Source organism: Camelus dromedarius, chromosome 29 (genome assembly GCF_036321535.1).
Source record: "Camelus dromedarius isolate mCamDro1 chromosome 29, mCamDro1.pat, whole genome shotgun sequence".
NCBI lineage: Eukaryota > Metazoa > Chordata > Mammalia > Artiodactyla > Camelidae > Camelus > Camelus dromedarius.
Window position 1 is genome coordinate 11860395 of NC_087464.1, and position 71027 is coordinate 11931421.

The 71027-nt window shown below is 49.0% G+C and overlaps 1 long non-coding RNA gene across 3 annotated transcripts; it reads left to right on the plus strand.

The window, feature by feature from the left end:
* The first annotated feature begins 18418 nt into the window (after positions 1-18418).
* On the plus strand, positions 18419-49493 carry FAM174B (family with sequence similarity 174 member B). 3 transcript variants are annotated; one of them, XR_004132924.2, is made up of 4 exons: positions 18419-18904; positions 37052-37183; positions 42903-43008; positions 48171-48381. It is a non-coding gene; the product is annotated as a family with sequence similarity 174 member B (long non-coding RNA). The 3 variants fall into 3 exon arrangements; XR_010378256.1 differs by having other exon boundaries at positions 18431-18904; positions 42903-42976; positions 48171-49493; XR_010378257.1 differs by lacking the exon at positions 42903-43008 and having other exon boundaries at positions 18439-18904; positions 48171-48309.
* Positions 49494-71027: the final 21534 nt, after the last annotated feature.

A 71027-nucleotide genomic window follows, 5' to 3' on the forward strand; every position in this document is an offset into this window, starting at 1 on the left:
CCTCCTGCCATCTCAAGAGACTGGGGGCTGGGCTGACAATTCCAAGCTTCTAATCATGGCTTGGTCTTTCCTCCAGGAGTCATCCGGGAGCCCACCCAGAGTCACTCCTTTAGAACAAGAGACACTCCCATCACACAGGATATTATAAGGGTTTTAGGAGCTCTGGGCCAGGAACTGGGGGCAGAGGCCAATATACATGTGTTTTATTATCTCGCAAGAGAATTAACTATACAATAATGCTAAATCCCCTTTCACTGAGGTAGGCTTATAGTAGGTACTTAATACAGGCTTTTAAACACCTAGCAATTCTTTGTGTGCCTCATCTGGTATGTGCTTGTGGAGATGATGTAGGTGGTAAGGATACAGACAGTTGAGGTAGATAGAAAGTAATTTCTGAAACGATAATTCTGCAGTTCCACTATGAACACGCCGTGGTGTAGCTCATATATGAAACAATCTTCCAGCTTAGGATCACGGGGGAGAAGTGCTGAGATCAGAGAATCAGAACAGTCAGTGCAGGGGAACCCGGCGTCATTTCCACAGCTGTAACCCTCCATCAGGCACGGTGAGGAATGCGCACCCTGGGAAGGAATCAGATTTATCGTCGTCCTGTTCAGTGTGGTATCTCTAAGGGGGATTGCAAAATCACCCAGTTCCAAGCAGAAGAGAAAAATCCGTCCAAGTTGTGCAAATATTATTTGAAATCCTAGCCATCAGCCATGAGTAGAATCCCTGCAGTCATATCAAAGAACAGAATAGTTTTCAAAGATGGTTTTTATTACTGAAGTTGTTACTGCAAACATGCTTCCACTCAAACAGAGCCAAAAAACATGCAATTTTCTGAAAATCAGAGCTGTGAAATCAGTTCCCCAGAATTTATAATTACTGGTGGTGATCCACGTATCAGGATTTCGACCTGCACCGTGAGGAGGGAGGACCAGCTCGCCACCAAGAGCACGTACCAACAATTAGAGGAGCTACTATCTTGTCTTAATTTAATTAAAATCTAATTTGAGAAAGAAAACAGCCTGATGGTTTATACCTTTAAAAAGAAGGATTGAACAAAACTTAGAATTTATTAATGCATTTACATCACTGGTAATACTTTAAGCCTTGGTCTAATACATACAAATGAAAATGTTGCAAATAATATATAACAAGTAACTGTGTTTTTCTCCCCCCAATATTAGGTTAAATAAAAAATGGACATTTACACTGTTTTTTTTTTCTTTTTCAATCATTGCCCATCAATTTAGAACAAATGAAATTCAATTTATTTCACATTCTGTACCGCCATCACCTTGATCACTGAGAGCTTATTTTAAAAGTGTGTCCATGATGAGTTTGCTGCTACACACATTATGAAGTTAGAGTGAAAAGTTGGGGTGATCTGTGTACCTGCTATTGCTCATCTACTCTGGTTATTCTTGGCTGTTACTTTCCGTGAACAATGCTTTAGAGTTGGTAGGGGGCCGAAATCATTTCTACCAGTCTTGTAAATCATTCGTTTTGGATTCAAATACTAATTACCATCGCCCTGCTTTCAATATCCTGCATATTTTAAATGGTACATCTCCCTGCAATAGCTGGAATGGGACACCAAGGAAATGTCCTTACTAGGAGAATCTGTGAAATTACACTGTATGCTTTGAGCCCCCACTGTGTGCTAGGAACTTTGGGTTTATTATCAAGACCATCACAACCCTACGAGTAAAGTTTATCAGCTGGGGAAACAGAGTCAAGGTGAAGAAACTTGCCCAAGTTCCCACCCCTAAGAGGGGCCAGAGACATTACTAAGATCTCCCTGTGCTGGTGTGTTTAACACAGAAAGGAGCTACTGGTCGAGGTGATAAGGAAATAAATAAGAGGAGAAAGTGTTGGAGAGGAAGAAATAAAACTGTTTACACAAGATATGAATATCTACATAGGTAATCCAACAAGATTAACCATTAGAACTAATAAGAGGACTTGGCGAGATTTTGCTGCCTACGAGGTCACTAAAATAACATTTCCTACATCAGTCATATTCCATTAGAAATTTCAGTACAAATAAGATACCATTTACAGTATCAACCAATATCTAGATATTGGCATGTCTAAAAATATACATGATCTTTCCAGAAAAAAAGTAAGCTTTGAGCATCAGAGGATCATCTGTGGAGATGCAGTCCATGCTCTTGATGGGATAATTTCATATTGGCAAATTTCTGTTAATTAATTTCTAACCTCAATGCAACACCAATAAAAATTCCAGTTGGATTTGTTTATGAACTCAATAATCTATAAATATAAATGATTTAAACTGATATAAACTATCAAAATACAAGGGAGAACAAGGGACCACAAAAAAGTCAGCAAACTAAAAAAGAGCAAAGAATTGAGGTGGGGGTATGCCCATTAGATATTAGGACAATTTCAAAGCCTTACTAATAAAGGTAACATGGAATGGACTTATGGAAAAATGAATAGACCAATAGAGAAGAGAGGAAAGCTGGGTGAGGGAACCTTGGTATGTGTGGGAACTTAATCCAAAAAAATCAATGGGAAAAGGATGGGCTGTTTAATAGCAGGTGTTGGGAAAACTGGCTCATTACACAGAGAAAAATAAAACTGGATCTCACATAACACTGCATACAAAGGTAGATTCCAGATGAATTAAATATGTAAAATTTAAAGGTGAACAACAAAGTCAGTAGGAGTTGATGGTGGAAAGTGTCTGTGATTTAGAGAGAAAGACTTTTTAGACAAAACTTCCCAGTGCAAGACATAGTGGATCATATTAAAATAAAGGACATCACTATAAAGTTAATAGAAAACAGGACAGAGGGAGATACTTGGCAATGCGTAACATGTGACAGGGACTAATATCTAAAAAACTTGAGAAATTCCTACACAAGAAAAAGAAAATACAGGAATTTCCATAGAAAAATGGGCCAAGGATTTAAAGAAGCAATTTATAGAAGTGGAAACCCAAAGTTTACTATGAAAAGATGCTGCAAATCATTAGTAATAAGAGAAATACAACCCAGAACAAGAATGAGTTGACAGTTTATACTTATTAGAGGCAATATGAGACAGGTGGATTTTGCTGCCTGTCAGCAGGGATGTGGGGGACAGGGACTCACGCACTGCTGGTGGGATGCTGACCTACGCAGACTCTCTGGAGAGCAATCTGACATCTTAATCAAATTAAGGATGTGCATACCAAATTTATACATCCAAAAAAAAAAAAAAAAGATCACACAGGTCCACTGGGAGGCACAGACAGAGGTGTCTATTGTGGCATTGTTCATGACAGTTGGGAGTTGGAGGGGACTGCGGTGTCCTCATGGGGCCACAGATAATACAAAGTGGTACACAAACATGGTGTTCAGTGTAGCAGCTAGAATAAACTGACAAGGTGTGAAAACAGCAACATGGATGGGTCAACTTAGATCTGAATGAAATAAAAAACGAATTGAAATCTGTAGCATAATATTTATGTAAGTAAGAGTTTTCACTTTACACAGGGTTTCCAGATTAAGCAAAACACACAACAGAAACAAAAAACCCAAACAGAGTGTCCAGTTAAAGTTGGTTTTCAGATAAAGGATGAATAATTATACTAAAAATGATTACTTGTACTGTAAGTTTTTTTTTTAACATTTTTTATTTATTTATAATCATTTTACAATATTGTGTCAAATTGCAGTGTAGAGCACAATTGTACTGAAAGTTTTTTATTGTTTATTTGAAACTCAAACTTAACTGGATGTTCTGTATTTTATCTGGCAGTACTAAGTTTACAGGAAAAATACAGAAATCACATAAAAATTCGCATAAAAGGCATTAGAATGGTTGTTTAAGCATGGCAGGTATATGTGTGCAAGTGTTTGTCGGTAGGGAAAGGGATAAAAAGGGGAAAAACAAAACAAGAAGTGGTGTTGCACTAACCCAGGATGATATTACGTCTTAATTGAGGTGTGTGATTAATTCAACCCCTGTATCTGAGGTCCAGCTTAAAAAAAAGTAGTGCAAGAATCCAGTCACCATTTCTCCAGTGACAGGCGCCTATCTTTGAGGCCAGATGGAGGTGGGAGGGGCCTTGACCCAGAGGAGTAGGGAGCCAGCGACTCTGGAAGGGAAAAGCTTATCAATTTAATTTCTGATGCAAGGAAGTTTCTATAAAAGCAACCAATCAATCAATTGAAGAGCATTTAGAATTTAAAAGAGCCAGGGGGACTGGCCTTAGGAAGTGAAACTAAACATCCCGCAGCCCAGGGACGTGTCCTCTGCTCCAGACTCCTGCCTCTAACCGTCGTTTGCCCGGAGCAGGACCTGGGGGCCTGAATTTCTGACAGCGCCCCAGCTGATTCTCATCGCAGCCGGGACACGAGTTCCAGACCAGGAGGGAGAACATGATAGACGGCTGATGTCAATACCCAGAATTATTTTATCATCTCTTAATGACGGATAGGTATAAGCTCTTTATTCTTACCACTCTTGGGCACCTATAAAACCAAAACCAAACTTACAAATTAGAAGCAAAAGAAAGTACATGAGCACAACACCTACACAAGTAACATTATTTTGATGGAATTTGTGATGAGGCTGTATTAAAACTAAGTCACTATTGCGGGCTTAGTCATGGAAAGATGTGTCTCTGGATCTAGTTTTACAATCTGTTTTTGTATTTTCACTTTAAAACCACTAACACAAAGACTGTTCTCGTAAGAATGAGGTACAAATAATAATAGCAAGACTGTATTGGGCATGATGTGGCCAAAATCTGGCCAGTGAGCAATTCCCAATGGCTGATTTTAATGAGATGTTACCTGGCCAATCTGTAGATAACTCACACCGACTAAAAGTTGCAATTAGCTTTATTAAAATCTGCTTTAAATTGGGCTTCTGTTCCTATTGTTTTTGGAATGGGAAATTAAAATACTCTAAATGTAGATTCACTACTCGTTGCAAACTGTTACGTGTAGGCAGGACACACAAACAGCACCCGTTTCTGCAGCTAATTGACACTAACAGCTACTTGCTTGTCACTTCAAACCTGTTTCTACTGCCCTGTGCCTCGGGAGGACCGGGTTTCCTGCCTTGGAACCTCTATTTGTTCAAAATCTGCATATGTGCACTGCGTTTTGTCTACAAAACACAAACATGAGCACTCAGATTTGGCAGGTCGCTTACAAAGGGGCGACCAGATAATGTACAATAGCCATATACTAGCAAATTGAAGATGCAAACGAAAAATTGTCATGCAGAACTGGCAGATCCCTGAGATGTCTGTGGACCCCAGTTGGAGAAACACTGGCTAGAAAATGAAACCATCTGTACCCTTCGGGAAGACACAGATAAAGTGACCTCTTTTTCATTTCCCCAGACTCCTGTGAGGATATCAAGTTGGTTAGACTCTGAAAGGCAGGGAGCAGCAGGTGCCTGGGTGAGGGCTTTGGGAGGGAGGGTTCCAGCCTGGACCAGTTAAGAGGAGAGGCAAATACCACTCCCCTCAGGAGGGCAGAGAATTCTCCAGTTCTTGCCCTGAAGACAAAGGGAGGGGGACAAAGGGACTCAAGCACTGGGTGTTGACAACAGCTAGATTACGGACAACTGTGTGGAAGGACCCAGTACAGCAATTAAGAGTTAAAGAGCAGTAATCCAGTGCCCTAAGGCAGAAGTTCTCAACCTGGTGGCCTATTAGAATCACCAGGGGAGCCCTTTAGAGGAGCTGGTGCGTGGATCCATCACTAGAGACTTGAATTAATTGGTCAGGGTTGGGCATCAGTCTTTGTAAAAGCTCCCTGGGGGATTCTAATGTGTAGCCAGGGTGGCCGAACCACTGTTTTAAGGAAAACCTTCTTTGTGGTATAATTACATTTAAGGCCACCTGTATTAATTTATTTAATGGGGGGTGGGGAAGGGAACCAACCCTTATTGGATGCACTGTGCTCACCGTTTAAATAATAATAAATAATAATAGCAGGCAATAACTTATGGAAAGCTTGTCCTATGCCAGGTGTTATATTAACCACTTTACATCCATTTAATTTTCACAACATCCCTATGAAATCGATGTCATCTTCATTTTACAAATGAGGAAACAGGCTCAGCAAGACCAAGAAATTTGCCTTAAATCATTCAAGGACAAACAAACAAAAAAATAAAATGAAAGTAATAACGTGCCCAAGGTCATGCAGGAAGGAGGACAGGGTTTGAACCATGGCCTTTAGCTCTTCCACTGCCCAATTAATTGCTACTTCAATGAATATATATATATTTATTGAAGTTCAGTTACAATGTGTCAGTTTCTGGTGTACAGCATAATGTCCCAGTCATGCATAGACATACATATATCTGCTTCCATGTTCTTTTTCATTAAAGGTTATTAAAAGATTCAATGAAAGTATTTAACAAATGTTTATTAACTGTAGACCAAGACAGATGTTGGGGGTGCAAGTGTGAATGAAAAATGTTGCCTGCCATATTAGTAATCAAAGGATGTTGCAGCCATCAAGCCATCACATTGCAGTCACCCCCAACGGTGTCTCCTGAGGGAACTCAGGTTGGGAAGCACAAGATTCTGGCTCTAGGGAGCTAAGGTGCATATCAAAGAAATGATTTCAATAAGCCCAGATTTTACATCTTCCCGTACATGGAAAAGTGCTAAATTCCTTAACTTGAGATATCTGGTTCTCTTTAATTAACTGTAATCTTTTGATGTTATGACTACCTGGTCTTTGTTGCAAAGACTCCTGTATATCCTGGCTTCTCCTCTACCTCGTCGGAGCAGTCCCACAGAGCGATCTGAGAGGATGTCATCCTGGGCTTAAGTCCTCAGAAATGTCCGCCGAATAAAACTAACTCTCAACTTTTAGGTTGTGCAATGTTTTATTTGACAAGGATACAGCAGTGAACAAAACTGACAAAATTCCTGACTTGATGGCTATTACGTGTGTGTGTGTTCGTGTGTGTGTGTGTGTGTGTGTGTGTGTGTGTTGGGAACATGAATAAGCAAATGAACCAGTCAACGTCACTTACTTGTGGATAGCTTTGGACTCCGTTTCAAGGAAGAAGAGAAAGGATTTGGGGATGTGGCAGTGAGGAGTCAGGGAGGAGTTGGCGGGAGGATCCACCAGTTGTCTGGCTCTGCCAACTGCTATGCAGTGTCAGCAGAGACGTGGAGCCCGGGAGGTGGAACAGACCTGGGAGGAAGAGAAGAGCCCAGTTTTGGGCATGTTGCGTTGAAGTTTCCTGGGGTCAGAAGCTCTTAATTCTTCATGTGGCAAGTTGAGAGTCATTGAAAGCTGGGGCCATGGTTGGGGACTCAGGGAGGGGGGGCATCATGAGAAGCGGGTCTCAGGTGGAAACCCTGCGGACTGAGCTAAGGGCAGAGGAGAGGAAGACAGGTCAGAGGCAAGAGGGAAACCTGGAGAGAAGGAGGTCCCGGCCCTCCGGGGAGCAGAGTTCTGAGGCAGGAAGACTCAGCATCACCAGATGCCACTTAGAGGTCCAGGGAAGGAGCAGCTAGAGATGCTGGGGGCGAGGACAAGACGCACAAAGTTGAGGGGATTTTTTTGAAAGTGATAAGAAACCAGAATGGGATGCTTCTGGTGGAGGACTGGAGGCACAGGATCACGTGGAGGCAATCCGTGGAGCAACGCCTTAGAGGAGATGGACGAGACAGGATCCAGAATGAAGGTGGAGGGGAAGGTCTTGAATGAAGGGCATATCCCTGGACTGGAGAAGAGCAGGGAAAGATGGGGAGAGATGCAGAGCTGTGCTTCTTGGGGAGCAGGTGACAAGTCATTCGTGAGATAGAAGGGTTTAGAGTGGGGCTGAGAGGCATCCAGAGAGACGTAAAAGTTTGGAATTCAACCAGTGGGGGTGGGGAGAGGAGCCGTTCAGGACCACCTCAGAACTTATTTTTCTTGTGTCCCACTCCCTCAAAGAGCTCTGCTGGGACTTCAAACATGAATTTGTGCAGATGTGAAACCTAATTCCAGCCTTCACTGAGAGGCTGATGATGCCAGTTGTGGGATCACAGTAGGACAGGCACAGAGGGGATGTCTCTGGACCTGGGGGTGACCCCCGCTTGGAACTGTAGACCCTGAAACACACAGAGATGCTGTTGCTGGTGTGTTTTCACCAAGAAGGCTGGAGTCTGCCTCACATTTGCTGTTTATTTTACAAACAGCCATCGGGAGGGTGTACTGCCCCTCTCCCTGCTCTCCCGCCTCCCCCTCTGCTTTTCTGGAAAAAGAAGTCTGCAGTCTGTTTAGTTCTGCCCAGCTGGTCTTCTCCTCTCAAAATCTACATTTTGAGAAGCAAACGAGTGCACGTGACTTTGATGCGTACAAGACGGATCACTGAACTGCAGGAGGGGCTGTAGACAGATGGTCCGCCGTCAGGTCAGAGACTGGGACTCTCTCCACACATGCACCTCGGGACTTTGTGTCCTATCAAAATCCCATAAAAAGTGTCTCTGTGGGTGGCACTTTTTGCTGCAGCAGGATTGGCTGGGAGGGCTCCATCAGCCAACATTATGTCATCACTCGTTGTTAGCGGGCTCTCCTAGGGGACACTTGAGAAACTTTGATAGAAAAATTTCTCTTTGGCAACCGTCCGCCGTTTCCATGGTTCGACAACACTAACCAGATGTAAAGGAGGCCAGCAAAGACGAGGCGTGCCTCAGGGGAGAGAGGGTCCTCACACACTCATGTCCAGCCCTGGGCAGGTTAGATCACCTGCTGAAGCCCCCTTTTCCTAGTCTTGGAAATGGAGCAATAGAACAAACCCCAATTACCTCTTGTTGTGAGAATAGTGTGAAAGAACTTGGCAAAGTTTTGAGTACTTTTGTAAAGAGTAAATGACCTTGAGAGCTTTTGGGGAGGTTCTGGCAGGGCAGCACAGCTACCTGTACACCTTTGACTGAGAAGAACGGTCCTCCTCTATCGGGGAAGAGCGTCGTCTTCCACTGAGCACCCAGCTTTGGGAGGGACGCACCTGGAGTGGTGAGGGAGGAAGGGGACACCTGCCTAGCCAGCGAGATCAGCCCAACCAACCCTGGAGATCAATGGGGTGACAGATGTCGCAGCCAGATCGCCCTCACATCCTGTAAAGAGTAACTGTAAAGTCCTTTGAGGGTATATTTGAGAAACAAATAATAAACAAAGCAGAACGTAAATGTAATGCTGTCAATTGCACGTGGGTCTAATAAACTATTTGCTATTCTTAGAAATCCACTAATTTTTTTTTATTTAAGTACAGTTGATTTACAATGTTGTGTTAGTTTCTGGTGTACAGAGTAGTGGTTCAGTTACACATATATATTCTTTTTTCATTATAGGTTATTACAAGATATTGAATAAAGTTCCCTGTGTTCTACAGCAGGGCCTTATTGTTTATCTAGAGGTCTACTAATTTAAGTAAAAAATCCTCTTACCTGATGTTGACAGAATATTTTTAAGCTGATTTTTTGAATAGATCAGAAACTCACAGGGTTTAATAGTCCAAACGTGTGAAAGGGTGTAGAGTCACTGTTTTCTCCCCGACCCCGTCTCAGTGACCCAGACTCCCTCTGCATAGATAGGGTGACCAACTGGTCCTGGTTTGCTTAGGACTTTCTAGGTTAAACACTGAAAGTCCTTAGCAAACTGGTTGGTCATCCAATGTCATAAACAACCGATATTATGAGTCTGTTGTGTGTCCTTCTGGTGGTAATTTGATAAGAACAATCTTAGTATTAAAAACATCACAGGTGATGAAACAAAGATGTTGAGAAAGACTAGTGCAAAATATTGGGGAACGGGGAACCTGTAATAACACAGAGGTGCAAATCTTATTGGGTAACAATTATTTTTAAGAATTTCCAGCTCTGGCATCGCTGTGGCTCTGCAAAAGAAATCTCCCTGTCAGTTTTGGTGAAAAGACTCGTGTACACGGTAACAATCCATCGCCCCGTTTCCCAGAGCCGTGGTTGACCAGAGGCTCCATTATCCTCTTGTATATAACTTATTTTTGTGCAATTAAAAAAAGCATTTGTGTACTGGGGGTTTGGATTTCATAAATATGCCTATTTGCCAAGTTATCTTTTAGAGTTCCCTGTGTGAATGCAACTGATTTGGGAAAGCCTGGTTTCAGAGAAAGCATAACACTGTCCTATCATGTATGAAATGAGAAAGACATGGGGAGGCCTTTTCCAGGCTAAAAATAGACCTAGAACTCAGTATATTTTAGCTTCGGGACTTTTACAAACTGTCTGGCAAACCAGCACATTATTATTTTATGAATAAGGCACCAGCGTTCCTTTTAAATGTTCTAGCTTCAGGCTACTTTACTTTTGTGCAATAAAAAAAAGAGATGAATTATTTATAAAAATAGGCATGAATATCATATGATAATACTCTCATTTCTAGCAGGGAATAAAATGAGCTGCAGCTGGTGGGCTGTCAGCTCCCCCGGGAGAGCTGAGCTGGAGGGAGTTGAGGATGGGTCTGATTTCTGAGATGCAGCCCGTTCTGCTGGGAGGACGGTCAAGTCTTCCCCTCCCTCACTCATGCTCTCTCTTATCCTCCTTCCCTGCCTCCCTCTTTCTTCCTTCCTCCTTTCCCTCCTCCCCTTCTCTCTCCTTCCTTCCTTCCTCCCTCCCTCCCTCCCTCCTTCCCGCCCTCCATCCCTCCATCTCTCTCTGGCAAACTCTGGAAAGCAGAGAACAGAGACCCTTCCTAAACTCAAATGTGGGTGGAAGCTGGTTTGATGGAACTATTTTGTATACAAGTTATTTAACTTCTTGAAGCCTCAGTGTCTTCATCAGTGGCAGGAGGTGATAAAAGTGCTTCCCCCCCAGGCCTGTGTTGAGGAGTCAATGAGGTAAATACGTAAAGTGCCTGACGCTGAGGAAACAGGTCATGTGGGCTGTTAGCAGAGCCCGCCCTCCTGGGAGCACACAGGGTGGGGCGTGCATGCGGCAGGGCAGGGCTCACAGCGCTTGAGCACGGGGAGTCTGGGTAAGGTGACCAACTCGTCCTGGTTTGTCCAGGACTGAGCCTGGTTTATTATTTTTAATTTGAATTTGCTTTGAGAATGACTTTTAATTGAGGTAACATTGGTGTATAACGTTATGTAAGTTTCATGTGCACAGCATGATAGCTCTGTATGTGGTGTGCCCACCCCCTCAAACTTAGTTTCCATCCATCGCTATACAGGTGCCTGGTTTTATAAGGGAAAGTCCTGCACCCAGGGAACCCTCAGACCAGACACATTCCTGAGTTAGGCTGAGTTGAACGTGCCCTCTTTGAGTCCTCCCCTCTTCTTGGCCGGAGACAGCGTTACACGGCCAGAGCTCCGGCACCCGCTTACCTGTCCTCTGACACCAACTCACCTGACACACAGAAAGGGGAGGAGAGAGCCCTCTTACCTGCCCGGAACCAGCTCTGCATAACTCCCTCTGCCCCGCCTGGCCACTTGGTCATTGAGCATTGCGACAGGTTGACGGTGAAGCTGGGGCATCCTTCTCCCTGCCATCCCCTCCACCCCCAAGTGGGGTTACTCCAAGCCTGCCAGCTGACCTAGGAGAAATGGGAGGAAGTTGTGCAAGCACTTAAACATGAAAGAAATACAATTCCTGTTATTATGTGGATAGCAAAAAATATGTGCAAATGAGCCCATTTTAGAATTTGATTCAAACACGGCATTTCATTGGTCTTCCAGCAGTATGTTTTATACCAGTGCCGAGGCCTGTGCAAAAGAGGTTTTGAACAGGGTTCCAGAAGTTTCTCCCTCTAAGCCAGCCCTGCTCTCCTAAACACACTCTGAGATTCACTGCCTGGTGGAGGCTTCAGTAGCAGAGAATAGGGCACTTCTGATGGAGCAGTGGACGGTGTGGAGAGGGTCTCCGCTTTACTAGGAGTCAGACGGACTGAGGGTGGAGACCTGGCTCCTGGCCCTCGGTGCTGGTGTGACCTCAGACAGTCATTGGACCCCTCAGGCCCTTACCCACCATCCTCCTGGGGTGAGGAGGCGGGGCAGACCACAGAAGGTTGCTGTCAGGGCTAAAGAAATGACATGTGTGAGGTTGAGCCTGGTACACAGTGGGCACTCAATAAATATTAGTTCCCAGTCTGAACTTCTCTAGCAATGATTGTGTCGTACACTCAGAACCTATTACCGACTCTCCCTGACCTTTTCCTCAGGGGCCTGGAAACTTTATTCCTAGTGATTAGATTACCAGCCAATAGGTCTTGCCTGCAAATTAGAATGGCTTTCGTTAAGGCCAGAGGCCACATGTCATATAGTTCCTCATGCCCTATGCTGCCCAGCCCTTAAAATATCTGGAGCTGCGGTAAGAAGCCTTCCAGAGGATGTGAGCTCTGCTGATGTAACAGAGTTAAATGAAAAATTGACGCAGACACTGTGGGTTGCCTCCCTCTCCAGGTTTCTGGCTGAGTTGCCTCCACTTCTTTGCCACAAGTGCCCCTCAGGAAGATGGGCGGTCACCTGCTTCTCCAAATTGGACTAGAAATAACTTCCCAAGGCCTATAGAGACCCCCCGCCCCCCAGGACAGACCTCTCTCCCACTGCTGAAGCACATGGTCCCTCTCAAGTCTGTAAACTGAGAAATGGTGGTGAGCCTCAGTTTCCTCATCTGTAAAATAGGGTTGGAAGGTTAAGAGCGATGACGCGTGTAAAATGCAAAGAATAGTGGCCGTTATTATCTGGAACTTCTTTACCCCCATTAAGTCTGTCCTTAAAAATTATTTCTACTGAAGAGTGTTTTGGGGTGTGAGGTGGAACAGGAGGGGAGGTGGCCTGCTCTGAGGTTTTCAAGTCTGCCTTTCACATTTTCCTTATATGCACTCTGAAGTCTGATCTCTGGTCCTCTTTGTAAACCTTTCCCCCAAAAGTTATATTCAAAAGAAGGTGATTTGTGAGGGGAGGGTGTAGCTCAGTGGCAGAGAGTGTGCTTAGCATGCACGAGGCCCTGGGTTCAATCCCCAGTACTTCCATCCAAAAAAGAAAACTGAAAAATAAAAGAGAAGGTGATTCATGTCATTATCCGTTTTAGGCAACAACATCGTTCAGATTAACATATATACTACATGTTAAAAAGATGCCCAAATTAATACGTGCTCATTGTAGAGGCTAGAAAATTCTGGTAGGGAAAAGAAGGAAATACAAATGCCCCATGACAGCGCACTTAGGGACAGCGGCTGTTACCATGTTGGTATATTTCCTTCTAATCTTTTTTTTTTCTTGGGTGTCTTTCCATTTTAAGCCAGCAGTTAGTCCCAGAGAATGGAGAATGTTTATCTTCTGAATGGTTAGGTTACTTGCCTGAGACCAATTTCCTTGGGGCTGACGTTTGTAAAACCAGCCAACAGGTGAGAGCTGTCCAGTGGTTGTTCCTGCTCCGGATTCAAAGCGATCTAGACACAATTCACTCAGGCAACCTGTTTTGTTTCTCAGCTACTGTCCCTGGAGGCGTCCCAAGCGGGATGTTGGAAACTCTCTCCCTTGGTTATTGGTGAGCTTTAAAGGTTGGAAAAACAGTTTACAGTTAAATATTTTCTCCTATTTCAGTGTTCCTTCATTGCTTGATACCTTAATAATTAACAGTTGCTGAGCAAGTAACATCTCTTAGATGCTGTGTTAAGCATGTTACAAGTATTAACTCATTTAGTCCTGGACATACTCTCATGAAGTAGGTTCTTCCTCTTTTTTTTTTCCCCAGCTTTTTTACTTTTATTTTATAGTTGATTAACAATGTTATGTTAGTTTCTGGTGTACAGCATAGTGATTCAGTTATACATATATATATATATATATATATATATATATTTTCCATATTCTCTACATTATGGTTTATTATAGGATATTGAAGATAATTCTCTGTGCTGTACAGTTAGGACCTTGTTGTTTATCTATTCTGTGTATAATAGTTTGTATCTGCTGATCTCAAACTCCTTGTTTATCCCTCCCCAACTTCCCCTTTGGTAACCATAAGTTTGTTTTCTATGTCTGTGAGTCTGTGATAAGTTCATTTGTATCACGTTTTATATTCCATATATAAGTGATAGCACATGATATTTGTCTTTCTCTGGCTGACTTACTTCGTTTAGTATGATAATCTCTAGGTCTATCTATGTTGCTGCAAATGACATTATTACAATATTTCACTCTTTTTTATGGCTGAGTAATACATATATATATCACATCTTCTTTATCCATTCATCAGTTGATGGACACTTAGGTTGCTTCCATGTTTTGCCTATTGTAAATAGATGAGATAGAGTCTCTTAATATCTTTATTTTATTGATGAGGAAACAGGCATAAGAGATTTAAGCAAGGTGACACAGCTAATAAATGGTGTGCTGGGATTAAATTACTTCTCTTGTGTTGGCATATGAGGATTATATCAAGGATGCAAGAATAGATTATCATTCAAAAACTACTGTGTTTCATAACATTAATAGACTAAGAATATTATTTATTTCAATAGAGGCAAGGAAAGCATTGACAAGGTAAAGTATACATTTTTGATGAAATATCTCAGCAAATTATGAATAGAAGGATGTTTTCTCAACCTGATAAACGCATCAATGAGGAGGCCATAGCTAATATTTTATGCCTTAGAAATTTAAAATGGAAAAACCTTTAAAATATCTATTAATTCAATTAGAAACAAAGTCACAAATATAATAACATGTTAACCTTGACACATTGTTATGAAAACAACTGTATTTTCTCAAAAAATTAGAAGAGTGGCATTGTTTTAACACTTTTGGGTAAACCTCTTAATGTCTAAAAATAGCTGGATTCTCATATCTGCTTTAAAAAATATTTATTTATTTATTTTTTTGTGGGAGGAGGTAATTAGGTTTATTTATTTATTTATTTTAATGGAGGTACTGGGGATTGAACCCAGGACCTCATGCATGCTAGCTAGGCATGCACTCTACCACTGAGCTATACCCTACCCTCCATATCTGCTTTTGCATTCAATCTGTTGCAATTGGTAGTTTTGGTTGAAAAACATGAAGAAAATCCAGCCTCACCCAGATATGCAGCTGGAAAAGGGAGAAGCATTTTAGTAGCCTTTTGATGGTATGGATATATTTCTTTAAATAGCAAAACTTGCAAATAGTAATTTGTTAAAGATTAGTTGCAGTGTGAAATCTGGAACTGTATCAATGAACCACTGTACTCTGTCTCATCAAAATCCATTAGTCTGTCTTGCACTTTGAATGAATATTCTTACCCAAGCGCAATTATGTAACATTGTGCTTTGGCCATGTGGAAAAATTGTTTTGCTGATTTACACAGATCTTCCAAATTTTGACTTATTTCATCATATAATATCAAAACCCCCCATACTTTTTAGTATCACCACCGAGCTCATCAGAAAAGTCTTGAAGTCCTGAGAAGCAGTCCAGCTCACAGCAGAAAGCATCCTAATTGACAAGTTTTCTTCAAATTCAGATTTTAGCTTGAAGGTTCAAATTTTATCATTGACTACAATACTGTCAGTTGCTATCCTTGAAGTGACAGGCTCATTCTTGTTCCTTTTTGAGAAAGTGCCTGCCAAAGACGAGGTCTGAAGTTTGTCAGGCACTCTTTTGATTAGAAATAGTATCCCATGAAAAAAGTGGCTAGTTCAGTGTGAGACTCTGAGAACTGTACATGTGCTTTTTCTCAAGACAGTTCAAAGTGCCATAGAAATGACTTATGCCTACTTCTCGTTCATCACCTCTAATAGTAGTAAAATGTTCTGTTCTCAAGGGTCAAGATTTAATAATTTCATGGCTCTACTAAAAACACTATAAAGTGAAACTGGATCTTTTTTATTTTCCTGTTATGCATAGTTGTGAAGACTACAGTTACTACGAGTAGGGTTTGTCTTGATTTGTGCTAAGGCACCATCAGTTTTCATCATCATTGCTTTTGTACCATCAGTGAAAAAGTCAAATGACATCTTACTATTATGATAGAATTAGTTTTGACTTTATAGTTTCCCTGAAAGGGTCTTAGAGACCCCAGACCACACTTTTAGGACTTCTACTCGAACTTACAGTTGATTCTAGAAGCAGACCAACCTGCTTCCAATAAACTCCCTTTTTCTGAAATCAGCCCAAGTTGGTTTCTGTTGTCTGTCACCAGTGTTCCATGTTAAAAATGTCTTTGTTTATGGTTTGGGTTAATTTAAAATGTTTAAGCAACTATAATTTAGGGCAGTTTGTAAGTTAATTCTTTGTTGTGATGATTTGCACAGCAAATAAACAGGAAAAGTGAAAGATTCTGAAGTTTCACTTTACTAAAAGAAACTAACACTTATGCTTCCTACTTTCTTGGTGTTAAGTCAATATTAAACAGTTGAGCAAGTCTACCACAGTCCATGAATTGTGGCAAAAGAAGACAAGGATACTAATGTTTTCTCCCTTCTTCTGCATGCTTCCAGTGACTTTACTGAGCTAAGTATGATTGTCCTCATTTTAGACGTTAAAAAGACTTGGATTCTGTGGTTTGTCTGTGGTCAAGGCCACTCAGTGGTCAAACCTCTCATCCTGGCTGAGAGGCTCTAAAGCCCAGGACCTATTTACCATGGCATGAATTTCTAATGAGGACTAAAATATGATCCCGTGATGTCTGAGGTTTATGCCTTAGAGGGCAGTGCTGCAAATGCATGGACGCCAGCAGTGGTTCTTTAAGAAATTTCTTTTCTGAATTCTATCATGATAATATGATAATACTGGCTTTTTACCAGTGTAACATTTTTGACATAATGTCAAGTGGTATTTTCGAGTTGGAAGAGACCTAAATCATGTGACCTCTCCAGATTTCTTACCACTAAGGCAAGCTGGACTATTCAACGTGCATTTCAAATAGTACCTCCTGGGTGATGACTTCTGATAAGCTGATTATTGTTCATCCCACTAAATCAAAATGTATCACACTGTATGTGGCAGGCACCTTCTTAGATGCTCCAGTAAATCCTGCTTCCTGATTTTCACACCCTTGTACCCTCCCCTTTCCCTGAGTGCAGATGAGATCTCTGACTTGCTTCTAACCAACAGAATATAGACAGCGTAGGTGTTGGCATGTCACTTCTGTGATCAGGTTTCCTAAGATAGTGACTTCTGTCTTACTCAGAGAGTCTCCCTGTTGGCGTCTAGACTTGCACATACTGATGAGGACAGCTGCCATGCTGGAAAGGTCCACGTGGCAAGACATCCTTGAGCCAACAGCCAGTGGGGAACTGAGGCTCTCAGTCCAACAGCCCATGAAGAGCTGAATCTGGTCAGTGACCACTGATTGAGCTTGGAAGCAGATCTGTCCTCAGGTGAGCATTCAGATGAGACCCCCAGCCCCAGATGATACCTTGACTGCACCTTTGTGAGAGACCCTGAAACAGAGGATGCTGCTATATGCTCAGATTCCTAAACTACAGAAATTGATATAATTTATGTGTGTTGTAAGCCACAAAGATTTGGGATAATTTGTTAGGCAGCAATAGCTAACTAATACACTGTACTATCTTTATTTATCTGCCACTTTCTCTAGTAGGACCAGGAGTGAGTTGTTAAGGTCACTGAGTGCTTGTCATGTGTGTTTACCTGTTTACCCGCCACTGAAGAGCTTCCTGCCAGGATCCATCCTCATGTTGAAAAGTGGAACTTGAGGACCTCAGTGTAGTTCCTAGTGCTCCAGGAAAGCCCTCTATGCCCTCCATCAGTTCCCACCTTTGGGCCTCACACTAGAACCTCTATAATTGTCTTTGTCCACTGAAGCATAATTTAGCTTACGAACCAGAGGCAGCAAGGCAGTTGCACCCTGGGGTCTGAAACTTCAATCCGGGAGGGAGACTGTTAATTCTGTGAATGCAGAAAACACACATCCTAATCCAGTTCATAAGCAGAGGCGCAAAATGTCTGAAAAATTGAAGCCATGAAATAAACTCTTTTTGAGAAAAAGAAGGAAATTGAAGGTATATTGAACTATATGCACTGCACAGGGAATTGGGCAACCCACTTCATTCACTCTCGAGGCATTAGTTTCTGAAAACTGTAAAATGGAGGTTTACGCCAGGTTGCATAGTCTTTGATTCTTAGTCTGACAGAATCTGGGTTGCTGTGAGCCAGCTCTCTGGGTCCTAAATCAACCATTAAAGGAGGATAACAGAAATACCTGTCTCCTAAGGGAGTCGTAGATAAATAGAAATAGATAAAAAACGCAATGTGCAGCACGGCACCTGGCCATCATTACTTCTCCAAGGGGTCCCAAGTCCTGGGGGAACTGGGGCCGCCGGGAGCGCAGCGCGGCCCGCACCCGGCCTGGTGGCCGGCCCCGCCCACGTGGGGCCCCGGCCCCGTCGAATGACTCGGTGCAACGTGTTGGTGGCGGCGGCGGCGGCGACGGGCGGCGCGGACTCTTCCGGGCGCCGCAGCTTCCTGCCGAGCACCGCGCAGCCGCCTCGCTTCGCCGCGGGAGCCCCCGGTGCAGGCCTCGGCGCGGGTGCGGGATCCCGGGCTCCGCCGCCCGCGCCAAGCCCGGCTCCGCGCCTCCCGACCGCACCATGCGCGCCGCGCCGCCGCCTCCCGCGCGGCCCCTGCGGCTGCTGCTGCTGCTGCTCGCGCTTCTGGCCGCGCCCGCCGCCCGCGCCAGCAGAGCCGAGTCCGCCGCCGCGCCGCAGCCCGGACCCGAGCTCCCGCCGCAGCCGCCGCCCGGCCCGGGGCCCGGGAACGCCACCTGGGCGGGATCCGGAGCGGCGGCGGGCGGCGGCGGCCCCAGCAGCAGCGGCAACGCCCTGGTGACCCGCATCTCCAGCCTGCTCCGCGACCTGCCCACCCTGAAGGCGGCCGTGATCGTGGCGTGCGCCTTCATCGCCCTCCTCATCGCCTGCCTGGTGCTGCGTGTCTTCAGGTGGGTCCGCCGCCCCTTTCCAACCCCCGCGGGCCAACCTGCGCCGCCAACCTGCTGTCACCGCCCGCCCGCCGCACCTGCGCGCAGGGATGCTCTGGCCTGGCGCCTGGGTGCGCTCAGACTAGCCAGAGTCTCCTGGCCTTGCCCCGCAGGGCGGCGCTCGGCCGGCTTCCCTGCTATACACACTCGAGGAATTTTCTCGCCTTTTAACGATATAATATAAATTCCTTTATACATAATTCCTTTTAACTCTTCGGTAATGCTTTATACTAACACTAGCGCTCCGAATTCTGACATCTTACACGGAATTTACGGTTATACTCATTTCATAGATGAGGAAAAATTTTCCAGAGATTTATCCAAGTGAACTCAGTGGTGGAAGTAGGATTTGAACCCAGGTCCCTCTGACTTTAACCTTACCCACCTTGCTACTTCTCCCTCTGAGGGCACCTGCTCCACCTGCCTATTTTTTTTTTTTTCCTTTCATTGGTTCTGCTACCAAAAGAAGCAATGTCTAGCGTGTGGGGACGCCCCCGGGGAAACCTGTTGGAGGCAGCTTTGCGCCAAGGTTTGGAGCTGGGCTCCAGAATGTTTGGTGACCTTTGGTGGCCTCAGGGAATTTCTGCCTACACCCCTGTCTGAATGAACTGCTAGAATGAAGATTTACAGGGTCATAAGGCATCTTGGAGAGGCTTTTGTAGGTTGCTCAAGTTCAGGGAGAAAGTGGGAAGTTAGGAAGGATGGCGGGGGTTCCTGGAGTAGTGAGATGGAAGGGCTACACCCCTGGGCAGGTAGGACATTATCACCAACACCTGGGAAATTCTGGTTTTGCAGGAAATGAACCAAATGTGTCCTGTTACTCAGGCAGGCCGCTGGGAAATCTGGGTGCGTGCGTGTCTGTGTGTGTGTGTGTGTGTGTGTTTGTGTAAATTACTCACAGCCAGTTCCCTCCCCTTCCAAGTGTACACAGTGTGCTTGAGTGTTTGATCAGCTGTTGGAGGTTTGAGGCCAGGGGCTTGCTCTCTCCAGGGAAGCATTTGCAGAGCAGGAGCAGAAACTAGATCTGGAAAGGCAGGATGGGGAGCTGTCCCTTGAGGTTTGCTGTTGGTTGCTGTGTGACTTTGAGTCAAGGTGTTTCTTTGTGGATCTACAGGATGAAATGTCAGTGGTCCTGAGAAAATGGAGAAGGGGGACCTGTGGGCCCACATCCACCCCACCATCCCCTGTCCCGGCTCAGGCCACATTTTTCTTCACTGAGCTGGTCCCTGATGTGCAGCAGGCATTGAACTGACCTCTTTCCACCCCATCCTTCCTACCGCCCTCCATCCTCTGCTACCAAACCTCCATGGCTCCTGGTAGCTGCTATCTGGATGTGGCATTCAGAACCCTTGCAAACTGGCCTGAGTGCACCTTGTGGACATTAGCCAGCCCTTCCGAGCCTCCCCTCTGTTGCTTCCCTCCTAACGCTCCACGCAACTGGTGTGTGCTTTCCTGCTTCGGGGCCGGTTCCCTCCGCACACTCGCCGTGACTGCCTGCAGCCCCAGGGCCCCGCTCCCACACTCCTTCCTCTGGGTAGTTCTCCCGGACATCCGAGCCAGGCTGTTGCTTCCTCTTCTGGCCTCCCCCAGCCCCGGCTTTGTGCATCCTCTGCGCAGCTGGGCGTCCCGGTGTGATGCCCAGCACTCACGCCCAGCAGGCAGTCCTGGAGGGTGGGGGTGTCGGGTCCCCGTGCCCGACACTGGCCTGGCATTCAGTGGGTGCGCCGCAGTCCTCTGCTGACTTCCTGATGGTTCACTCGGAGTAAACGTTGATGCCCAGAGCAGCTCTGAGCCTGGAGGTTTGAAACATTTCGCTCAAAATAGGCCATCAAGCCCACAAGGCGGTGTACTGTTTAAGAAGGTATTTGAACTATTTTGCCAGTCTGCTCCTTATTATCCAGGAGTGGGGGAGAAAAGCAAGCAGCGTGGGGCCAGATGCGAGGGTACTGAGCCGCGTGTTTGAGCAGCAGGGCCAGCGCTTGGGACTGGAAAGGATGGGTCCTTGCTGGCCTTGTGAGCTGTGTTGAGAGAAGGTCTGACTCCTTAGGAGAAGCCGGTTATGGACGTGATCTGCTGTTTTTCCCCAGCAGGGTGTTCTGATTGGGGCGAGTTTGCAGGTGGACAGCTGCCACCCTGGGTTCTGATGTGGACAGGAACTTACAGCATTTTACAGCTGGGAAGGGCCTGGGTGGTACACAGTCCCCATGTGCTCCTTTGTAGAGGAGAAGTTTGCATCCCAGGGAGTGGAGTAAGTCATCCAGTGGATTCTGTAACACTCCCAAGTCTGTGGCCGAGGTAGGGCCAGCACCCCATCTCTACCCCATGGTCTGTACTGCAGCCTTTCCACAGTCCTCTGAAGGCTTCCTGAGGGCCCGCTGCCCTGGCTGGATGTTCTCCCCACCTGCTCCCTCTCCTAGCACACAGTCTCCACGTCCTGGCCATTCTGCCCCGAGAAGTCTCCCTGAGACTGTCTCACCTGTACCACCCCCTCCCCCACAGGAGTTTCCCCACCTGCCAGCGCTTCGGCCTAGCTCACCTCCCTCATCTCCAGAACCACAGCATCTCCTTCATACTGGTGCCAGCCTTGTCCCCGCTCGGTCCATCTTCCCTCTTCTGGTCTCATCCTCTTACTGCCCACTCATCCCTCCCAAGCACAGGCTCCTTAGCTTTTCATGACCAGGGCCCTGCCTCCCTCCTGAGCCCCCATCTCGACTCTCCCCACCACCCCATCCCTGCTGGACCTCCAGGCATTCTCCAGAGGCAGCCTGTGGTGTTGGTGCTGCATGTCACTCTGACCCTCTGCCTGGCGTCCCCTCTGCCACCAAGACTATCTGACCAGCCCATTGCTGTTTGCCTGCCTGTGTCCTCTGAGATGCCTCCCAGCCAGGCCCCCTCTCCCCCAGTGCTCCCAGAGCTCACTCAAGGTTTGAAGTTTCTACTTGGAGTCAAGAGGGTCGCTGAACATGCCAGGTGGAGGGCTCCCGAGAGCAGGGCCTGTCCTTCGTCATTTGTGTCTCTCTAACACCTACTGGGGCTCCAAGCACAGGCTGGCATCTAATGAAGATACCTTGAGCAAATGAATGTTGAATTCCTAAGGATTTTACCTTCCTGATGCTTCTCAAAATGTCCTCGTTGACTAGACATAGGACTGACGCTGGGGACCTGTGAGGTAGGGAACTGTTTGGATGGTGGCCCTCTGTTTCCTTAATGATGGATACAGAGAAGAGAGGAAGGTAAGGGAGGAAGGATGTTGTAAGTGTTACTCCTTATTAATAACCCTTGCCCATTTGTCTGTTTTCCCTGAAGGAGTCACTTTGCCAGACAGCAGAAAAAATGTGGATCCAAGGAAACTGTTCAAATTAGGAGCAAAGAATGTGTGTGGTGGTGAAAAAATATATACCTTTGATAAGCAACTCCATTTCTAAGGCATACACATTTTTCACTGTGATACCTATTCTTTGCTTCTGACTTTATGCAGTAGAAGAGGAAGCAAAGATGCATGAGCAGTGAAGTCCAGAGCGGTTCTGTTTGATAGTGAAAAGGTTTAAATAACCTCACGATCCAACAATCGGGCATTGGTTAAATACATTACGGTCATCCTGACAGTGCAGTACTGTGCAGCTGGTAAAAATGATGATGGTGGTGGTGGGGTGCGCATAGCTCAGTGGTAGAGTGTGTGCTTAGCATGTACGAGGTCCTGGGTTCCATCCCTGGTACCTCCATTGAAAAATTTTTTTTGAAAAGTGGTGATGTTAGTACTCACTATATATTGCTGAGTGGAACAGGTTACAAAACAGTTATGTGTAGCGTCAACTCATTACAATAAATTACATGTATCTCTACATATGAATGTGCAAAGCAGTTTTTTTGTGTGTGCACATGTGTGACTGTGGGTGATTCTTACTTATTTATTGGTACTTACTCATTATTCATGATGTGTTTCTACATTGTCTGAATTGCCTTACAATGGACATTTTTTTCAGTTTCTCTTTCCCTGTCGGTACTCTCAGGTCCTTGCTGCATCCTTAGACGTGCCTTCCCGAGGACCGGTACAAGAGCGTCTGGGGTGCACACCTACGGGTGGGATGTCTGGGTCCCAGGGGTACTCATACTTGGCTTCCTTGAGTTCGTACCAGTTTGTCTCCTCATCGGCAGTACCTGTGGGTTCTCAGCTCCTCCCATCGTATCTGACACTTAGCATTATCTGACTTTCTAACGTTTTCCAACCAGATGGGTATAGCTGAGTATCTCTTTGCTTGCTTTTGCTGACCTCCATTTCCTACTGAAGTTGAGCAGCTGTCTCTTCCCAGACTTATTAATCTATCTGATGTCCCCATCTGCAGAATCATTTACAGCTTTCTCATGTATTTTAATGATTAAGGAAAACTATTTTAAGACTGCAGACAAAATTGGAAGGAGGGAAAGGGAGTTTGGAGGCAGAGTGCCCTCCAGCGACGGTACCTTCATGCGTGTGTGTGTGTGCACGCGCGTGTGTGTGCGTGTGCATGTGTGTGTGTGTGCGCCATTTTGCCTGGCTCCCAGTAGGGCTGTCCCCGCTGGGGTCTGTTACTGGACATGTTTGTGAGAGCTGGAAGGGAACGAACACAGAAGCTGTGTTTAGGAAGTAGAAAACAGCACGTCCTCCAGTTTTTGGACGTTGGGAAGCACCTCACGGGGTTGTATGGATTCAGGGATGACACGTGTAAGCCAGTGGCTGCTTTTCTCAGTATCTTCTGCCCCATGTGCTCTCTGAGGTCTGACTTTACCCCTTGAGATCTAGGGGGGAATCTGACTTTGCTTTCTGGTGTCTCATGAACAAGGTGAAGGCAAGTTGGAAACTCCCACCTGAAACTACAGCTTTCCTTTCCTCCTGGGGAGCCGTTCCCCGTCCTGGCAAATCTCCCAGCTTAACTGCCCAGGCCACATTTCTCCCAGATCTCTCTTGGCTGCATGCCCAGCCGCTTCTTTCAAAAGCTGTGTAAAAGCCTCTTATCTGAAAGGAGGGTTGGTCTTGGTGCTTCTTGGGGGAGGAGGAGGAAGATGAATTCTAGGTGATCGGACATTATCATTCTTGGATCAGTGGCAAAGGTGCCCACCGCCATGTCCTGAAGACTCTGGACCCGAGGACGCTTAGTTAATTACTAAGCCACATCTTTGAAAAGGAACGAAAACTTCCCTGCTTATCCTGGACTCCGAGGTTTCCCATTGTCTGTGTATTTACATTTGTACTAAGAATGAAAGTTATTTAAGAGAAAATATAGAAGCTTAGTACTTTCATGGTTTGGGGCAAGTGTTCTGAAACGTTTTTTTGTGATTGCTCATTAATATATCAATATTATTTTAATAAATTGGAGCTTTGGGCAGAGCCCTGGTTAGAAAGCTGAGCCCCTTTTTTCTGACCTTTGAGATTGTGGCACTTGTGTTGCCCCAGGAGGTCATTTTTGATTGTTTGACCAAGCTTTTGCATTGGGGGAAAAGCTATAGAAGTGAAACATATTTATCCTCATTTTTATTTTTCAAGTGGATTTTCTTTTTCCTTTGTTTACCCGTTTTATTGAGATAAAACTGACACGCAGCCCTGTGTAAGTTTTTAACGTAATGACTGGATTACATGTATTGTGACATGATTAGCACAATAAGTGTAGTTGATATCCGTCATCTCATATAGATGCCAAGCAAAAGGAAAAAAATCACTTTTCTCCCTCATGATGAGAACTTTTGCAGTCTAGTCTCTTAGCATCTTTCTTACGTATCACACAGCAGTGATACAGTCACGCTGCCCATTCCATCCCCAGGACTTACTGGTCTTATTGGAAGTTGGTACTTTCACCCAATTCCCTTGGATATTTGATTTTATATACCACAGTGACGAGTGTTAAATAAATCTAACCCAGCAAAAATCTAGATAAAAAAGGAGAGTAAAGAGCGTGCTCTTGATTCAGTTCTCCACCAACTTAAGAGAGAAGTCACGGCACGCGGGAGGAATAGGGTCCCTCAAGTGTTCTTTCCTAGGGGGTGGATTCTGCCCGCTTTGGGGTCACTTGGCAACTTCTGGAGGCGTTTTTATTTGTCATGACTTGGGATGGGGGATGCTACTGGCATCTTGTGCGTAGAGGCCAGAGATGCTGCCGGGCATCCTGCAGTGCCCAGGACAGACCCCTCAGCAAAGAATGATGCAGCCCCAGATGTTGGTAGTGCAGGTGGGAGCCTGCTGGTTGTCTGATGTGAGCAGTTACTGAACCTTTCTGGGCATCTGCTTCCCAGCACTAATTAAAGTATCAGCTTCCGAGGGCTGTTGGGATGTTTAGAATGAGATCGGGTCTCTCGAGTGCCTGTCTCCCCTTTAAGCATCCAAGTGTCCTCTTGTATTTTAAAAAACAATCTTGAAAACAGATGTAATTTACACCCAACCTTTTTGGGTCTTGCTTCTGCCTGTAAATAAGGCTACAGCCATATGGCCAAGATAATCAGGCAGGTGCAGCTGCTTCTGAGTCTTTAAAAAATGAAATTGGTGAGTCTTCAGCCCGCGTGAGCCTCCCTGGGCACATAGGGCCGCATGCAGGACCCCCCCACTACTGAATTCCCCCGGTGCCTCATGACTGCCCTTATGAACAGGCCTATGGGACCTGGGATCTGCCCCTGATTCCTTCTATTAAATTGCAGAGGGAGGGAAATCCCTCTTTAATTGAACCCCGAGCCCTCTGGCTTACCTGGCTTTGCCTGTAACCTCTCATGCCCACATACTCATTGTGTCTGGGAGCTTTGCAAACATAGGCCCTTCTAGGGTGGGGTGCAGGTCATTGCGTCTGGAGGCTTTGATTCATATCTAGGGTCGGGTGGGGGTCTCCAGTGCCCAGGAGGGAAACTCTCCCAGATTTAATCAGAGAAGGCTTTGTGGGTGGTGTCTGGAATTTTAGTTTTACCACTGGTGTTTTGGTTCTAACTCTTCTCAAAGGGAAATCCTGGGGCCGTGAATTAGAACATGTTGTCATGGTTTCACTTTAAAAACCTGTACTTAATCTAAGGCGATCTGCCAGGAGCCCAGAGTTGATATTTATTTTCCTGAGGGCACAGGGAGCAGGCAGCCCCCTCTCACTGGCAGGTGAGGAGCAGAGGAGGGGGCCGTGGTGAGGAGCGTGGACGGAGTGGTCTTCCCAGTGTATGTAGTGAGACCCACTGGGAGCCTGGAGGGTGCCATGGGGAACACGGCCAATTCTGCAGGGGAGTCGTGTATCAAAAGCAGCACTCAATAAGCCACAAAGGAGGACTTTGGCAGGAGACAGAGTGGTCAGGGAAGGCCCGGGGGGAGGAGGAGGAGGACTAGGACCTGCTGGAGTGGGAGGAGGAGTTTCTCCCAGGACCAGCTGGCCACGCAGGATTTGATGTGGGGAGGGTTTGTGAACACGGTCACTTGGAAATCATGATGACAACAACAATAATAATAGCAACTAATTTTTGCAAAGCCCTCACTGTGTACTGGACTCTGTGCTAAGCATTTTGTACGTGTTTGTTCATCCCCTGTGACAAGTGCACTGTCGGAATCCCATTGTACAGATGAGTCAGTCAAGGTGCAGAGTAATGACGTGCCTTGTGGCTGGTGAAGGGCAGTGTATGATTTCTGATCCACTGTCTGCCATCCACCCCTCCCCAACCCCACGCCATTTTCTGTTGCCTCCATGGCGTTTTGGAAGACAGGAATTCCAGCCAGAGGACTTTGGGATTTGTAGTGGGTCAGAGGAGCAAAGGGAGGATTTGAATACAGGAGTGAAATCATGAAAGGGCTGCTTTAGTCATCCTGACCCCTTTTAGGTGCTTAATACGTATTTGCAGAGTGAATGGGGGTATAGTGATGTGGCTGCCTGGGGGAACGCGGCTGGGAGTTGGGGGAGACCCGTGGAAGGACCAGTAGGGAGAGCAGGAGGTTCGAGTGGAGGCGGAGGAAGAGGAAAGTGTCAGGATGACTGAAGGGCCTGGAGAGGCGGGTGTGGGGAAGGGGATGGTCCGGCAGGGGAGAAGGCTAGGTGAGAGAGAGGGTGACATACAGGTGCGACTTGCTCACCGAAGCGCCAACCATGTGGCTGGTCATCTTGGCTTGAGGTGGAGAGGTGGGGAGTTCTGTTGAGAAGTGACCGTCCCTGAAGTGGGGGTGGTGGTGGCAAGGACTGACGTTCCTGCCTCCCCTACCACGTGGCAGGGACAAGTAGATGCTGAAAGGGTCACTTGTGACGTGTGTCCCAAAGCACAGTGACTCCAGAACTTCCAGGCTGTGGTTGAGTCCCTCTGGGTCATCTTGCTGCTGCCCTTGAACCAGCAGAGCTGTCCCTAGAGGCTTCCTGCCTCGCTTTCAGCCTGGCTTCCCTCTCCTGGCTCCGCACATACAGGTGAAGTGGGCCCAACCCTCTGCAAACACACTTGGGAGCTGGAGGAACAGGTCTGGGGGCATGTGCTGTTGCCGTATCTCATGGGGCTCCCTAAACAGGTCAACCCTGGGTTGTGCTTATTTCTGTCTTGGAGGAATGAGGGTTGGATCTGACCCTCGGGGACTGAGGGAAGGAAGGAGAAACAAGGGTGGGGAGCGGATGGAGGCATAGACCTGTAGTGTTATGAAGAGGAACCCTGACCTGTAATGGAGCTGGTTGGGGTTGTCGGGCCGGTGTTGTGTGATCCTATGTGAAGTGTAAACCCGGAGCATGATGTGTTGGGTGCTGGGTTCCGGCATTGGGCTCAGTCAACAATGGTTTCATTTTGTTAATCTGGAGGGGACGGTCCCCAGGAGGGGAGAGGAGCAGCTTGGTTGTATAGATAATGACCAGCACCCCCTAATCGTGGCTGAACTGCTGGTGAACAGGTGGAAGGAAGACCTCGGTTGACCGTACGTCATTCCATCTCTCTAGGCTCGTGGTTTTAGCTGAATTACTCAGTGTCACTCATGCTTGGCACCCACGACCAAATAAACCACGGCCGGGAAACAGGCTGCAGACTGAAGGCCCATGGATGTGTTTGTTTGTTTTGTTTTGTTTTGTTTTGATCTGCAGTGTTTTTAACAACTGAGATAGCTGAGAACACTTTAAACTGGGAGTCTTCCCATCAAAGTCCAGACGGGACTTGAGAAGCGCAGGGCCTGTGCAATGAGTGGGAGTCACGGGTGGGAGCGGGGTAGCCGCCGTCCCACCTCGTCTGGGTGTGTGAGTGCCACGTCTTCCTGACCCGAAGTCCCAGCTTTGGCTGCTGTTGGTGACCGGGTTTGCTCTTGTGTCCACGTCGCACCAGGCTCGCTTCCCTGGTTTCCCGTGCCTGTGGGCTCTCGGGCATTTGAGTTCTGATGTGGTGCTTCGAGTCACTGCGCTTGCCTGGATGCTGGTCCTGGAGCAGAGGGCCCGGCCCGGTGGGGAGGGGCAGCCCCTGGGGCAGGGGGCAGGTGCCGCAGCCCGTGTCCCTGTTACCGGACATTAGGCTCTTGTCTCGCTGCAGAAAGAATTCACAAGATGAGACACGGAGGTTAAGAAAGTAAAGTGGGGATGTATTAAGGGATGGAGAGTGGACAGGCTCAGGTGAGCAGAGGCACCGAGTTTCTTTGACAAGCTGGTTACATAAAGTGTGAAAATGACTGGGTGGAATATTCATTGGGGAGGAAAGGGTTTGGGGTCATATTTCCTGATTTTCACCCCAACTCCACCTTCCTGAAGGGAGGAGGGATTTTTGTCCTTGTTTAGTCTGGGTCAGAAGTGTCATGGCATCGGCGCATGATGGGTACTTCTAATCTGCAAAGCTAATTTTATTGAAATGAGGGCATAATGAGCAAAAGGTTACATTCGGGCACTGGAGATTCCTGCCTCTTCCCACCTTTCTTTGTTGGCCTCTAGGCTGCTTGTGACCCAAAACGTGTGACCACTTATCAGCCTGGAGGGTCCTGATTTTCTTTCTTGCACAGGGAACCCTGGTGTTTACATGATGTAGGGTTTCCTGCATTTGGCCCCATGCCCCTCCTTTTTGCCCAGCGTCCCCCTTTCTCTTCTCATACCTGGTTATCTGCCTGCTCTGACATACCTGGGTGGGTCTCGAGCACCTGCATCCAGGAGGGCTTGGCCGTAGCCCTGTTCGAGCGGGGCTGCCTGAGATCTTGAAGCTCTTGCTGCGCTGGAGGAAATGCTTTTGTCTCATGTAACTGAGTCTCAAGTTGCTCACGTGGAGCAGAGCGAGATGCGATTCAGATTCCAATGGCACTGGGCTTGTTTAAGTTGCTTTGGAAGGAAGGTGATGGGAGGAGTGCGGGAGCCGTGCCAAGGCAGGAAAGGGAGGAGGCTGGTTCTTGGGAATTGTTCCCTGGTCACCGGCCTTGGGTTTGCCTCTGAGCCCGGGGCCAGTCTCAGGTCATCGCCCCTTCTCGGGGAACACAGTGCTGTTGTCACTGCCTCTTGGGCACCTGCTTCCCTACCTGGTGGGGCTGGAAAGTGGGTTTTGCGGGTCACGTTCTTTCTCCAGGTTTGCTTGGTTTTCTAGGGAAGGCTCGAGTGTGTCATGCTTTGAGGAAGAAGTTGCTCGGTAAAGATCAGAGGTTAAAAACACGGGAGGCCTCTGTCCTCAGAGCACAGGCTTTGTCTGGGCATAAAGCCACGGCATCTGCCTCCCAGCAGCTGCGTGATTCGGCCTCTACCCCACATTCCATTTTCATCTACTTAATTTTCTAAATGTCAAAGGTAACGTGCCCTGTGGGACGAGTCGTGTGGTTTCAGCAGAAAGCTGGTCCTTGAGCTATGTTAATGCGCTTCAGAGAGAAAACAGCTAGGGTGGAGGGAAGGCCTGAGGTGCTGGGTTTGGCTCCTGAAGTCACCAGGTGAGCAGGAGGCCTCTGGGTGGGACAGAGTCACCCCTGGGCCTCTCCCGGATGAGGGTCTGCTGCCCGAGAGGCAGGCCTGACACACTTGGTCCATTTAGAATGTTCTCTTATGATCTTTGAATTTTATTTATGTATTTACTTGTTTATTACTGTTTTAAAAATAGCTCATATACTCACATGGTTTGAAATTTGAGGAGCCAGAGTGCGAAGTGAACAACCGCCTTCTTACCCCTGTCCCTTGGCCACCCAGCTTCCTTCCCCAGATGCTGTCAATTTCTTGTGACTCTTTCCAGAGAGACTTTATAAGTGGAGAAACAAATGTGATTTAGACAGATACCTATATAAATATATCTATAAATCTTTCCCTGTTTTTAATGACAGCTTTGTAAGATATAATTCACATACCGTGCAATCTGTCCATTTGGAGTGTCCAGCTCATGGTTTTTAGCGCTTTCACGGAATTGTGCGCCATCACCTCACCAAGGATGGAAGTTTCTCGTCACTCCAGAAAGACACCAGAACCCACTGTCAGCCACTGCCTACTTCCTCCCCGCCCCAGGCTCGGGTAAACCCCACGTGGGGTCAGTTTCTCCTTATCACTCCTCCTCCCCAGAATTTTCCCGGCGGTTCTTTCTGCCCTTCTCCTCTCTGAACTTTGGAATCACCTTGTCTAGATTCCCCAGCAAAAAATCTATTGGTGTTTTGTTGGATATTGTTCATTTTGTAGACTGATTTAGGAGGCATGGCCTGACTGGAGGTTGAAACTTGCCCGCCCAGAGCCTGGCGTGCCCTCTTTCTGTGGGCGCAGTCTTCTCTTGGTTGCTTTTGGTGGTGGCAGGAGGTGGCTGGCAACCAGGATGACCTGTAGTTGGACTTCTAGTGGCCTGAGAGGGACCCAGTGAGTGTCCACTCCGAGGGCGTGGGGCGAGCAGGTGTCTGAGGCGGGCGTCCTGCCCTCTCGTTGGGATGCGAAGAGCCCGGGTTCTGGAGTGAGGTGGACCCGGCTGGGAGTCCACTTGGCTCCTCAGCGCCTCCTGGCTTCTGTGTCCTTGACTCACGAAGCGTCACGGGCTGGGGCTGCCGTGAGACTGCAGTGCCTGGCACTGAGGGCTGCCCACGGTGCTGGCTGCTGTCGCCGACACCCCAGTGGAGCCATGATGCAGGAGGGCCACCCGTGTTTCACAGTCACACGAAGCCTGTGAACAGAGATCACGGGATTCTGAAGAAGGGGGAACCTGGCCTGTCTGGGGTGTCCTGGGAGGCCTGGTCGGGGAACGGGAATGCTGTGGCCCCTTGCAGCGGTGGGGCAGGGAGAAACCGTGAGATCTGCCACTGGCACCCCAGCTGCACCTGGCAGGCAGGAGACGTGGATACAAAATTCATGTTCAGGGTGAGTGACCTGCTCTGAGGCTCACAGACAGAGGAATTGCAGGGCTGAGATCAGAATCTCATGTCTGAACGGCGGCCTATGGATCTGACCAGTGCATCCTCACACTGAACTTCTGACATCAGACTGACCCGTCCGGGTTTGTGTTGTTTTGTGTCCCTGTGCGGAAGAGGGCGGGGAGGGCAGGCCTCTCTCCAAGTGGGTCCTCTGGGCTCCGTGTCCCGCTCCCCAGCCTTCGTGTCTCCCTGAGCCGTGCACCGGGGCGCACTGGGAAACCCGTTTCTGACCTGCTGCAGAGGGCCTTTGAGTAAACAAACCCTCTGGCTTTAGGATTACATTTCATAGTGAAAGAATTTTGAGCTGCTGCTCTGTCTTGTTAGCATTGTGTGTCTCGGCTCCAGTGGAAGGCTCCTTTTTCTCTTGTAGACCTTCTCCGGTCTTGCTGGGCCCTGCGAAGCACCATGTGGGCATCTACTTAAAACCATCATTTGCCGTCTCTTCCTGGAAGCTGCCTGGCTTGGCGGGATCTTGTACCAGCAAAGAAAAAGTGCAGCACAGGGGCCGACTGTTGAGGGTGGGCCAGCCACATCTTTTGCCTTCCTGCCCCTGAATCTCCTCATTGGCCGGGGAGCACTGTGACAGTTTTGGCAAGCTGCCCTCCTGCCTGCTGCCTCCATCTACCCCCTGGGTAGGCAAGGGAGCAGGTCTGGAAGTAGAAATACCAGGTAAACAAACCATCTGGCTTTAGGATTGCATTTCAGGGTGAAAGAATTTTGAGCTGCAACCCCAGGCTGACCCTAAACCCGGGCTCTGTCTAAAGCCAGGTGCTACTTCTCAAGCTGTGTCCCCGGGTCTGACCCACTGCCTCCTGGGGAGACTCAGGCGACTTCAGTCTCTGTGGCCGCGTAGCCCTTGGCTTTTCCCTCAGGCCGGGGGGGCTCATGAACAGCCCTGTGGCAAGAGTCACCAGGATGTCTGTCTTCTTGGAAAACCTGTTTACAGGTAGCCCTGAGCAGACACTCTCACAACACTGTCACTGAGGCACTGAGTATATACGGTTCTTTGTTTCTAGAAGCAGAAACAGGGATGAGTCCTCGGGGTTTAAATGGTTTGGCAAAATGGGAAAATTAGACTTACACATGGAAGGTTTGTGATTAAAATTTGGGAAAATCCCAAGATGGTGTTTCTTATTACAGGGATGCCTTCGTTCCTCCAAGACCCTGTGGCAGGATTCTTTCGTGTGTGTGTGTGTGAGACAGAACACCCTGCCCAGACTGGCTTTGGTGACAGTGTTGTTGCAGTCAAGGAGAGCTGGCTTCATAGCAAATTTGGAACTTGGTCTCTCTCCCTCCAGTCTGTCCTCTACCATCTTGGCTCTATTTTCTGTTTCTGGAAGGCGGCAAGGCAACTCTCACCTGCGTGATTTACTGCCCCTCTTTCTGCCCTCCTAGCAAAGGTCACTGGCTCCCATTAGTTACCCCCCCTCCCCCCGGCCACCCAGCTGTGGCCTGAAGGTTGCAATACACGGATTGACTCAGGCTTAAGTGCCTCCTGGAACTGGGGGTGTGGCCAGTGGTCAGGCCTCCTCACCCACAGGGACCAGGGTGGAGGGGGTTCACTGAGGATACAGGTGCCCTAAAGAGGCAGTAGATGGATGCTGGCCTGCTCCAGAACAACACCTGTCCCGAGGCAGTCACCATGAGAAAGGTGCCTTATGAGAAGTGTGCCCAGATCAGTTTGAATTAGGAACACATGAGCTGTGTTAGGCGACATGTTCCAGAAAACTTATAACGAAAGCAAAGAGTTTCTTAATGTTAAAGTCAAATGGGAGCAGAGTCTGGTGGCAGAGCGTGGGGCTTGCAGTGGGAGTGAGTGAGGAGCTGGCACCTTGCCTCTTGGCTGGCAACGAAGTGACCCCTGGGGAGGTTTGTGCGCGGGACAGCCTGTGGTCCTTGGCCGTGGGGATGTCAGCCTCTTTGAGCCTCAGTTTCCTCTTCGGTAACCCAGAGGTAACAGCACTGCCTTACAGGGTGACTTATACGTTTTACATGCAGTCGTATGTGTGAATTGCTTGATTAGCTTCTAGGAAGAGCTCAGCTCTTGTGGACTATTACTGGTCAGAAAAGATGTGTTAGAACATCCACACGCAGAAGAGACAGCAGGACTCGGTGAGGTTATCTGGGCTTTGAGCAAACCTGTTTTTCCCTTTTCTCACATCTCCATCCCCGAGGCAGGATGGCCCGTTCTCTGACCCCAGGACGGTGAGGCTCAGGAATCTGAGGGTCTGCGGGAAATGCCAACTGACCCTGGTCATACATTTCCTGCTTCTGACTCGCACACAACTAGTAAAGGAAGAGCTCACCTTTTCCTGTGAGAAATATGTGAGTCCCCCGCATCCCACCCCACCCGACTCCATTCATACGTTGTGGGTCTCCTCCTGCCCGCCAGCCCACGGGGCGCCAATCAACACGGCCAGTCAGCTTCTGCCACGGACCAGCCTAAGTCTCTTTCAGCTTCGCACAAGTCCTGGTTTTCCCTTATGAACACGCCTGGTAGAGAAACAGCAGAAGTTACTCCTTTTCTGTGAAGGGGGTTGTGTCTCAGAGAGCTGATTGTTTGCACTGTAATCTCTTCAGCTCACTGTGTCAGAACTGGCGTTTGGTGCATGCATGAGAGTTCTTGCTAATTGCCTTTTGGATTAGGCAGTGTTGTGCAGAGCAATGGAACCCACAGGGTGTGAGTGTGTGTGTGCGCGTGTGCGTGTGCGTGTGCGTGTGTATTATAATTGGTTCATGTGATTGTGGAGGTTGAAAAGTCCCAAGTTCTGCAGGGTGTGTGGGCAAGCTGGAGACCCAGGAGAACCAGTGGTGTAAGTTCCAGTCCCATGGCCAGCAGGCTAGAGGTCCAAGAGGAGCTAAGATTTCAGTCTGAGTTTGAAGGCAGAAGTTAAAAAAAAAAAAAAAAGAATGATGCCCCAACTCAAAAGCAGTCAGGCAGGAAGCATTCTCTCTTACTTGTGGGAGGTCAGTCTTTCTGTTCTATTCTGGCCTTCAACTGATTGGGTGAGGCCCACCTGCACTGGAGATGACACTCTGCTTTACTCAGTCTACATTCCGTTGTTAATCTTATCCAGAAACACTCTCACAGACACATCCAGACATAATGCTTGACCAGATGTCTGGGTACTTCATGGCCCAGTCAAGTCGACACCTAAAATGAACCATCACACCTTTGGTGGAATGTTGGAGTTTAAAATTATTTCCTGAGGTGACATGGTTGGGATGACTGGCATTAAAGCAGGTCGGCTGTGATGTTTTAGAGGCTGGGTTGTGTTCCAGCTTCTCCCACAGGTAAGTGTTCAAGGATCTTATTTTAATTTCAATCGGTTAATTTTCTCACCATGAGACTCCATAAGCAATCAGGAAGAAGGAAGGTGATTTGATGGGTGATGAGCATCCACTCCTCTGAAGGAGGGCTGAAGTCAGTGCCTTCCAGGCCCTTCTCCCAGCGTCAGCAGTCAGTCCTGCTCAAGGGCCAATGACTGAGCGAGGTTTCAAGTTCCAAGTGCAGAATGAGATTTTCCAATCAGATTTTGCATTTTCCAGGCCTCATGGTATTTGAAAAACAGTTGCAAACAACTGTGACTCTTCAGCCAGAAACCATCTGGGCGCCAGTCTCTTTGGACACCTACAAGAGCTTCCTCAAGCCCTCGGGTTCATAGGACGTCTCCTATTCTTGTGTTCCAGATGCTCACTCAAATGTGTGTTGGGGATGGGCAGCCCTGGCACTTGGCACGGTTAACAGAAGGGCGAGTCCATCTCCTTTGCAAAGCCAGGTGCTTCATCCCAACAGCTGTGCATCGTCAGGGCAGAGATAGTGGACTTCCTGAGAAGGGTGTGTTGTGTGCGTCTGTAGATCCAGGGCGGGACCCTACTCTTGGGGATGAGTGGCTTTCCTTGTGGCTTTATCTTGGGTTGTTTGTGGCATACGGGCTTAAATTTCCCCCATCCGATATTGGAGATTGAATTGGTCAGGGATTGTAAATCATCGAGGGCAGAACATAAAGATCTATTTTATTCCTTTGGGGGGAGGGGAGAGAAAACAAGAATCTGTTGATGGTGAGAATCTGGGGCCAGTGATGTTTATAAGGTTAGCTTATGACAGTCCTGCACAAAGCCTGTTCCCCAAGTACTGTTTTCCCTCCACTTTGCCCCTCTTACCTCTTAACCACCTGGCTTAATGTTTGCACTGTCCTTCATTGTGTTTGAAATCCATGCAGTTTCACACCCACCCCTGTGTGTGTGTGTGTGTGTGTGCCTATGATAAAAGCGGGGAGGATAAATTGATTTGTAATGAGGCTGGGGGATCACCCAGCTTTATAACTGGTTTCTCCATATAACTGGTTTCTGTCCTTTATAGCTGGTCTCCCAAAGTCTCTACCCAAAGAACCACAAGGAGCAGGTACTACAGTGGTATAGGTTCCTTTATGCCAAAGATATGGATAAATACATATATTCTCTATGTAAATGATCTTTTCATAAATCATGTTTTTGGTAAATCGTACTAGATAAGAAAAGAGCAAGTTGCTGTTGCTAAGAAATTCTTAGAAAACTTGAAGGTGAACCTCTGTTTTCATTATTTTGCAAACTTATTGAAGAGTTTCTGTGCTCTGAGGACAGAGAGATCCCGCATGCACCTTTGATGTGGCCTCCATCCCGGTACAGCTTACAGTCTGCAGGGAGCACGTTCAGAGCATATGGTAATTCAGTGCCCCCATTTATGATTCTTTTGGGTTTGGCTGGTTTCTCATGGACAGTTTCAAATATTTTTTTTTTTTTAAAAGGAGGGACATCAGAGAATACAAGGTAGTTAGGGAAAAGTTCAAGATAGTGGAGAGATAAATGCAAAGAGCATCAATAGTCATAATAGCAGTATTGTTCCTGGTGGCGTCATAAACTTTCAGCCGCGCCCTGGCAAATCCTGCATCCTCTGTGCAGAGGGGTCTGATGCTGGGGACCGAAAGGCTTGCTCAGCACTTTCCTTGTGGCCCCTAGTGAGCAGCTACCGCCCAGAGGTAAAAGTGTAGTGTTGTAACTCCCTATTCTCATAAATCCTCAGGATGGAAACAATACTGGCTCATATTTACAACTCCTTGTCATACAAGAGAGGCTGTATCACGCTTAACTCCTATTTGTTGATTGTTTTTACTAACAGTAATTTTGGCCAACAGTCTGCTGTGTGCAAGCTTGTTAAATGCATCATCTCATTTAATCCTCCCTCGCCTGTGAGGGACAGATACTCTTTGTATCCCATTTTGTTTATGAGGAAATTGAGGCTTAGGGAGAGTACCTGACTTGTGCATGATTGCACAGGTAGAGAGTGGCTAAGCCTGGGTTCTAATCCCGCCTGGTGGGCCTGTGGGGCCGTGCATATGGCCCCGACTGTACTGCCTGTGCTTGGAGCAGTGACCCGCTGACACAGCAGGGCTGGGACGAGGGCCAGGGGGCCGGGGAATAAGGGGACGAGGTGCATCGATCGTGCCTGCACACAGGCAGGGCTGGACCCCCTTCTCACTGAATGTTTTGATCTTGTACTCATGGTAGATTTTCTTTGCACTAATTTTGCCTTTTAAAAATATTGCACTTGGGTGTTATACATCTTGATTACTGGATTCTGCAGTGCTCAGGGCAGGTGTAATCTTCTTTGCTTTGTGGGTGAGGACCAGGAGGGTTGGTGAGGTCAGGAACCCGCCCAAGGTCCCATGGCCGGAAGTGGAGGTGCTGGGGTGTTTGCCAGATGTCCTGGGAGCCGGGCTGGGGGCAGCAGCGTGGCTCACCTCAGCGGGCATCGCTAGGTCCTCAGGAATGTGCTTCCCCTTTTCCAGGTCGGGGAAGAGGTTGAAGAAGACCCGCAAGTATGACATCATCACCACTCCGGCCGAGCGAGTGGAAATGGCTCCGCTGAACGAAGAGGATGACGAGGATGAGGACTCCACAGTATTTGACATCAAATACAGGTACGGGGTGAGATAGTGCCTTCCTCCTGGGCTCAGTGGCTTGGGAGGGTGGGGCGGTTCACCTTTGAAAAAACCGAGCAGCCAGGCATGTATTCTTGTTCTTGGGCTGCGTGTCTGACCGTGGGGCCTTCTGCTTATGGGGGGAACTGCTCTGATCCCTTCCTGGAATGCACGGCGCCCAGAAAGCCAGCAGGGAAATGCTTGCAGAGAAATGCTTGTTCTCAACTCTTTTCCAATGCGAACGCTTGAGAAGTCAGCTTGATGTGAGCGAAAGGAGGGCTGAATTTCACGCAACAAGCTTGTCATGCGCTGGCTGTGGGGAATCTAAGCACACGTGTGTGCCACTAATCGTGCACGTGAATGGAAACTTCTCTTTCAGCCTTGCTTAGCTGGTAGCTGAGGGCATGGGGAGGGGGTAACTCCTTGGATGGAGTTTATTGCTGAATTCCAAAGGCACACGTGTTTCTGTCATGTAGCTTAGAGGAAAGTCAGAATGACTTTGTGACTTCAGGATTGTAGTTTGGCTTTTGGCCCCTTTTGGGATGCACTACTTCGGATATGTGAGATTCTCAGCGTAAGAGGTGGGGGTGAACGTAGCTAAGAGAAGGGGGCTTGGAGGCCCAGAGAGGGGCCATTGCTTGCCCAAGGTCTCAGTTATCCATAGCAAAGGTGAGAGACAAATCCAGGCTGGACCCAATCCAGAGATTCTCCTCAAGGTTCTAAGGAGAAACAGAACCAATAGGAGACATAACTACATACAGAAAGAGATTTATCATAAAGCTCCAAGTCTGAAAGCCTGAGAACCAAGAGAGCCGACGATGTGAGTCCCAGTGCAAGTGCAGAAGAAGACTGATGTCCCAGCTTGAGCACAGTCTGGCCGAGAGGGCGCATTCCCCCCAGTCCACTTTGTGTTCTCTGCAGGCCCCCAGTGCACTGGATGAGGCCCACCCATGCTGGGGAGGGCAGTCTGCTTTACTCGGCTGACCCAGACAGTAGTTAATCTCAGCCCAACCACCCTGCCAGACACATCTGGAAGAATGTTTGACCAAATTTCTGGCCACAGTATGATGCAATCAAGTGGACCTGTGAGATGAACATCATGCACGGCTTTTTGTTCCTGAGAGGGGAGATCTTCCGTACCTCACCTGACCTGTCCTTTTCCGGCACAGCGTTGGGTATTCTTGGCTATAGATGAGTTGTCAGGATCAGGAAAACAGTGTTTGGGACTTTGATCAGAACTGCATTGATTCTGTAGGTCAATTTAAAGAGAATCAGCCCCTCTATGTTGACTCTTTCCATCCATGAACATGGGATGCCTTTCTGTTTTTTTTAGCTATTTAAAATTTTTTTTCAATTTTATGTTTTTGAGGGGGCACCTAGGTTTGTATGTATGTATGTACATATTTATTTGTTTGTTTATTATTGATGGAGGTACTAGGAATTGAATCCAGGACCTCATGCATGCTAAGCATGCACTCTACCACTGAGCTATACCCTCCCCGCCTTTTTAAGCTATTTTTTAAAAATGTCTTTCAAAAATTCCTCCAAAAATGTGCTATATATTTTTGTTATATGTATTCCCAGGTGTTTTACATTTTGACATATATATTCATAGTATAAATACTATTTATACTGCCTAAAAAATGACTGTATTATCATGTTTACATATATGCTGATATTGGAAATAGAGTTTGTTAATGAATTATACCTGAATTTTATGAAGAACGCACAACATTAAAACGTGGATTGGTTGTAGATAGAGTGGGGCAATAAACCATTAGCTATAATTTGCATTTTAGGTAGAGAGCAGCCCCCTTTGAGGAGAATGAAAACACACTTTGGGATTAATAGATACACATTACTGCATATAAGCTAGGTAAACAACAAGGACTTACTGTATAGCATAGGGAACTGTAGTCAGTTTCTTGTAATCAGCTGTAATGGAAAAGAATCTGAGAAAATATATAGGTATGTGTATGTATAACTGAATCGCCTTGTTTTACACTTGAAATTAACATTGTAAATCAACTATACTTCAACAAAAAATAACAAAAAAAAAACCACTTAGTATTATGCATCCTACTGCAAAATACTATGTGCATAAGAAAGTGATTACGCTGATTTTATTGCTAAGCCATTTTGTCCGTCTCACATTCAAGGCACAGAAATAAAATGTGAAGACAGTGATGTCCTCATTATTAGTCATGATGGAAAGGTTCTCCTGCATCCTGCAGACCTGGAGTTATTGTACAGTAGGGAGCCCTTGATGGCTTAAGTGGATCAATGGACTGTTTCGATTCTGAGCCACAGAATAGAATCTTGTCCATATTTGGTGACTGAGCTAACTCCATGGGGGCTCTGAGAGACGGAGACACTTTTGTGGTGGCCTCAGACTTGACTACATCAGAAAAGACCCTAAGCAAAGAAATATAATGATCAGTCTGTCCAGAAATTCTATCTGCAGGCTCTTCCTTGAGTGTAAGGTGGAAAAGGGATCCCCTCTAGTGTACCTGGATACAAGTATCATTGTGGTCTAAAGACTTCAGGGTGGATGTCATCTCTGGTGTGATGAAGAGAAGGTACTTACGGAAACCACGGGCAGGTTAAGAAACGGCCACAGCATGTCTCAGTTCTTCAGATAATGGAGCAGTTGCCTTTTCTAGGCTGACAGTGCTGTATTAGCATTGCTGCTGGCTATGAAACTCACCCAAAGGCAAACAACTTAAAAATTAATTTTTTTCAATTTTATTGCAATTGAGATGTAACTGACATACAGCACTGTGAAAGTTTAAGGTATACAGTGTAATGACATACATATATTGTGAAATGATCACCATTTACAAAAAAAATACCAATTAGCAGTGTTAGCTGTAGTCATCATGTTGTATAGTACATCCCCAGGACTTATTTATCTCTTAACTGGAAGTTTGTACCTTTTGCCGCCCAATTCCCCCACCCTTTACCCGCTATGTCTGATAACTGCAAATCTGATCTCTTTTTCTATGAGTTTGGTTTTTCAGTTTTCACACGTAAGTGAGATCACACAGTATTTGTCTTTCTCAGTCTGACTTATTTCGCTTAGCATAATGCCCTCGTGGTCCATCCATGTCATTGCAAATGGCAGGATTCCCTTCTATTGTATGCTGAAGAGTATACATTGTGTATACGTGTGTGTGCAGTGTGTGTGTGTGTGTGTGTGAGTGCGCACGTGTGTACCACAATCTCTTTTTTTATTTGTCTGTTGGTGGACACTTAGGTAGTTTCCGTGTCTTGGCTATTGTAAATAATGCTACTGTGAACATTGGGGTGCAGATACCTCCTCAACAGAGTCAATTTGCTTCCAAAGGCAAATGATTACTTTGAACCACTTGGTAGGTGTTAAGGTAGCAGATCACACTTTTGCTTTTTCAAAGTCTGAGTTTGCTGGCGGTCTGTTGCAGTGCTCTGGAGCATTTCAGTTGGCCCCTTCACAAGTGGTCATTTTTAATACAGGAATCGCTTAAGGTTCCTCAGGCACCTCTGGGCCTCTCCTCCACCCCCAATCTGGGCAGAAACTCAGGACACGACAAGTCCATTCCTGTTAGTCTTTCCTCCCAGACCATCCGCCTTAATGAACCCCTGTGTCCCACAGGATCAAGCTCCATGCTTGTGTTTCTGCTTTTTCTGCTTCTGGGGCAGCTGCTAACTTCTCTCTGCTGTCACTGTGGGGACAGCTTCAAACACGGGTTCTATGGCAAACTCCTGCCACACAATTCATGACCTTGATCTGGTATCTTTTTGAAAATCGAATTTTCTCACTTTTTGTTTGCAGTCTAGAAATGCAGTTGATTTTTTAAAAAAAAATACGGATTTTTAAAAATCCAGCAACCTCATTAAACTCTTATGAATTCTAATAGTATGAATGTGGATTCTGTGGGTTTTTTTGCTGTAGATATATCACTTGAGACTAATCAGAGTGCCTCTCCTCCCCTCAAGTCCTTCAACATTTTATCTCTCTCTTTTTCTTTTCTTTTTTTTTTAGCCTTTTTATACTCACCCTTGGCCTCTTGGCCTCTAAGTCATTGTTAAATAGAAGAGATGAGAATAGGCATTCCATCTTGTTCTTGCTCTTAAAGGTCATGCTTTCAATATTGACATTAAGAGGAGTGTTTAATATGGGGTTTTGTATATCCCCCCCATCCCCCCAGGAAGCTGCCTTCTATTCCTAGTTTGCTAATGTCAAGGTTTATTAAATGCTTTTTCTAGCCTTATTGAGAATATTATGCTTTTTCCTTCAATCTGTTAAGGGGGTAAAATTATATTGTTATATCATTGATTTTTTTTTTCCCTAATATTAAACCAACTTTGCATTACTGGGATAAGACCAGCTTGGTCAGGGTCATGTTACTTTTTACACACATTGCTACATTCAGTGTGCTCTTTGGCTTAGAACTTTCTTGTCTCTCTTCCTAACTGAGACTGCTGGTTTGGCGTTTTCCTATTTTGTAATATCCTTGTCAGGCTTTGGTGAAACTTTTACTAACTTCATAAAAACAAGTTGGGATGTGTTCCTCATTTTCCTTTTCTCTGGAATAGTTAGTATCAGATGAGAATGATTTGTTTCCTAAGTGTTGTAGGGGAATGTGCTAAAACTGGCTGGGCCCTGGTGCTTGCTTTGTTTGAAGACTGGAGAAAGCTACTGATGCCCAATTCTTTGAATAGTCATAGGACTGTTTGGTCTTTGTCTAGTTCTTCTTGGGTCAGTTTTGATGGGTTATATTCTTCTGGCATTTTGTTCCTTTCATCTAAGTGTTCAAATGTATTGTCCTAAAGTTGTTCACAGCATTCTCTTATTATCATCCTTTTTAATCTTTGTCATGTGTAATCATGGTCCTCTTTTCATTCTCAATATTGATTATGTTTGCCTTTTCTCCTGTTTCTTGATCAGTCTTGCTGCAAGTTTAATTTTATTCTCCTACACCAAGAACCAGCTATTATATTATCATTTTCAGTTTTAGTTGATTTCTGCTTCTCTCCCTCCTGGTTTCTTTCTCTTCTTCTGTTCTTCTGTGCGTTCTGTTCTTGCTCACTAACTTCTTCCATTGGATGTTCAGCTCATTCTTTTTCAGCCATTTTAAAAATTAAAAAAAGTTTTTTCTAGATTCTTTTCCATTACAAGGTATTGAATATAGTTCCCTGTGCTGTACAGTAGGACTTTGTTGTTTATCTATCTTATATAGAGTAATGTGTATCTATTAATCCCAAACTCCTAGTCTATCCGTCTCTGCCCCTTTCCGCCCTGGGTACTGCAGTTTGTTTTCTATGTCCGTGAGTGTCTTTCTTCAGCCTTCTTTTCTGGTGTAAGCATTTATTCTGTAAACTTACCTACTTCAGCTGCCTCCTACAGGCTTTCCTTCTCACTACCAGGCTCTGTCCTGCCTCCTTGTTTGTGGTGAAGGACTGACTTCAAGTAGTTCACGTGGGAAGTCTGTGCTGTATGTGAGAATGTGAGCGGACTTGGGGGTGAGGCACTGGGCACAAGACCATGCTGGTCCTCGGGCCCAGAGACAGCTGACCATTTAGAAAGAGCGAGCGATCACTTTTCTTAGTTCAGATGCCATGTATGGTATAGAAATTACAGATAAGAAAAAGGGGAAATGAAATTACCTTTGATCTCATGACTTAACAATAACCACTAGAGTGTGTGTGAGTCTGTGTGTGCAATTTTCTTTTCTTACAGAACTAGGACCACGTTGCAGAGTCTGCTTTGGAACTTTATCCCACCTAAACAGCGTATCATGAACAGCTTCTCAGGTCAATGCGTCCGAAAGAACAAACATTTTAAGGCCAGTTTTATGTTGGGTTTAGTGTTTTGGGGAACTTCTCTGCCTGCACATGATAATTTGCTCACAGGTACTCGTTGTTTCCTGTTTAGACACAACGCAACTACATTTTGTGGTTCCCCTGGGAAACAGGCTACATTTAAATCGGGTGCAGCTGAATCATGACCTTGGATTGTTTTTTTGAGTGAGTGCAAAGAGGAAAATCACATTTTTGGCACCTGAGCAGTAAGGCAGTAACCGGCCTCGTATCACACGGGCCATTCTCCGATGACATCTCCTGACTTCGAGCCTGTGTGCGTCAGCCAGGCAGGAAGCAGGGTGGAGAGAAGGCAGGCAGGGCAAGGTCTCGGCGGACAGACAGCCCTCCTCCTCGGCTCCCACGCAGCTGCGATGTTATAACGCATGAGGTTATGTTTGGGGCCAGAGGTGGGGAGGGAAAAGAGTCTTCAGGAATGAGTCTCCAGCTCAATACTTAAAAAGCCTAATTAGAAGAGAAATGATGGCTAAGTGGCAAGCAGAGAACCCTGGGGTTTTGAAATGGTTCCATATTTCAAAAGGCGTTTGCATTCCAGCTGCATGTGTTTTGAGCTTGGTTGGCCTAGCGTGCAGCTGTGGCTGATGTTTTGGGCCTCTGTACATCCCCAGTTGATCACCCGAGACCTCTGTGACACCCTCGAGGCGTTCCCCAAAGCAAGTCAGATGCTGGCTCTTCCTCCTGTTTGTCTGGTGAGCGGCACCGGAAAGTGTGACAAGCGTGGCCCAAAGTTTAGCTGCTGGGAGACACGCCCCTCCTGCCAGCCCTGGTCCCCCCCAGGAGGGGAGGGCCCTGTTCCTCTGTGTCTGAAGTTTGAAAAAGATGTGGCCCATGGGGGATGCCGATGTGCGTTGTAGAAATGCCCGCCTCCCACCCTCTTGTGGACAGCGCTTCCGGAGGGAATATAAGCAGAAACGGATGAGGTGTCCGCTGTGCCCCCCCCCGGGGCCGTGCCTGGCAGCTTGTCTTTGGAACAAAAGGCTTTCAGTGGCTGTTTGCAGGGAGGGATCCTTGGAGGCTGGGCTGGGAGTGAGAGAAGACACACTTGCTTTATCCTAGACTGAGTCCCCGGGTCAGGGTCCCCATGGACACCTGATGGCAGTGACAAAGCTAAGTCCCTGCACTTAGGGCAATGGGTCTAGAATGGTCAGGGCCCCTGCCCACCCCGTGCTAACCCATCTCCCAGGAGGGGGAGTGAAGCTGTTAGGCGTGTCAGCTGCAGAAGCAATGGGTATCCCGAGCTTCTGGGACCCGGAAGGAATCAGAGGGGACCTGATGACCTGCAGGCTCCCCAGGGGTGCTGGAGCATCCTCTGTGGGTCGGAAGCAGCATCAGAGGCCATCCCCGAACGAGTCTGAATAACTCTGTGCCAGACCTCTTGTTTGAAGAACGCCGAGCTTCTGTGTGATATAGAAATGAGCATCTCATGAGGCATTTTTGTTTCTTTGAAAAGCAATATTGGCATTCTGAGGGCAGTTCTCAGCTAAGGTATCATGCACCTGACAACTATTTGAGTTTTATGTCTATGAGGAGGGAGCCTATGCAAACAGGAATTTATGTGGCAGTGAAAATTCACTGGTAAGTGAATCTGACTTACTCAGTTCCCTGCCTACACGCACATGCAGTTCTTGTGCTGTGTAAGTATCAGGCAAAAAATTAAATTAAAAAAAATGAGGGAAAGGAAAACAGCACAGATAATTCTAACTAGTGATGCTTTTGCAAAAGCTAGTCATGTTATTCAGTTTCTTCCTGTGTTCAGTGTCCTGGGGTGAAAGTTGTAGGATGGCTGAGGGCTCCCCTGGCACGTGGTGGGTGGTGTGGTCCTCATGCCTGTCTGTCTCAGGAACACTCACACATGGGGCCCAGCCTCCTCCCTTGCCTTCTTCGTCCTTTATTCCCGGGGCTGCTGTACCGCCTTCTGAGGTGTCCTTGTCTGCTGCCCCGAGAGGTCAGCTGCCAGGGTGCAGGACAGGTGCGGGACAGGTGCTCTCCTGTTGAGGGCTCTTCCTGCTGACAGACAAGCTTCTTACAAAACATGAGACAGGCACAGGGTGGGGCATGTCCCCTTTCCTCTCTGGGATGGCTGTAACCCAACGTTGCTGTCCAGGACAGTTGGAAATCTGAACGTAGACGTGCCTTCACTTCTCCTGGAGTTTCCAGGGAGGGTGGGGGCGGGGTCCGCCTTAACCCCCTTTCTGGTTTGTCTTAATGACGTTTGGCTGTTCTGGAGGAGGGAGAGGGCTCAGAGAGTCCTCTTAGAAATCTCTGCTTGGCACCTTCTACGTGTGCCCAGCCCAGGAGCCCCCTAAGTCCGTTCACTCTGAGTGCAGGACTGGTGAGCCTGGCCCTGCCCTCCAGGAGCTCGTGTCGAGCTGGGGAGACAGCCAGGAACACGGATTCTTACAAAATGACCTGGTAAACGCCACAGGGAGGAGAGAACAGGGTGCTGTGGGCAGCCAGGAGGGGCCCCTCTCCCAGGCTGGGCATGCTTCCCAGAGGACACGAGGCTTTGGGTGGGTTTGGAAGGAGCAGAAAGTGAGCCCAGAGTGGATTGAAGGGCAGGGTGGCGTGGGGGCATTTGAGGAAGAAGTTAATCGCATGTTAGCAAGTTGGAGCGAGCGTAGGGCTAACCCAGCGAGATGCAGCTGTGCATCGCTGTGCCCCAGGGCCCTCCGCAGGGGAGAACCCCAAAGCCTCAGGGCCTCAGGGCATCAGCGGGATGAAATGAGATGAGCCGGGACTTTACAGCCAGCCTCCTCAGCCCAGTCCCCATATTGGTTTTCCCCAGACCTTCCTGAGTCAAGTCCCACCAGAGAGTGTGCAGGGCAGCCAACCGCGTCACTCAGACTTGAGATCCGGAGCTGGTGGCCTCTGCGGTGCTGGCCTGGGGGTGCGAGGGGATCTGTTTCCTTTCTCCGGGAGCATTCCCCAAGGTTTACTTCCGCCAAGGAGGGAGCCTGAGGAATCCTGATGTGCTTGATGATTCGTGGTGGGCTCCCCTCCTGCTCCATTTCCGCCCGCCTGCTGTGTGTGTGCCTGTGGGCGCTCAATCCTATAAGCACAGGGGATGTCAACGGCCGCACACGTGCACACGGGGATGGGGCGCAGGCAGGGAACCTGGCGGAGCACCCCGGGGCCGTGCCCTCAGGACACCTGGGAGACGCAGTTCCACAGAAGGGCCGCAGTGGGACGCCTGCAGACGTGACTTTTCAGCGCCCTGGTGGTGCAGTTTACATCTCTGCTCCTGGCGGTCTGCTCTTCCCAGGTTCAGCAGGCTCGGCTGTGGCCTGCTTCTGTTCACATGTGCGCCTGCCCTGGGGTCGCTCTTGGAAGTCGGGTCCATTTACTCTGGTCTGATTCCTGGTTTTTTGGAAGCTTTGCTACTCCGGCCCTTATCCTCAGCGTTGACCGTGCACTGGGATGCAGTGGAAGGCCCGGGGGCGGGGTCAAGGCTACTCACGGTCTTAACAGTTGAGGTCCTCAGGCTGCATCAGTCAGTGGAGCTGAGCCCCCCACTCCCCAGCCCAGAGGAGGGGGCACGTGGGTGCTCTGCAAGAGCCAGCTTTCACGATGTGGCCACGGTCTTGGGGATTTATCTTTTCTTTCTCTAATATGTTAAGTACGTGTCCCTAGTTGTCAATACAAGGATTCCCATATCTATTAGTTTTTCTTTAAAAAGTTTTTTTAAGTTATTTTCACCTGATCCTTTTAGCTTTTTTAAAAAATTTTATTTAATTTTTTTTCTGTAGGGGAGGTAATTAGTTTTTTTTTTTTTAAGTGATGTACTGGAGATTGAACCCAGGACCTCATGCATGTTAAGCACGCCCTCTACCACTGAGCCTTACCCTCCCCACACTTAAAAAAGTTACCTGGAAATAATTTCAAAGTTGCAAAAACTAAAACAGTATAGGGAACACCCATATACCCTTACCCAGATTTTCCTGTTTTAATATTTTACCTCATTGCCTTATGATAGCTCTGTGTGTGCACAGATTTTTTTTTCTGAGCCATTTGAAGATAAGTTACATTTGTCATGTCCCTTTCGAAACTGCAAATATTTGTTTATTTCCTAAAAATAGGACGTCCATATCTTTCAGTAAATGGTGACCTGATACTTATATTTGGGATCACGTAACATCATGGAAAGAAGGTTGTTACTTTGTAAATTCTGTTAAGTCCCCACTGTTTTTCCAGATGTGGTTCTACAATGTCCATGTTCAAACATTAAAAGGTGATAGTGAGCTCTCAGGTTTTCCCTCCTTTTCTGAGTCCCTTTGGATGATGCCTTGAATAGATTTAGTTTTTCAGCTTTCTTTCACATTCAAGTTTTGCACAAACACTTCTTGTACCCCTACATTGTCCGACACCGCTCGGTGCTGAGGTGTAAAGGTGAGCAGGCTCAGACAAAGGTCTTGCCTGCAAGGAGCTCCCAGTCTGAGCAAGAGACAAACGGAAGTCAGAGAATTACATAAATCAGGGGTCATAAACCATAAACCAGGGACCAGCAAGAACAATTTTTATGTTTTCGACGGTTGAAAAAGAATCAAAAGAAGAATGACATTTCATGACATGAAAAAATTAAATGCAGTTCAAACGTCAGTGTCCACAAACAAAATTTTATTGGAACACAGCCCTGCCAAGCATTTGTAGCAGCAGGGTTGAGCCATTGTCACAGAAACTTATAGGCCCTGCAAAGTAAAAAATATTCAGTACTCTCTAGACTTCTGCAGGGAATGTTTGCTGAGCCCTGGTGTAACAACACCAGTAGCATCGCTAGGAAGGAGGGGTACAAGGAGGAAGAGGTTGTGTACTAGGGACGTGTGTGGGGTGCTAGGAAAGGATCCTGAGCTGGGAACTGGGAAAAGGGAAGGAGTTACCTGGAGGAGAGGGCATGCCTTTCAGACAGCATGTTCAAAGGTCCTGTGGTTGAGGAGGGTGGAATTTTCAAGGACTGAAAACGGCTTGTGGGGCAGGAATGGAGATGGGGGCGAGAGAGCGGGAGGTGCTGCTGGAGAGGCCGGGAGAGGGATGGCAGCTGCAGTGTTCCCACAGGAGAAAGGACACAGTCGGGGAGGGGTCAGAATGGGTGCGCGGCTCTGCCAGAGGCCACTGACTTGCTCTTTTCTTTTAGGTAAAACCTGTTCTCCAGTGTGTTGGCATCCCGTGGAAAGTTGGTCAGCTGAAGCCGGGGGCATAAAGGATCTGGAAGCTGTCCCGCCTGAGGCGTTGAAACCAAAACCAACGTTATTTATAAGACTCTGGCATAGTTGTGCGTGTGGATGTCAGCTCAGAATGCCACCGCAGGGGACGCCACTCTCCAGGCGCCCCTTTAAAATGTCACCCTTTCTCCCTCCCCGAGAGGGCTTTTGCCTTGCTAAGGGGCAAGGGGCTGAAACATTGCTGATTTAAAAAATAATAATTTTAAAGTCACTGTTGACAAAAGTAAAAGAGATCAGAAGTTATCAAGAACCTAAAAAAAAAAAAGTCTTAAGAGCTATTCAGCCGTATCTTTGGGGTTTCTGACATTCAGCCTTCCTGGGTCTATGACTTGTTAGATGTCTGACCCCTCTGCATTCTTTCTGGGCCTGGTGCGGGCGGTGGCTTATTTCAGAACTCAGGTGCCCCCACTTGCCGGCTTCTGGAAGCAGGGCCTTGGCAGACTTCTCAGGATGATAGAGGCCTGCGCTTCCCGGCTCCCCAGGGGTTATTCGCTCCAGTCTCCTAGCAGTGCCTTTGGGGCCGGGGGACTCTGTTCTCTCTGGAAAGGGGTTTTGTCTTTTGTTATCTCCTCTTTTCTTGTCTGGCAGTCTGCAGGGTGTGCATATTTGTCTGTTTATTGTCTGTTCCACCGCCTGGGGATGAAAACGCTGGCCTTTCCCCACTCTCCCCTATTTTCAGATTTTTCAGTTTCCTGAGAAGGGGCTGCCAGTGCTTTGGGGTCCCCGGTTCCCTGGGCCCACTGGCCAGTTAGGCTGGTACGTTGGCCTTTACCAGAGAAGGGGGATGCTTGGGGGCGGCCATCCTGAGCAGAGTGCTCTGCCGCCCCTCTGCTTCTGTGATTTCACTTTCTTTTGTTGACCTTTTCCGCCTTTTCTCCACCCTGTTTGCCGGGGGGGTGGGGTGTGGTTGGGGTGTGGGTGGGGCTTGCTTTCCCTCTCCCCTCCACAGTGTCCTCATGGACCAGGGTGATGAGCAAACGGGACGGGCCACCGAGCAGCTGTGCGCCCTCTGAACCTTTGACTGGAACTGCTGCTCACGCTTGCCTTCCCGACCGCTGCGGCTGCACCATCTGCAGAAAGCTGGCTTCTTCTGCCTCCCGAGAAGACGCCGGCCTCCATCTGCCAGGTGCTTGCCACCGGGTCTGGCAGAGGCGGCTACTGAGAATGACCTTCCAGATGCCAGAGCTTGCGCACTATGGGCTCTAAAATAAAAGGCCTTTCTGGCGTGAACCGTGGACGCGTTGGCTTTAATGTTTTCTGAGATGGAGGCCAGCAAGGTGCCTTTTCATGATGACGGGTGTGGGCGCGAGGCTTGGAGGAGGACAGAGGTGGGACCCAGGGTGGGGAGGTACCTGGTCCCCTAGAAAAAAACTCAGGAATGAAACGGTACAGGGGGAGAACGGGGCATGCTGTTTCTCCAGCTACATTTGTTCATGCATCTGATTATTTCCTGGGGGCTGCCTCTTCGTGGCAGCCCTCATTGTGTTTGGAGAGTCTGGGGGTGTCCCCCCAAAATAATCACCTGTGTCAGAAACTACTGGCTGACTATTGCTCCCTCCCTGGCTTGGCTTAGGGGCCAAGGAGCAGGGGTAGAAGTCCAAGCCGGGATAACGAATGAGTGAGTAAATGCGGGAAAGGAAAGCCTGTTAATTTCCATTCTAACGCGGTGTCCTCGGAAGTGATGGAGAAGCTGTAGGTGGTCTGCCCCGCTCTTCCCAGAGGGGCTGCTCCTGTTCTGGTCTTCTCTAAACCAGAGCAGCAGCTGGAGGTGCCCAGGGTGGCTCTTCCTCCCAGCAGGGCCATGGGACAGCGAGCCCCTGGGTAAAGGGGGGGCCTGTCAGGGAGGTGGGTTCCTTCACACCCCCCCGAAGGGCTGGCTTGCTGGCTTGAGGAGGAGAGGAGGCGAGTTCTGGCGTTGGCGGGGCCCCAGGAGTTGGCTGATCCTGCACCTCGCAGCCCCCACCACGCCCCCTTCTACACACAGAAACCTGCCTTCCCCAGCACGCCCTGTGGGACAGTCAGTACATCGGTAATTGAAGATAATCTGTAATATCAAAGCCCTTTCCTCTACAGCCTGCATTTTCTATCACAAAAGTACTAATTATGTGGCGAGTCTCACACAGCGTGGGGGTTGGGGAGAGACTGGGGTGTCACTGGGAAATGATGTTTTGTAAGAACTTTGGCACGTTATCCCCAAAAGGCCCCCCGGTGAACTCTTGTGTTTGCGTCCATGCCCAGCCCCCTTCAGTGGGGTTCCTTCCTACGTTTGGGTACCTATTCAATGGAATCAGGGAGATGGCCCAGGGGAACAGCATTCAGGGGATGGGGAGTTCCAGTGCCCCACACTTGCCAGCGGGAGGCCAGCAGCCAGAGCCATTTCCAGAGACTGGGATATTTGGGTTGTCATTTCCTGGAGAGAGAAAGGGAAGGGACGGAAGAGGAGGGGAGTAGAGGGAAAGGAAGAGGGGGAGGGTAAGAGAAGGGAGAGGAAGAGAAAGCAGGACAAGGGAGGGAGGAAGAGAAGGGGAGGAGAGAGAAGGGTAGGGGAAGAGAGGGGAAGAGAGGGGAAGGGAGGGGAAGAGAGGGGAAGGGAGGGGAAGAGAGGGGAAGGGAGGAGAGCCTTCCGAAACCACCCACCCTCCCTGCAACCCCCTTTCTAGGGCAGCGTCATGAATCTGCAGGTCCCAATACTGCTGACATTTCTCACCACTGACAGCTTCCTGGGTCTTCTGAAGGTACTGGGGTTAGGTCTTGCCTGATCCGATCAAATGGTTTCATCCTTTGGGGGTGAGGGGTGAGCGAGCTCTAGGGGGCCCGGGTGGTGTCTCCTCCAGCCCGCCTGGGCGGACGCAGGGCCTGCCCGCTGAGACTGGTGGGGGCAATGCCTTCCTTGGGGAAATACTCTTGCGGTTGTTACCAGTCAGAGAATTCAAGAGCGCTCGCTGTGGACTCAGTGTGTACATCACACAGCTTGGGAAAACAGGGTTTATTTTGCATGACTGTTGGGAACCCAGCGGACGTGAATGTGCCAGATGGCTGTCTGGAGTGCCCTTGCATTGCTACCTGAACTCCCCGGGCCTTTGATCCGCGAGGCACCTGGTGTGACCCTTGCCTGTAAAGGACCTTGGAATGGGCTGCGATTGCAGGCGAGGCCTCCACTGGGCTTAGCTGGCTGGTTTCTCATGAGAGCCCCCTCTTCCCGGGGATGGGCTTTTGATGCGTCAGGGTGACGTGGATGGGGAGCCTGGTGAGCTCTGTGTGTCTGTGGGCAAAGCTGGAGCGGCCTCTGGCTGAAACGTTTAAGTGTCCGAGCCGCGCGGGGCGCTGAGAGCAGGGGGAGTACTGCGGGTGAGTTATCGTCGGGGGCTGCAGACAGCCCCGCGTGCCCTTCCTGGCCTCGCTGCTCGTGAGCTGTGTGAGCTTGGCCTCACTTCCCTCATCTGTAATATGGGAGCAGGCCAACTTCTTTACTCACTGTGAGCATTCACAGGCATCATTCAGCGGAGTGCACGCTGCATGCGCACAGGGTCACTAGGGAAGTTGCTGCCTCCACCGCTGGACACTGTCTGAGGCCCTCCTGGGTGCCAGGTGCTTTTGCCTCTGCTTTCTTAGTTGGGTCTTGGGAGAGTCCTTTAGGGTAGACATCATTCCTGCAACTGACCGGGAATTTTCTGCCATCATCTCCACGGCCCCAGGCTATTTCCACGGAGAACCCCATCCCCCTCCCTGGCTCCCCATAAGAAAGTAAATCTCACGTTGGCCCAGCACTTCAGTGCCCTCTGAGTCTAGCCAACAGCGTGATGGGGCTACTGACTGTCTTCATTCTGTACTTGGGGGAACGGGGCCAGGAAGGTCCAGTCCCTGTACAGGGTCACCTGGTTCCAAGGGACAGGTCATGGATGATGAATCTCCTCCCCTTTCCAGCACTTTCCTCTGAAGGGAGGAGGCACGGGGCTCCCCTTCTAAGACCATAGCAGCTCACTGATGGGACAGCTTAAGACGTCTGAGCTCCGGGTCATGGACACACGTGTGAAAATCAGCTGGCATCCCCGCCACCCCAGAGGGCTCTGCTCTAGCTGTGGCCTCCTAATGGGGAAAAGAACCTACTGGCTGAGGGGATGTGCCCCCTGGGGTCCCTGCCCTTCCCTATCCAGATGTCATCCTAGAATTTTCTGCCCGAATGTGCTGGCTTCCAGGGCGTCCTGCCTATGGCCACTTGTGTGCCTGCACCTCAGCTAAAGAGTGGCCAGATGTAACTGGGGTGTGTGTGTGTGTGCGGCCCGCAGTGTCTACAGGCATGTGGGAGGCCGGAAGGGGTGGCAAGAGAAGGGGGAATGGGCTGTGGGCCAGGGCCTCCACGAAAGTCCTGACCCAGGCCCAGCAAACGTCGGGAGTGAGTCGGCTCAGCTGGAACTGACTCTGGCGTGCACTGGGGAAGACGCTGCATATGGGCTCAATTTTCGTCCTGATGTCATCAGCATCCTTGCACAACAGTACAACCGGGGGCGGAGGGATGCGCAGACACACGCCACCAAGCGCCCGCTCCTGATGTCTGCGAGGTTAGGAAGGACTGTTTGCCAAACTGGGGTCTGGTTCCTGGGGAGATTTTCCCATGTTTTCTTTTCTTGTCAAAGAGATAGTAGGGACATGCCCTGAGATCGCCACTGCTCCGAGCTCGCACTGGTTGACTTTGTAATGATTCTGTCTCTCATGCTGATAAGGTTTTGAGACCACGATTGGGTCCACTGGGCCTGACCTCAACTCCATTCGTCTATGCTCTGGCCCTCCTTCCCAGCTCCCACGAGGTTTGGTGGGCATCAGCGTGCTTTCCCCTCCTGCCTTTTCTTGGAATCATTGTCCCTGGAAAATAATTACTGGCAATGTCCTGGAATGGAAAGTGAAGAACAAGTGTGGTAGGAGCACCGCATAAAGTAACACGTGAAATGGAATCATCTCCTCTTCATTGGCCAGCCTCCCCCAGGGGCCCGCGCATTGCCTGGAGCATCAGTCCCTCTTTGTCCGCTGCTCCCTCCTCCCTGGTGGAGAGGCGGAGAGGTGAGGCAGGCTGGCCTGGAGACGCCTGGAAGGTCCACCTACTGGCTGAGTCCCTTTGGCCGAGACACGGAGACTCACAGATGCCCACAAGGTGGGCTGTGTGCATGTGGTGATGATGGATAAATGGCATGTCACCGTATGGTACATTCACCAGGGTTCTAGGGAGCCTCCAGGCACGATGTGGGGCCCCTTGGGTTACAGAGGTGGTGACTGGTGCTGGGGAGGCTGGGATCCTGGGCAGAGGGGAGAGGGGAGAAGGGAGGATGGGGTGGGGAGAGGAGCCTGCAGGGGGCCTTCGTTTACCTGGACAATCAAGCTCCTTCTCTGAGAAGACAAGATCCACTTCTTGGAAGCAGAGTGAGTTCGGCCTTGGGGAAGCAGAGCTGGGCTGGAAGGAATGTCGGATCTGGGCAGGACGTCTTCGCCTCTGATGCCTCCCTCTTTCTGTTCTCATCATGGGCACTTCAGAGTGGCCAACTTTGGGGCAAAACAGGCCCACTGTCCAGAGGGATCCCACACCCCCAGCATCACTGCATTCTTCCCTGAGCAGAAGGTTAGATTGTTCCTTAGCTTCTTTGACAAGCCTTTGGGGACTTGTCAGATCACATGTCCAAGAGCCCCCGTGGTCCTCACAGGCAGAGAGGGTTCAGGAGCGCTGGGACCCCTGAGCCCTGTCCCTGAAGCGGCTGTCATGTGAGGTTTGGCTTCAGTTTTTTTGTTCTCAGATGTCTATCCAGTTGTCCCAGCGCCACTGACTTGGGATGCTGCCTCTGTCAGACACGAAGTTCTCTGATCTCGGAGGTTTATGTTGAAAGCTTTTGCATCTCCTCTCTGTGGTGTTAACTGTTAACACTCCTCCCCGGGCCTGGGCCCTCAGCCCTGGAAAGATCCAACCCAAAGTTGGCCCCTTGAAGGCTGGGTGCTGCCGAGTAGGGGGACGGCAGAATTTGGAAAGGTGGGCGTGTTCCAGCTGGAGGGGCACTTGGGGGCCATCGAGTCCAGCATCTTCATTCTACACTTGAGGAAGCTTGGACTCCTGCAGTTTGTGGGAACTCCAATTGTTTCCTCCCCGGAGGCTAAGTTCCATCTGAGCCTGAGAGTCTGTACCCAGAACTTTAAGCAAGACCCAGCTGGGGGCGGCTACCTTCCTCTCCCTCCAGTGCTTCCCTTTAGACCTGTGCCCCACTCAGCGGGCAGGTGAGGCTGAGGGGTGTGTCAGGGGCACCCCTCACCCACATCCAAACTGGAGATGGTGTGCCAACTGTGCATGAGGCGGAGAGTGGATTTGGACCCATCTATAAAAAATCTCCCAGATTCACAACATGGTGCCACTGAGGGAGACTGCCGTAAGGTGTTTCCCCAAAGCGGTAAGCTCTGGGAATCCAAAAGCCTTGAATGTCACCAAGAGGGGTGGGGAACAAAATGGACTGTGGAGAGTGGTAAGCCGGGCATGGCCCTGGCTGCTGGAAGCCCCAGCAGAGCACGCCCAGCTGGGGGCAGGAGGCAGTGCAAGGGTCCAGTGGGAGGCGGCGGTGGCCGGCCCGGCAAGCCCCAAGGTGAGGTCCGCTGAGACCAAGGCCACACATCCCAGGAGCCCAGAAGGATTCAGCAAGCCTGTGGTCTGAGACTCTGCATTTCCAACAAACTCCCAGGAGAGCCCACACCTTGAAGAGCAAGACTCCGAGGCTTTTTCCCCCCCCTACATCCTGCCTTCTGAATTCTAGCCATGGAGGTTTAGGCCACAGGCCTGCAGTGGCCCTGGACTTGCCCCCTCTTTTGTGACGGCCCTCAGTGACCATGACGCCTCCTGGATGCTGGAGGCCAGAAGGCCGGGATGAGGCTCTCACTCGTGCCCCGGAGGAGAGCGGGGACTTGGCAGGGTGACGATGTCCTCCCCGTGCCCAGGAGAATGACCCTGCTTGGAGGAGCAGGGTTTCCAGGAAGGGGGTGAGTACCAGGAAGATGGTCGTGATGTCTGAGAAAGGACTGACTAGTCTAAGAGGAGGGGTGGTTATCAACTCACATGAATACTCACATGGTGAGCAGAAAAACTTCAAAAAGTACTACAGAGTTTCCTTTTCTTCTCAGCAACCTACAGGTAAAAAAAATTCCAATTCGGGAAGAGGGTCCAGCCCTTGAGGAAACCAGACGCCCCCTGCAGGGACCATCTGGTACTGCAGGTGGGATTGTGGAAGAGAAACTCTTGGCGGTGGCATCCATCCCAGCTGAGTCCCAGTGCCCTCCAAGTGTGACAGGGGCAGGTCCCAGGCAAAACAAGCCACGGGTGGGATCACCAGTAATTGGTGAGGCATGGACAAGCCAGAGCTTGGGGCGAGGGTGGTGGGGAGAGTTAAAATAAAAGAAAATGCTGCGAGATTCTAGGATTCCTGTTGCGAGAGTTTGGTTTTGGGCAAGGGAAAGATGGGATATGGGGTAATTTTAGGGTTTTAGGCCAAATCTAATCACTGTCCATCCAGGGGAATGATGACCATAGAGAGGATGAATACAGCAAAGTGTCTGGAAACTAGCCAAACAGGGAGGCAAATTTTCTGAAGAAATAGGCACAGAGAAGAGAAGGTGCTTCAGAACCTTCAGTGACATCTAAAATGTGACAAGTTCAAACTTCGCAAGTAGAGAGGATCATGAACCAAGTATAAGAGGCTGGGAAACACATGGGTGGGGTACTTTAAATGCCTCGGAGAATTTCAGACGTTTGCCCATGGGATGTATGTGGGGGTCTAAAATGGTGTAAGAAAACACAAAAAGGAAAAAAGAAGAAGACATGGGTCGATGGCTGGCTGTGTAGATTCTAAGTTGCGTCAGAAGGGAGGACAGGAGGGTGGTGGCCCCCCGCCTGACTCCCCAGAGAAGCTGGCAAGGAGGGTCTGAGGCAGGTGAGAGCTACCTGGCTCAGCCTCCCTGTGAGTGCAGGGAACCAACCAGTGGGGCGTGAATGGTGCCGAGTAGACATTTTTGGGGGTGGTATGTGTCTCCATCCAATGAGACATAGCTACCTCTCTCAGTGAAGGGCAAGATGGTGCACTGCCTCTGTGCACTTGAGAAGACAGAGGAGTGGGACAGCATGTTCACACACAAGAAAAGCAGTGTGAGGGTCTAGAACGTTTCCCACCTGTCTCCCCGCAAATGAGCTCCTCTGGTGCATTTCCCAGCAGGTGTGCCCCTAGCCACACCTGCCTCTCTCCAGGGTCCTCTGGGCTTCCCCACCTTCCTCCTGGGCACTGACACCATCCGAGTCATCTTTGACTCGATGCCTGTCTTCCCCCCCGCCTCCCCAACCATCTGCTCGCCGGTCCTGGTCACCTCTCAAGACATTGTAAGTTTCCGTCCTTCCTCCCCACCCACAGCCCCTGATCCTGTCCTGTTCCTCCTGTCAGAAGCCTGAAGTCCTGCAAAGCTTCCTAACTGGTCTCTCTCAGCCCCTAGGCACTCCCTGCTCTGCCCGCCTTCAGGGGGTGGGTGGGGGTTGTCTCAAACACACTGTGGCCCGGATGATCCTTTGGTCAATAAACCTTCAGTGCCTCCCCATTGCCAACAGATTAAAAGTCCAAACTCTTTAACTTAGCTTAGGAGACTCTTGGCAGCCTGCTCCCGGCTCCTCCCGCCTCCTCACCCTCCAGTTGCCTCCACAGTCCTCTTGTTTGTGTCCAGCCAGTCTCCTCAATTGCTCCTGGACATGCCACAGGCCCTCCCTCTCCCATCGGATCCAGTTCAAGCGCCACTTTTACATGGTGTGGTCGCCCCACCAGGGCAGGGGCGATATTTACTCTCCGAGGTCGCCGGGCCCCTGTTGAGAGTAAGAGCAAGGGAGCTCAGAGGCCGTCTCCCTTTGCCTGCTTTTTTTGGAGGCCTGAGGGCTCGTGACCACGGGGTCACCTTGGCCTCCTGGTTTCTGCCTTCTGTATATCTGCTCTCTCTGTTTACTGGGTCACTCTGGGTGTGAGATGCCATCAAAACTCAATCACATAAAATACTCAGGGGCAGTGTTTTGACTTCCTGGAGGAAGTGGGGATGTCTGGGGAGAGCTAATCATGTGTACCGCAGACGCATGTGCACACACTTTCACAAGGGGGTCCGGCTCCTAAGCGTTCTTTCCGCCTCCTTCCCTTGGCCCAGGTCAGCGTCCAGCCTCATACTCTCTCTGCCCGCCCTCTCTTGCCTCTGCGTACTTCTCCCATCCCTCCCTGCCAACCAGGATAAAAAAAAAAACCCCAACCCCCCTGCGTGTTGCTTGCAGATGGTTCACTCTCTTCTCCGAGCCTCGGAATGCTCCACCTCAGGCTCTCGGGACCTGTCTCCTGCTGTGAGCACTGATCACACTCTCCCGCCCTGCCCTGCCCCAAGCAAATAGGAACTCTTTGTCTCAGAAGGTGCCGGTTATTCAACCTCCCCCAGGTACTTGTTTACGTAACTTCAAGGTCATCAGAGCACTCACTCACCGGTCCAGCCTTCCCCAGGAAGCTCCAGCTTCTAGGCAGGCAAGGACTGTTAATTCTTCTTGTGCTAAGTGTGGGGTTTGCACTTGGGCGGAGGGGCAGTGATAACTTTTGATAGTGACAATGATGGTAGTATGAAGACTTGCCGGTAAGGGATGACCAGAGTGTTTTTAGGGTGAAAAATAGAGTTGATGAGCACTTCACTATCAAAGTACTCTAAGAGCACCCGATGATCCAGGCACCTGGAAAATCTTGTACAAAAGGAGGAGACAAAAGAAGAGGAAAATGAAGCGAGCTATGGGGGAGGGCTTCCCAGTATTCGTAAAGGAAGGGAGAGTCCCTCACGGCGGCAAAGGTGGGGGCGAAGCCCCACAGCTGGCTGTCCCGAGTCTCCGGGCTTCATAGGAAATGCTGCGATTTCATTCATTCACTCAGCCATGCCCTACTCTGTGCCAGACACTGTTCTAGGAACTGGGAACACCCCAGTGGACCAAACAGACTTAAGTCTGAGCTTCCTTGGAATTTATACGAAGCAACAGACAGACGTCAAGCAAATAAAAATCCCACCATCCTGCTGAGAGTTCTAAGGGATGACAGAGCACAGGCGGGGGTCAGCCCTGAATCGAGCTGGAAGGGACAAAAGGACAAGAGGAGACCTGGGCTGGATGAGGGAGGACCAGGAGTGTGGCTCAGGAGGAATGGCTGCGAAGTGGGAGGTGTCCTGAGATCATCATAGGGGCTACTTTCCTAGTAAAGTGCCTGAAGCTGATGTCCCAGCGTCAGATACGCTGTCTGGGGCAGGGCTCCTCGAATCCTAAGAGAGCCTCATGGCCCCTTGCAAAGAAAAATGTGGGAGGAGAGGGTGATGGGTTTTGATGGTTCTAATCTGGATTTTTAAGTTTCACTTAGCAAGAAGAGGCCTCCAGCAATAATACAGTTGATTTTTGCAGAGAAGCTACATCTGGGTCCAGTTTCATCCCAGAAAAGGGCACAGTGAGGGCTTGCTGCAGCGTGGGGCGGGGTCAGGTGTGGGTCTGCACCACGGCTCAGACATTTCAGCTTCCTTGCGAGGTGACTCCCATGAGTCTTTTTGGGAAGGGGGAGCTGCCAGGAGTTCCCGGCGAGGAAGGACTTACAGGAATAACTTTTTTCTTTGTAGGAATAGTTTGAGGTCTAGGGTGGTGTTATCTTCTTCCAGAGACGGCTTTCCCTCTGCTTCTGACACATGCCTGCAGGCAGTACCGGACGGGGAACACATAATCCAAGTTCACAGCTGGAGGTCCCCTGAATCAACCTCATGACATGGGACTGAGATGTAGGTCTGGGGGGGCTGGCTCAATTCTGGGTCACCTTTACTCCCAGACCGTAGCCCTCCAGGGTCAGCATAAATGAGGTAGGGGAGAGCTCGCTAGGGTCCCCAACTTTGATGGTACTGGGTGGTGACTTTTGTCTACAAGCCCATTGGATGCACAGCTGAGTTTCTAAGCAGATTTATCTGGGTCTCAAGGCAAAAGCAGCTTTGAGAGCTGGGTTTACTGTTCTGGATTCTTCATGACTGCCCAGTAATTCCCCACTATCTTGTTATCTCTTTGATGCTATTAAGAAGATTGTTCATTTTTATAATATTCTACCTTTTTTTTTTTTAACTGTCTTCAGGGGATAGTTTCAATGGCCCAGTGGGCTGTTTCCAGCAGCGGATGTCTTGGTTACTTCCCTTGATAGCTTCTTACAATGGGGCTTCTTAGGTTCAGAGATGCCCACCCTGGGAAAACAGAGCTGGAGGTGGGGAAAGGGGAGGCGGAGGCAGGCTGGGCCTTGGGGCAGTGCACCTGGGCCTTTGGGGAAAGGAAGAACTCAGAGGGCCAGCCTCAAGTCAGAGACCCGCCCGCCTTCCCAGGGGAGCGTCCAGAACTGGCATCTTCATTCACTGGCTGTTGGGTTCACACTTGTCTCAGGGGCTCTGGGGACAGGAAGAGCCCAGAAGGAGAGAAGAGAAGTCATGAGCACTGGAGGGGCCTGCAGACCTCAGAGGGTCGGAGAGGAGGGATCAAATTGCCTGAAGAAATAAGGAGCCCACATATTCCTAGGGGACCCACACCTAAGTGTTTAAGTGGGGTATTCTGTTTTTTTATTTCTGAACTTAGGTGATGTTATAAAAAGAGAGGCCTAAGTGGAAATCATTTTTTTTTTTATTTTTGAGGGGGGTAGTTAATTATGTTTATTTATTTTATTGGAGGGACTGGGGGTCGAACCCAGGACCTCGGGCATGCTGAACAGAGCTACCCTCCCCCTCAAGTGGAAATCAAATTGCATTTCCATTTTTTCAAATTCAGTCCAATTATTTCCCATATTTCTCTATATAATGTATTTTATTTATCTATTTATCTATCTATATACCTATTTATTTAGTTATCTATCTCTTGATGTTGCTGTGGTCAGCTGGGGCCTCCTGACCTGTGGCCTGCTTCTGCTGTGTTTCATGGGCACCTGTGCCCATGACCTTATTTGGAACAGGATACACTGTATTTGGTCTCTCTTGTTACCCGTATCTCTTAAGGAGGAAGAGTGAGGCAATGGGGATGCTGAGTCCAGAGTATCTAGATGATGGCTGGGCGCCCAGGGGGCGGGAGGTGAGCGCAGGGAGACCCGCAGGGACAAAAGCCAAGTACAGGAATTTTTTCTGTTTTGAGTCAAATGCTGCACACTCTGCAATGTAAATCAGCCCCACCAACCCTTACACTTCCTGCAGATTTACCGAGCCCGCTGCAGGCTCGGTTTGGTTGAAGCTGAGGTTCCTGCCATCCCTTAGTCCTGCAGCGTTGCTGAGGGCGTGGATGGTTTTCCCGACGAATGTGCTGTCCAATTTATCTGATGATCCTCCTGTCCTGGGGACCTTTACTTGGCTTTCACGTTTTCGCCGTTACAACTAACACTTTGAAAAACATCCTTTTATGAGCATCTTATGATTGCCTTCTCTTGTTATTTCTAAGGAAAGATTCCTGAAAGTAGGATCTCAGGGCAAAAGGTTTTGGTGTATAAATCCATTGCTTTTGTTTCTCCACCGAGTTTCTACCAGCTTACACTCCAAGAAGCCGCAGATGGTAGCGTGAGTCTCAGGCCCCTGCTCCTGCTAATGTGCCTCGTCCAGATTCCATACTTCCTAACCCTGTGGACAACTCCAGGTGTGTCCTGAAGACAGCCCAGGAGAAGAGAGGAGTCAGGATTGGTGGAGGGGCCTGTAGACCCCAGAGGATCAGAGAGGAGGGTGCAGGGACCAGGGAGGTATGCCTGCAGCCCATGCCGATGCTCCCTGGGACAGTCTTTCTCTCTTTTTTTCTTAATGATTACCTTGGCCTTTGAGTTTATCATTTTTGGGTGCAAAGGAAAACCAGGCTTCTGAGCTTGCAAAGCCAGGGTGGAGGCCTTTCTGGTAACTACCTATGGCAGCTCGGCTGGCATGGACCCTCCCCTTAACTTCATAATCGCACAGGTCTCCATCCGTCTATCCATTCATTCATTCATTCATTTCACAAATATTTACTGAGCACCTACTGTATGTCAAGCCCTATTTTGAGCAGTGGGGACACACCAGCCTGCAAAACAGACCTCAGAAAGCCCTGCCTGTCTAGATGTCACATCCTCAGAAATGCTTTCCTGGGGGAGGATGTGTTGGGGATCTTTTCATCTCTTCAGCCCTCGGACCAGGATTTCCCTTGCCCTGTGCCACAGAATCCCCCTCTCTCCGCAGGATTACTTGTTCCTGAACTAGGATGGTTCCCCTCAAGACTTGCATTTGCTGGCAGCTCAGGGTGCATGGAGTTTCTTTAGCTTCTATCACTAGCCTTGGGGAGCTGAGCAGGCCTCCTGTCAAGTTTACACCTGCAGCGTGCGGCAAACTGCAGGGAAACGAGAGCTCAGTGTTGGCACCAGCCGGCTTGCTCGGGGGCGGGACGGGGGAGGTAGGAATTCGGGGCTGGAGGCTGGCCAGATGCAGGTGGCCTACTGCCCGGGGCGGGTGCCCGGATGTCAGCTTTGAGAACTACAGCAGAAGTTCCTTCGGCTGGACGTGGGGACCTGAGGTCGTGCCGTCGCTGGGGTTTAGAAGTCTATCCTCAGAATCTGCGGCGATTGAGAAAAGACTTAATCCAGTTGTACTGTCTTCTGGATACATTCGTGTACATTTTCGTTCTGTTACGTGGATTAAGAAATGCGATGTACAACGTATTTGTGTGATTGTGATTTAGCACTTCTCAAAATCTGTTAAGTGACTGAGCTCCGCCAAGACGTGCCTGTCACCAGCAGGGCTGCCGTGGGGGATGGCGGAGGGGGCCCGCCCTCCTGCCCGTCCTGGGAGGGGGTCTCCACGTCCTCTGCAGCCCGAGGGACCCATGATCACCACTGCTCCAGGCCTCAGGTCAACAGAAGGCCAAAGCACCCCTGTGTGTCTCCTGCCGCTTTCAGGAAGGGGCTGCTCACTGTGCCCCCGCCTCAGACTTCTGCTTGCATGAGCAAATGTGAAACACAGCCCCTTCACCCTTTCTGCCGGACAAGCCAATCCCACCAGACATTTCTTAGTCTCTTCTAGGTTCTGTGCAGACGTGGCTCGTTGAGCCATAGACAGTCCTTACAAACGTCACCAGTGGCCTCCCCCTCCTCCCGCCCCATTACTCCTCCTCCTCTCTCAGGCCTGTCCTGTGAGGAGGGGAAGTTCTCCTGTCAGTCTAAGCTTTGACTTTCAAACCCCCAGTGGCACTCAGTGAGGGGAGGGGCTGTCCATTCACTGAGCCACCCCTTCCCTCAGGAGGTAACGGAGGTGATGATGAGAACTGTGGGGGGTGGGGAAGGGGAAGACAGCCAGGATGTTCACACGACAATGTCTTTCCCAGGATGCAATACACCTGTGCCTAGTCACCTGCTAAGTCTGGCCGGGAGCCTGTCGCCAGGCAGTCTCTCTGAATTGACAAGGAGTCACAGCTCTGCAGGGGGCTGGGCTGGGGCTCCGTCCCCATCCCCTCAGAAAACAGTTTCCTAGGAGTACGGAGTAGCCTCAGGTCTGGTGACCCTCCTGTGTCCCGGAGTTAGGGGCAGATAAGTAAGGTGAAGGTGGTTTCGTGTCTGCCTTGAGGCAAGATGTCCTCTTCTAGACAAGGGGGCAGTTGGTGTGTTGTCACTATTAATGAATAAAGCAGTTGGGGAGGCTTCCCCTCTCCCTGCCCCAGGTGTGGGCATATTTTGGGATATTTTAATGAGGCCTGGGGAGAGGATATCTAGCAGGTTTCCGTGGTGTACAACGTGCTGAGACATGCTTCACGTGTGTTTTAAACTGTAAGCGCCAGAAGCCTCCAAGATGTGCCTGTCACCAGCAGGGCTGCCGTGGGGGATGGCAGAGGGGGCCCACCCTCCTGCCCGTCCTGGGAGGGGGCCGCCATGTCCTCTGCAGCCCAAGGGACATCTCAGCAGGGACATCTCAGCGGCTGACTGAGGGAAAGCATCTGTCCCCAGCCCCGGGGACCCCCTTGCATTCCCACTGGTCACGAACGGGGCTCAGGCGACCACATCTTCATCTTAAGACACACTCTTTCTCCTCCAAAAGAGAATTCTAAGGGTGGAGGGAAAGCACCATTCCTCCTTCCAGAACTTCTTGGTTTTTCTCTTTTATACTCCACGTTGGCACCTCATCAGTCCTCTCCGGGGTCCAGAGAAGGAGCTTGGCAGACAGGAATGGGTTGGGTTGCTGTATTTGATTGCTTTTTTCTGAGCTTGATAAAGGGTATCATTGTTTCTAGGTCACTTTGCAATAGAGGAGAACAAATCTGACTCTATGTTAGATATGTTCCTTTTGGCTTTGATCGCCATCTCTGCCCTCACGTAAAGATAACAAGTTGCAGAATAGAGAACATTTGTTGGAGATTTTGCAGGAGCACCATGACCTGGCTCACGTGGAGAACTTCAGGAACAAAGAATTCCTACTCCAAGAAGTTTGCAACAACCAACCACACCCCCTCCTCTGTTTTTTTTTTTTTTTTTGTATAAAAGGAGCCTGTGTTCTGTCTGGAGGAGGATGGTTCTCCAAGACATTAGTCTGCCCTCCTCTCGGTCTGCCAGCTTTCTGAATAAAGTCGCTATTCCTTGCCCCAACACCTCGTCTCCCGACTTATTAGCCTGTTGTGCGGCGAGCAGAACAAGTTTGGACTCAGTAACAACTTGAAACATACATAAGGCTCTCTGGTAACCACAATGTCAAGGCCAGCGTGAGGCTGGGCACTGTGAACACCTGCTCTGATCCCTGCACCTCCCTCCCCAACCCCCAGGCTCAGCCGACTCCTGTTAACGGCTTCAGTCAGAATCAAACAAGATGTGCCCCAAGCCGGGAAGCAGCTAGGTCGGGCGGGAAGCAAAGGGCAGAGTCCTACGATAAAGTCTCGATACTTATCTATCATATGGCAGCCGCACTGGGGCAGGGGCTGGCTGCTGCCTCCGTTCTGTGTCCAGTTCCCTTTCCAGGAGCTGGTCTACCTGACTCTCAGGTGATGTTCACGGAACTGGAAAACAATCCTCAGTATTTCCAAATCTGCCTTCAAATTCAAATGGAGATACAGCAAGCCAAGGCTGACTCCTCCAAAAGGTGTCAGAGAATGTTTATGAATGTGTAACCCTTCATTTAAATCACCACCGAGTTGCCTCTTTACCTAGGTTGTCAACACCCATGTATGTTTGTAAGTAATTGGGTCTCCAGTCACTTAGTGGACGGGATAAAGGAAAGCTCAGGTCTTTGAGCTTGTGTTAGGGTAGGCCAAACTGCTATAACAAATAGACCCAAAATATAACAGCTCAAACACAATAGACGTTTACTTCTTTCTCACATAACAGTCCAGAGCAGGTGCTCCGCGTTGTTGGACCTGGGGGAGGAGGTTCTGCTGTATGGATTTCCCTGAGGGACCCAGGCTGATCGGTGGCTTCCAAGGTTGCCATCATTGTCAGCATCATTCCAGGCATGTGACGTGGGAAAACATGGAGGAGGACACCTGGGGAGTTTCACGGGCTACCTGGAAGTGGTACACACCCCTCCTGATCACTTTGGGAAGAACATAGGCGCATGGCCACACCTAACGTCGTGCCTGGAACACGGGGTGGCAGCTGGGCAGCCCTACATGTAGCAACCTTGGAAACGGGGGATGCATTTGGGTGGGAGAAGAGAGATTTACAGATTTTGGATTTGGAAAAGATCTCAGTTGTCTCCTTGTCCAGTGGCCAGCCCAGTACAAGCAGTAATCTTGCTGCTGGGAGTGCTCTATGCCCCCATGACTTATCTGAGCTGACTTTCTCATCTGGGGCCCTGAGGACCCCTGAGCACCGGTCTATGGGAAGAAAACAGGAAGGGTCTCTTCCTTCACATTCTTTGTGGTCCTGGGAGACAGAGGTTGTGCCCTCCCTGTGCCTTAGTTATCCCAGGGCTCCTGGAAACGTGCTATGTCACTGATGCTGTCACAGGGTCCCTGGAAACCGTGGTCACTTGAACTGTAACTGCTGCTTCTGGATGGCTGTGGTTGCTGCTTCTAGAAGGGTGATTTGTGTGTGTGTGTGTGATTCTGGAGAAAAGGCAACATCAACCCCCAGATGACTAGAAGGCTTCCTTGCCTTGCATCCTGATGCCTACCCTGTGGGAAGTCTTTTTCCTTAGCTTGGCTGACCTTACTTCCTCACGTTCCCTCTCCCCATACCCCCCTCCCCGCCAGCCCATTAACTTTCTTACACAAACCCTCCAGTTCTGGCCTTGTGTGGCTTCAGCTGTGCTTGGACTGGCGTATTCCTCCCACTGCCCTTGAGATCGTGCTCCACTCCCTGTGCAGAGCACCCTAGTCATCCTGCCCAACTCTCCCTCCCCAGACTCCTCTCTTGGCCTCTTGCGGGCACTTATACGTTGCTTGGATGGCTGTGTATGTTTTTCCAATGTTAACTGTGTCTTCCGAGCTTCCGTTGTAAGCTCCTTGAGTGTTTGGAATTTGTCCTTTGTTGCCTCCTCAGGCTTGAGTGTGGTGGAGTGAGCATTCTGTAAATGCTTGTGGATGACAGTGGTCTATAAGAACGTGGGAGAGTCTGCAGTGACTCCAGCTGGGGATGTAAGTATATTCAACTCTTGGATGGCAGGGATTGATAAAATCCCTTTACTGGGCCCATTCCAGGGGAGACCCGACAAGAAGAGAGAACAAAAACAAGGGCTCTCATCTTTACTCAGTAAGCTCAGACCCTAGTGTGCAGCACCCTGGGGCTTGGGCTGCCCCGGCCATGCCGGGGTGCTGGCCATCTGAGGATGCTACTGGAAACACTCAGCTCCATGGATAGGGCGACAGCTTCCCAGAGAAGGGGAGGCGAGGCAAAGCAAGGTTGGAGACAGTGGGCCGCAGCCAGAGAGCAGGGCTGGTGGCCGCTTCGGCCCCCTTCTCTGCTTCCTTCCCCCAGGACCTTTCTGACGGTGCTTCTTGCCCTGAGAGAGCAGAGGGTGGAGCGGGGCGGGGGCAGTCATTTATAACTTGTGTACGAAGTAAGAGGGTGTCAGGTCAACTTGGTCTCACCTTCTTCAAGCTGGAATTTAAAGGCATCCCAGGTGACCCTCAATTCCAGTTGTGGAGGAAGTGTGGCAAGCTCAGCTCTGTTGGAGACTCAGGATCTGGGAGCCCAGGGTTCCCTGAGTGATTCATGGGGGAAATGGTGTTTCTCCAGCAGTGGGGAGTGGGGAGGTTCTGCTGTGCCAACTGGCCTGAGACATGGATGTGGGTCATACCTCCAAGCAGGGTCCCTTGGAAATTTCCTCTTCTCCCAGGGTCCTTCCCACAGGCACTGGCCCTCCACCCCCTACCCGGGGGCCCTGAGACTTTGCCTCCTCAACCTAAAAAGTGACAGAAAGTATGCAGGGGTGGATGCTGGAGAAACATGAGGTTCTGGAAGGACATCCATAGAATAGGCTCTCTGCTGAGACCACTCATCTTGCACCTTTCTTGTGGTCCATTTACCAGAAGCGAAGTTTCAAGTATCTGATTCCCCTTCCCGGGGTGCTCTTCCAGGGCCGCAGGTGTTTACTGCGACCTGCCGCGGAGAAACAGGGAAAGAGGGGAGTCCCATCACCAAGCCCGTCTAATTCAGGTCGTTTCTAACACCTAAGACGAGGCCGCCAGAATGAGGCAAGGGGTAACACCCATCTCCTAGGGCAGCCCTTCTTAAAGTGTCAGCTGCCACCCAATAGTGAGTTGTGAAATAATTTAGTAGGTCGTGGACAATGCTAGAATAACAACAGAAAACATCAGAGTGCTCTGCACCTAGTAGGGTAAGTATTATTGTGTGAAACTTATGTTTCATCTTTAAGTGCATCAATGTATGTGATGGGATGGATGCGTCTATGTAAGATATATTTCTTACTGTTGTCCTGATTAAAAAAAAATCTGAAAAACTCTCCCAGAGTGTCTTGGTCAATCCCGATTAATCCTGGAGTTATGCAGTCTGAGAGTGAATGCAGAATGGTGGTGGAGGTGGGGAGGGGTGAGAGGTCCCAAGGAAAGGGGTGAGCCCTTTTATTTGCTGTCTGGAATAAATGTGGAACATTTGCTCTGCTCCTGGAGGGTCTAAGGTCCTTTCTGGGCCTGGGGGTCACCTTGAGCCTTGCGCCCCCATCGCTGCTTGGAGCAGGCCCTGCCAAGGGTACCTGGGTAGGAGGGGCTGCCCTTTGGGAATTTAATTAAAAGGGATTCAGCAGTTGGCTGTGAAAGTGTAAACAGCACGTCCAAAGCTTTTCTTCTGAGATGCACAGACTGGAAGAAGAGAGCCCTGCTATGGCTTGGAAGGAAGGAAAGAGATGAGGTTAGGCTGCCAGGCTCCTGCCTCCCCACTCCCACCACTCCCTCCCTGTTGAGCACCACCCCCCTCCCCCACAGAGGGAGGGAGATTGAAAAAGACAGCCTTTGGGAGTATCTGGGAACCCCCTTCCTGGTAGGTCAGACCCACGGTGGCCCAGGAAGACCCTACGAAGGGGTTGGGGGCTGGAGATCTCTTCCAGAACAGGAGCTCATGGTTTCTGTCTAAGACAGGTGTGGCTTTCTACAAGATACAGGAGTAAAAAAAAAAAAAAAGGCAGAAAAGAGAGGGCAGAGGTGGGTCCTCAGGGGTCCTAAGAGTCAAAAAGGAAAATGAGAGCAGATTAACCAGTAAGGGAGATTTTCTTGGCACAGGCATTCCAGCAGGGACCAGGGCTTTGCTATTAGTTTCCCAAACTGAGGCAACCTTTGAAGATCGTTTGTCATAATTCGCCCAAGCCACAGGCTAAAACATGGCTGAGAAACATGGCCTGAGGTCATTTCCAGAAATACATTCTTCCTTCCAGTCTTCAGCATCAGGGCCGGGAACTTCTTTTCTGTTCCCGTTTTCCTTCTTTTTCGTTTGCTCATCTTTGAGCTAGAAGAAGCCTCTGTTTACAAGAAGATGGGGAGAGCGGAAAAGTCCTCAGCCCCCTTCCTCTCAGAAGCCTCCTGGGTCTCAGCGAGGAGACCTCACTGGACGGGGGTGGGGGGGAGGGGCTCGGGGATGGGTCTCTGCTCCTTGTCCATCTGAGGGACAGCGAGGGGTGCTTGTATCAGAAAGAGCTCTCCGAGAGATGAACACTCCAGAGGGGCACCTATGCTGGCTCTGTTTACCATGACCTTCCTCCCACCTTCTGAATATTTCTTAGGGTCACCGCACATCCCAGAATGTAACGACCTGCCCGCATCCCTAAACGTGCGGGCGTTCAGAGTCACGTTCTTGGAATGTGTGACCACCACGTAATCTCACTAACAAAAATCTTCCCCAAGCGTCCCCTCTTGGGACTGAAACACAGAGCAAGCAAAAGAGAAGAAAAACAAATCCCAAGAAATAGCTTCTTCAAGGGGAGCTCAGACTCGCAGGATTGGAAGGAGGGACTGGTGCTGCGACCCTGTTCCCATTCGCCCCCGGGGGCCCAGGCTGCCCAAGCCCTCTTCCAGGTGGGTGTCATCGGGTCAGGATGGAGCCCCACGACCAGTAAGACTTAAACTACTTCTGGCTGCTGAGACATGTCGGTGCTTCCTGTGGGTGAAAAGTTTAGTCTGGGGATTCCGAGGAAAGGTAGGGAGGAAGCAGCGTTTGGCGACAGGCAATGCCGACAAATGCCCAGGACTTTCCCTTGGCTCCTTCGTGGAGCACTTGAATACTCTTTGCTGGTCTGACCTGGACCTCTCACTTAGCAGCTCCTATCACTTTTTCACAAGCCCTCGTTCCCATGGGCGGTTCCCATGTGCATGTCGTTTCCCTCCCTGTGGCCATGGCCACACCGTTGTCTCAATGTCACCCTCTCCATCCAGCCTGGACAGGAGCCCTCATGCCTTCCTCCGTCCAACACAGCAGTTTCCAGACATTCCACCAGGCTCCAGATCTCCTGAACCTTCTTGTCGGGCTTACGTTGGATCTGTTTTTGTTTTTTTTTTTAATGCAACATCTTCTTATTATGAAATAATTTCTACTTTTGGTAGAAAACATGAAAAGGGCAGAAAAGCATAAAGGGAAAACGTTATTTGCAAAATTCCATCCTCGGAGATAGTCCGGAACATCTGGGTGGATTTGCTGTGTTTTTCCATGTAGGTATCTATTTGTACGTGATGGTTTGTAAGATCGATGTCCTGCTGTCAGTGGAGTTTCTCACTCAACTCGGCTAAGATGATAACACAAGTATCTTCCCGGTGGGGACTCTTCCCAAACCCAGTATTTACTGACCACACAATATTCTTCAATGAGGGAGTGTCATAATTCAGTTGTCCATTAGTTTCCAAAAAGTGCTCATTTCCACTCCCAGTAGCAGTGTATGAAAGTGCCTGCGTCACTTCATGAGGAAGTTTGGTGTCTGAGATGCACACACCTGGATGGATCTGGGGAGGAGGATGCCCGTGAGGGGGAAGGGGTGGAGGGAAAAGATGAGGCAGGAGCGCCTTCAGGCTGCAGGTCTTTGAAAGTAAGAGAAGAAAGCATTGGGTAGCAGAATCTTGACTGCTGCCTGATTTTAAGAACGTTCTGAGCAGGGATGAGAAGTCACCAACTCAAGTTTCTAGAAGGTGGACTTCTGAGAGACAGGCAGGAAGGGGCTGGTAAGAGGAGCCTCCCCACTCTCCAGCCTTGGTTAAGGGGCCTCTGTGGTCACCAGGGGATGGGCAGCCGGAGCTTTATGATGCTGACCCCAGAGTGGAAATGAGGTGGTTCTTCTTATTTTTTCAGACTTACACCATCTACCACTCTGGACACTATCAGCACTGTTCATGAGTAAGTGGGTCAAGGGATTTTCTGTTTAGATTAACAATATTTTTCTAGAAGAACAGCCCATGGGAAAGTATTCTCTTTTCTAGCTCTAAACAGAGAAAGCCCATTGCTTGCTTAAAAAAAAAAAAATCTTACAATTTAGGTTTTGAGAGTTAACTCATTAGAGGAAAAAACAGAATAAATAAAAGATCACCAAAGGGTGACCACATTTGCCGAGTAGACAGAATGGACCACACATAGAGAAGGAATGTAAGTGTAGCAGGCTTTTTTTTTTTTAATTGGGAGAAGCCGATCTTTCCCTTCAAAACCCACTTGAGCATCCCTCTTAATTATGCAGAAACAGTGAGAGCAAACACTCCTTTTTCAAGGGTTTTGGCTGTTACAGAACTTCTGTGGCTCGCTGTGCCTGAATGCAGAGCTAATTAGGTGACGAGATGGCTTATTTGCATAGTAGGAGCTAGGGTCTTCTGGGAAAGACTCCAATCCTGAACTCCTGATGTGCAAAGCCCTGAGCTTGTGCGGGAGGGGTGGGAGGGGGTGGAGAACCCTAGAGTGAACTTAACATCGAGGAAGTGGGGCCATCTTCCCTTTAAGAAGTCTGCTGCCTGCCCTGGGACCAAACAGCAAGGGCGTCCACACTGCGGGACTAGCCTAAGTCCCGGGAGCTGCACAGCGTCGGCATTCAGCAGCGACACCATGTGGCAGTGAGGCTCAACAGCACGAGAGAACTGGGCAGGCTCCACTCCTCTTGCCGGTGACGTTTGTAAAAGCCAACACAGTCAAGTCCTCTGGTAGGCTCCCCATCAGCCAGAGAAGGGCAGACCAGAGCGGCACTTGTTGAATCAAATCCTGGAAGCCAAACTTTCTGGCCTGCTCCTCTCCGGCCAAACAAGGTGCTTTTCAAGGAGTCTCCCTAGAGAAAGGGTGTTGAGCCCCAGGAACCATTCA